This window comes from Coffea arabica, chromosome 8c (assembly GCF_036785885.1).
Source record: "Coffea arabica cultivar ET-39 chromosome 8c, Coffea Arabica ET-39 HiFi, whole genome shotgun sequence".
NCBI classification, from domain to species: domain Eukaryota; kingdom Viridiplantae; phylum Streptophyta; class Magnoliopsida; order Gentianales; family Rubiaceae; genus Coffea; species Coffea arabica.
Window position 1 is genome coordinate 17710795 of NC_092325.1, and position 72089 is coordinate 17782883.

A 72089-nucleotide genomic window follows, 5' to 3' on the forward strand; every position below is an offset into this window, starting at 1 on the left:
TCCCTTCCCAAATCAGTCCAAATTTAACAAACATCAACCACAATCCCTAACCAAAATTTCATTTGCACCAATGAACTTAATCCAACCTCTCACTAACCAAACTCTATCTCACTAACCATAAGCTAAGCTAAATTAGCCTAAGGGAGTCTAGGGTTTCTTAACCCAAATCAGATTTTTGCAAGTAACCAACCAATCACATGAGGCAATTCATCAAACACAACCACTACAAGTCCATTTCTCAACTAAAACAAGTAAGGAAAGCATTAAAATAAAAAGCCCTAATTCTCTTCCTCTTGACCGAAATTTTCAGCAACATAAATCACAAAAATTAACCAAAGTACTCCATAAAAACAAGTGATAGGCATAAGAGGTACCACAATCAAGCACAACTAAGGTCCTATACCAAAATAACCACTAGTTCATCAAACAATAATCAACTTAAGTCTTCAAATAGACTTTCTTACCTCAAGATTAAGGATGTATGATGACTAATGACCTTAAGCCAACTCCAAAGTAGATTCTTTATGCTTCAAAATGAAGATTTATGGAAGGAAATTGATTGAACTTCACAAACTTTCCTTGGTTTCTTCTTTCAAGGTGGCCGGCCCTCTCTCTCAAGTTTTCTCTTAAATTTTTGTTTTGTTTGTCTCACAAATGACTTAATTATGGCCCTTGAGACTAATATGTGGTGCAAGACCACTTAGGAGAGATATTTTTAAGGCCAACCAATCACAAAACAATGCTTTATTTGCCTTTAAACCCTTTGCACTTCAACCTAACTTTAATTCTACTCTTGCCCAAAAACATTTGATACCATTTCAATTAACTCCATAAGTCATAACTTAATCTCATTTAAAACATGTAATCACACTTAATTACTTCATTAATCACTTTCTCATCTTAATCACTTACACTTAAGCATGCTTTATCCCACATAAAAATAATTAAACAATAACCTTTTTGTCAAGGGCAAAATTAGAGTTTAAGCCCAACTTAAACTTCTAATAAATCATAACCTTAGGGATTTTGCTCACTTAGGGTTTTCGAAATACTCACAAAACCAAACGTTACCGCCTAACTAATGAATATATCAACGTAGAACGGACTGGGGCCTCACAATCTCCCCCACTTAGGACAATTTCGTCCTCGAAATTAATTCTTTGGTCGAAGCGTACCTTCGAAACCTGCCGAAGGATTAATCATCTCAGGTTGACCCATCGCATAGACCCTGGCTGGCCCTTTGGCTCGATTTTCCCCTGCATTTGACGGCTTAGCGGTAGTCCCTTCAGTCGGTGGCTTAGGTTTCTCCTTTTGTGACTTCGGGCACTGGGCGATCAGATGTTCTGCACTACCACACTTATAGCATCTTCGGATCGAACTGTTCTTCCAGCAGTTTTCGTCAGTGTGATTGGCCCCACAGAAACCACAGATTGGCTTAATGCCCGCACTAGGCCCTCCACGCTGGGCACTCCTCTGGGGCTCTTGCCCTACTCGACCTCTTCCAAAATTACCCTGATTTAGGGTTCCTGCGGGTCGAGGACCATCTGTTCCTTGACTCTTCTTAGAAGGTGGCTCACTTTGCGAGCTCTGTCCAGTCACAAAATGGCTCGAATCGGGTTGTCTTCGTTTCCTCTCATGAAAGGATTTTACCTGTCCCCTAGCTATCTCAATCCGTTGTGCTTTTTCTAATGCCTGACCAAACGTATCCAACTGAGCAGCTGCAAGTGCCTCCTGGATCTCCACATTTAAACCTTGAACGAAGCGGCGGATTCGTTTTCGCTCCGTTAGCACTAACTCCGGGGCAAAACGAGAGAGCTTTGTAAACTGGGTCTCGTACTCCGCTACACTCATTGTCCCTTGACACAGGCGGATAAAATCGTCTTCCCGTTTCTCTTGTACAATGGGAGGTAAATATTTTTCGTTAAATTCTCGTGTGAAATTGATCCAGGTCCAAGGGGTCTGTTCCCGCTCCCATTTGGCTCTGATCACGTTCCACCAGGCTCGGGCGGCTCCTTCAAACTGGAACACAGCAAAAGATATCTGCCGCTCTTCCGAATACCTAAGCGCGGCAAATATATCGAGCATACGGTCCATCCAGGTTTCGGCTAGATCTGGATTAGGTCCTCCTAGGAACTTAGGAGGTGCAAACTTTTGGAACCGTTCTAAGGCACGGTCCTCGCCCTCATGATTATGTCCCGGATTATGTCCAGGGTTTCCAACAGCATTCCCGTGGCCCTGACCCTGTTGGTCAATCATACGTTCCATCAAGTCAGCCATTCGCTGGATGGCTGTAGCTACTTGGTCTGGCTCTTGTTCATGTTCCATTTCAGGGCCTCGTCCTCGCCCTCTACCTCCACCTCGAGTACCGGAGGCCATTTAGTGTACAAGTCTATAATTCGGAACAATACGTATGCTTATTATCCAGATTATGAGCAAAAGAAGAGACACAAAACTTATACACAAAAGGCACACAAAAGGCAAGTTCAAAATTCTATTCAAATATATACACGTATTTACAAAGTCACACCAAAAGATTTACACATTACCGACCTCCAGTCGGTACAAAACCCAATATACACGAGCAATCCGGCTCCAAAAATCTAGTTAGTCGGCCAAGTAACAAAAGGAATTAGCCGAATTAGTTCTAACAAAAGTCATACACTAGCTAAACAAAAGTACAAAAGCGACCCTAATCGCCTCCCCTAGGGCCCAGGTTCCCAACGGAACCTAACGTGTCCACCTCGTCCATCCTCTCCAGACCGGTGGCTCGTGGCGGGGCCTCTGCGGCTAAATCTAGTAAGAGCTCGCAGTCAACAGACATACTCCGAGCCCTGTCCCTCAGCTGCCTCTTCATAGCGAAGAGGTGCTGGTGTGTGTCCTGAAGCTGACGGTGCAAAGCATCCGTCCTCTCTCTCTCCTCTCGGAGACCCCGCTCCAAGTATCCCACACGCCTCGCCTGCTCACGGCCAACCGCTCTAGCCTCGTCGAGCTGAACCCTCAGAGTCTCGACCGTCCTGTCGAGGTAATAACGCTCGTCATCCAATGCTATGACTACCTCGTCGGGATAGCCATACGTAGACCAACACGCGCAGGGTCGGCGCGACACCTGGCCGAATGGGGAGTACAAAGTGTAAGGCTCTCCCAACCTCTGCCTATAACGGATCGCCCGCTTACGCAGCGTTCGATCCTCTGGGCCCCTCCTACTCGGAGGTCTCGATCCCACACCACTGGGTCCCGCATCACTCGAACCGCCCGGATACATACCTACAAAACATTAAGTCGTCAGTCAACCGGCATTTCAGCTTAAAAGATATCATTCAACTTAAAATGGTCAAATATGCCTAGTGCCTATCGCGTATGTCCCACTTGCCCAAGTCCTCTAACCTAGGCGCTCTGATACCAACTGTGACGACCCCACTTCTCCCAAGGGCGAACCCAAGGGTATCGGCGGGCCGCCTGCCTAGCTCGCGCCAGGACTCAAAACTTAAAGCAATAAAACTAGATAAATCGAAAGAGCACTATATACAATATATACAATCCCAAAAGTTATATTTACATCTTCAAAAGTCTCGAGTCAAACCACTCTAATACACTATAACCACAACCAGCAAAAGATAGACCCTAAGAAGGGTTCTTATACAAACCACCAAAACAAAAACAAACATGCTAGATGTCTCACTATTACAAACAACCTAACTACACTAGCGGCAGAGTCCCAAAGTTCCCCGCGTCGTCCCCTGCTAAGGAAAACAAAGGAAACGGGGTAAGCTAGAAGCTTAGTAAGTAAACAGGAGGTAAAAGCATAAATTCACGTAGCAACAATTACACATTTAGAGTAAAGCAAAAACAGAAAAGAACAACATCATATAATAAGGATACGGGTGGCTCCAAAGCCAATTCATGTGTCATGTATGATCTCCTGCCGACACTCCGTCGACCACACTCAATGGTCCGTAGAACTTCACTTGTACACCCACCGACACCTTATCACCCTCACTGGCCAGTCACCTCACAAACTTGCCCGGGCGAACGAAATTGAACTTGCTGCGCAAGCTCGGTTCACAAACTTGGTCACCTTCTCGGTGAACCGGATTCACAAAATTGGTTCATAACATGAACCTACAAACTTGGTGATCTCAGACTAAGTTGGACTGACTTCGACCAAGCCCTAACCGGCTCGAATAGTCCATCTAGGTCATGAGATCGGGCCCCAAACTCACAAACTTCACAAAATTTATTCAAAAGTCACCCCGAGCCACAAGCTCAAGGGGTTTAGTTCCAAAATGATTCATATACATATGTCATGTACAAATAGGTGCGAAAATTAGGGTTTAGGTCGAGTGCGATAAAGTACACCCTCGCCTAGGTACCCTTTTCATACATATCGAAACACATAACAACTAACACGTAAGAGCGGCCTGAATACTTACTCAAAATACCAAAAGTAGTACAAAGGCGGAATTCACTTTGTGTGTTGGCTAGTAGTGGGCCCCACCGGCACCGCCTAACTTACCACTGTCTGAAATCGAAGATTATGTCACAATATATCGCAAACGGCAACTAACGTACTTAAAACAAGCAAAACGGCAAAATTGGCACGCGCAAGTGCGGAAACGGCAAAAATGGCACACACGCGCGCGCGGAACGGCAAACGGGACGGCCAAATCTGCCATCTCAAACCGTTTTGGTCAAAAGTTAGGCTAGGAGTGTCAAATCAAGGTACATGAGGTACCGTTGCGAAGCTAAGAGGAAGGGCTACAACTTCCCTTTAGACATCTCAACCCAGATCTCAATAGATATAGGTCAAAAATGCACGAAATAGTTCCAGCGGTGTCATTACGGTTTACCAAACAGGCCCTGTTTACAAGGCCGTAACTCACGGCTCCGAAATCGAAATCAAGAAATTCCAGAGGCATTAGAAAGTTAAGACATAAGGCTATAACTTTGATGTTTTGGCCAAGACCTGAATCCATTCAGAACAGAACGAAAATCGAGTGCCAAAGTACCCGTCAGAACTGTCCAGATACAAGGCAGTTCTGACGAGCGATATTGTTTTGATCATAACAGGGGCTACGGAATTCGGATTTCGACGTACTTTATACCGTTTCGAAGCTGAGATCAAGATCTAAATTTCTTATGAAGGGATAAGAACCCAGTTCGTACGGGATCAAAACCGAAAAATCACGGGCAGAAGCTGAAATGCAAAACGCACAAAATCCAGTGTCCCAAAGCAGGTTCAAGTGTTTTGGCTATAACTCGGGCTACACTACTCCGTTTGACCTGAAATTTTGCAGGCATACTCAGCACTTAAGAGGCTACAACTTTCATGTTTTGAGGAATTCCTAAATCCGTACATAGCATTAAGAAAAATGAAGCCGAAGTTCAGTCATTAAACTGTCCTGTTTTCCCAGTTTTGCCGTTATCGCTCGCCGAAGTCGCACGGTCCGTTCCTACGATTCTTACACCAGATTTCCATCCATTTTGATACCAAAACCTTATATATCTCAGTTCTTAATTGGTCCAAAATTCCCTTCCCAAATCAGTCCAAATTTAACAAACATCAACCACAATCCCTAACCAAAATTTCATTTGCACCAATGAACTTAATCCAACCTCTCACTAACCAAACTCTATCTCACTAACCATAAGCTAAGCTAAATTAGCCTAAGGGAGTCTAGGGTTTCTTAACCCAAATCAGATTTTTGCAAGTAACCAACCAATCACATGAGGCAATTCATCAAACACAACCACTACAAGTCCATTTCTCAACTAAAACAAGTAAGGAAAGCATTAAAATAAAAAGCCCTAATTCTCTTCCTCTTGACCGAAATTTTCAGCAACATAAATCACAAAAATTAACCAAAGTACTCCATAAAAACAAGTGATAGGCATAAGAGGTACCACAATCAAGCACAACTAAGGTCCTATACCAAAATAACCACTAGTTCATCAAACAATAATCAACTTAAGTCTTCAAATAGACTTTCTTACCTCAAGATTAAGGATGTATGATGACTAATGACCTTAAGCCAACTCCAAAGTAGATTCTTTATGCTTCAAAATGAAGATTTATGGAAGGAAATTGATTGAACTTCACAAACTTTCCTTGGTTTCTTCCTTCAAGGTGGCCGGCCCTCTCTCTCAAGTTTTCTCTTAAATTTTTGTTTTGTTTGTCTCACAAATGACTTAATTATGGCCCTTGAGACTAATATGTGGTGCAAGACCACTTAGGAGAGATATTTTTAAGGCCAACCAATCACAAAACAATGCTTTATTTGCCTTTAAACCCTTTGCACTTCAACCTAACTTTAATTCTACTCTTGCCCAAAAACATTTGATACCATTTCAATTAACTCCATAAGTCATAACTTAATCTCATTTAAAACATGTAATCACACTTAATTACTTCATTAATCACTTTCTCATCTTAATCACTTACACTTAAGCATGCTTTATCCCACATAAAAATAATTAAACAATAACCTTTTTGTCAAGGGCAAAATTAGAGTTTAAGCCCAACTTAAACTTCTAATAAATCATAACCTTAGGGATTTTGCTCACTTAGGGTTTTCGAAATACTCACAAAACCAAACGTTACCGCCTAACTAATGAATATATCAACGTAGAACGGACTGGGGCCTCACAACTTTGAGCCTTGATCACTTGAAGCACCCTTCGTGGTTCTTAATGGACTTGATCACCTTGAGCCTTGAACACTTGAACCTCCCTTCGAATAAATAATTTCCTATACTCTCTAGCGGTGGTGAAGGGCTTCCGTGGTGTGGGACTAAAATTCTTGGGAGGGTCTTGAGCAACCCGTGGGGGAGAAGCTTGAGTGAGGTTACTTACATCTTCTTGAGACGCCATTGTCTTGAACCAAAGGCCGAAACTGTTTGTGTGTTGCTTCTTGCAAGGAGGGAGGAAACCGAATTGCCTTGCTTCTTGAAAGTAAAAGGCCGAATTGATTTCTGAGTGGAAGTACGGCTGTGAGAGAGGGTTTTTTTTTTTATAAGGAATCAATCGACCTTGGGGGAAGAATTTGGGAAGGAGAAAATCTGGAATTTTCGGTTGGGAGTGGAAAGAAACCGAATCTGACTTAGAAACCTTCTTGGAAGGAAGTTTGGAAGTTTCTAAAAGTTGTTCAAGAAAGGTTTTTTTTAAAGAGTTTCCAAAACTAACTTGTTGTCCAAATCAATTTAGGAAACTAAGTAGAACACTTGGATAACTCCTTTGTTTTCACTAAGCTACTTTCCTACATTCCCTCCTACATTTTAGGAAACCCCTCCTACCTTTTAAGGAGCTAGGGTTTTTCTCTCTCTTGATCACATTGACGTTATTTCCATTTCTGTCCGCCTCTAGTAACCTTCCAAATTTGTCCATTCCTACTTCATTTTGCACCCATATTTGTGTCTTACCTTCTTGGTTACTCTTGTGGAAAAAGTTGGTGACAAGTATTGGACTTGAGTGGCATTTCTCAACTACCTAATCCAACAGGTAAATTTGGTAATTCCATTAGAATGACATCCATATATACGAGTGCGAGTGGATACACGTAAGGGAGCGTGAAAGGCAATATCTTCGGTTTCGTTGCTAACTTTTTGCAGGTTCTCTCATACGTCATGGCGAGTACAAGATGCATAAAAGTTAGACCACAACATTATCTTCCTGATCCTAAGGGAATCAAAGAAGTGGCATTACGTGGTGTAGATGAGCAATTGGACCTCGTCAAATCTTAGTTGCTTGGTTGGTTTTATACTCGTTGCGATGTCAAAGATAAAATTTGTAGCTTGGCCATTGATGGGAGTTGTGAAGTCAACCTTGCAAGTGCTATCATGGTTGAGAAATTAAATCTTCCAACCATTGATCATCTTCAACCGTACAAGTTGATGAGTACTCATGGTGTTGTTTGGGTTACTAAGCACACACTTGTACCTATTCAAATTGGCAAATATGTGAACGAGGTGTTGTGTGATGTAGTCCCAATTCAAGTGACACATGTATTGTTGGGCAAAGCATGGATGTCGAGATGAGAAGTTAAATATGACGGACATACTAATAAGTATTCCTTCTTATTTAATAGTCGTCATTTTGTACTTGTATCACTTACTTACGACCAGCTTTGTATTGATCTAGCATACATGAAAAGTGAGCTTGAGCGTTATAGAATGGAGAAAAAGCTAGATGAGGGAATTGTGCCTGAAGAGGTAAAACCCGAGGGAGTTGAAAGCAATGAGATGAAAAGGTCAGCTGTTGAACTAGAAAAAGAGATGGAAAAATCTAATGAGATGGGCTGTATAAAGGAAGAAAAAAGAGAAAGTAGGCTGATCTTGAGCAACCCAGTGAAGGCCTATTATTTTCCTAACGAACTTACCTTTGCTTTGTTTAGTGTTTCTTCTTTTATACAGATCAAGCAAAGGCAAGTTGAGCTGATCTTGGTGTGTTCCATTCCAAAATCAACTGTAGACTTTGCAAGCCTCTATGGAGTTGGTACTCCAAGAGTTAAACCCCGTTGGTATCCATTCATGGAACAATGTCAACTCAAATCAGTGCATACCAAAGGGGAGTTGATTCGAGCTCATCTTGAAGGGAACACTCCACATTTTGGGGATGGTTGTGTACCAAGGGTTCGTTTAAAGAACAAGTACCTCAATGACCATTATGATTTTCGTCTTGCTCTTAGTACACATGAAGCTCCAACATCACCAAATCCGCCTTGGTGCCTTGCAAGTGTATTCGTGTGACAGCCCCACCTACCCCTAAGGCGTACCAAAGGGGTTAGTGAACTGCCTGCCCAACTCTCGCCAGGACTACTAAGACAGTTATACACAATCTTAAATGTTCCAGAAGATATTACCACGCTTAAACGATTCAAAAATAGCGAAATGAAAAAACGAAAATCGGAACCGCAAATGAATAGTGACAGCCACATCACAATTCAGCCGGATTCTGGCCGGATTGGAGGCAGTGGCTGAAACCTCACGGATTCAAAAATCCATGACAATCCAGCCAGCAATCCGGCCAAGAACAGGCCGGATTTGCGGCCGGATTCCCCTGCATCCTTTCTCGCCAAAATTTTTTCCTTCTTCGTTCAAGTTCCGAACCTGTCCGAAACCCAATCGAATACAATTAACTTCATATAAACCTTGAAAATAGACATTTACAAATCGAATGTAACACATGAACATGATTGTGACAGCCCCACCTTCCCCTAAGGTGAACCAAAGGGGTTAGCGGACTGCCTGCCCAGCTCTCGCCAGGACTAACGGTACAGTTTACGTCGTTCTATTACGTTCCGGAACATACCATTGCGCGCAAACAAGTCAAAATCATGAAATAAAAAAAAACGAAAATCGAAGCCGAAGATGAACAGTAAAATCACGTCAGAATCCGGATTCAGCACTGTTCATCCTCGCCAATTTTTTTTTTCTTTTCGTTTGAAAAGCGTGCCACTCCGAAATTCATCCAAACAATAACCATACATATATATACAATGGAAATCAACATTTACAAGCCAAACGGCCTACCAAAATATCCATTTAGTTCATGCATATACAAGTAGCCATTTACACACCAAACATTGGTGGAAACAAAGCACTTAGGGTTTTCACCCTCAAGGAGCTATTCAAAATACATATACATGAGCTCAACTTGCATCCAACTATCACAACCTTTTCCAAAAGTGTTCATTTTCCTGTAAGGAAAACAATTGACACGGAATGAGCTAAAGCCCAGTGAGCAACTAACACAATAACAACCAATAGCATATAGCATAACCGATCACTTAAAGTACACAAATAAGCAATGAAGCAAAACGGTAAAAGGATACGGTCGGCTCTCAAGAGCCCATTTCCACGCTTGCAACCTTGATCCAACCTCATTGACTCTCCGTCAATGTTAAAAGTACCAAACCGTAGACCACCCTTTACTTCCAATCCTTCCACCTAACATACCCCAACCGGGCCCGCACTTCATTTCAGTAGTTTTGGTAATACTCGAGTATACCGGAACCAAGGGTCTCAATACCACAAGGTTCCCCAGTACAGTCCCCGTGGCAATTCAATTTTCACGACCAAGCCCTCGCCGGCTCGATTCAATTGACTACCAACGAGGTTGAGCTCAGTAATACAGTAAGGCCGTTGGACATTCATCCAAACGACACCAAAGCAGTTTCCATGAAATGGAATTCACCAACCAATATATCAAGTTCAGTAATGCAGTAAAACGGTAGCCAATCAGTGATATTATTGTAGACACCAAATTTTTGGTGTAATTCCTTTTACTTTTTTATTCTCATTTGTCGTGGTTGCTTTTAGTTTTTATTTTATTTTTAAGTTTTAGCGTAGGAAAATCATGGAAAAGGAAAAATCATAAAAAAAAGAGAAAAAGGAAAATTGTTTACAAAAATACGTTCAAATTCAATCTTTTGGCAATTTTTTGGTTTATTTTTGGAAAAAAGAAAAAAAGGAAGGAAAAATGAAGAAAATGAAGAAAAATAAAAAATGAAAGGAAAATTTGAAAAATAGACATTTTTGTTATTTTTATTTATTTAGTTTGTTTTTTATTTATTTGTTTTCATTCTTATTATTATTACATGGTTTTGTCATTTTGTTATTATTATTATTATTATTTATATTCTGTATTTATTAAGTTGAAAAAAAAATGGTATCGCGCAGGCAAGCTGCGGATTTACGCAGCTTGCAAAGGAAATCTGGGACGGCTCCTAAAGCTGCAAATACAGGAAAAGGACTAGAGGTTTTTAGGGTTGGGGGGTCTGATATATAAGCAAAAAAGGGAGAGTAGCCGCAAAGGGGAGAGCAAGGAGAGAGGTGTGCGGGAGAGTTTCGGGGACGGGAAAAAAAAAAGAAAGAAAACTGAGAGGAGAGAACGGCTAAAACTGGAGAGAGCAGGGAGAGTTTGGGGGGCTAGCAGCGATCCCACCGAAGATGGGTCTGGCGAACAGCAGCGAAGGTTATCTTCATCCCTGACGAGGAGTGCCGGAAGCCCGACCTCCTCGTCACCTCCAGTGACTACCTCCGTGTCTGAAGGGTCGCCGACGATGGAACCCGCGTCGACATGAAGAGCCTCCTCAACAACAACTGCAACAACGAGTTCTCCAACCCCCTCACCTCCTTCGACTGGAACGAGGCCGAGCCCAAGCGCATCGGCGCCTCCAGCATCGACACCACCTGCACCATCTGGGACATCGACTGCGAGACTGTCAACACCCAGCTCATTGCCAAGGACTGGAGCCGCCTCCATCACCAGTATCAGCGGTCACCGCCAGCGAAGCCTGCTGAAAGAGTGTTTCTTTTGATTTCTGGGGAGGTACGTGATACGAACCAAGAGACACCATTGCGAACTATTCGAGTTCCCCTAGGACCCGTAACTCGAGCACGAGCTAAGAAGATGAGGGAGGAACTCCAAGGACTTGTTCATGAGATACAAGGCCAAGAAATTGTCCCCAAGGTCATTGAGGGGCTTGAGCATGAAGGAATGAAAGTCATCCATGTAGTGCACGTCAAAGAGAACCATGTGTGACCCTTCTCTAGTCACATTTGCTGTTTTAGTTAAGTCATTGTAATAAGGGTTTAATGGTCCATAGCCTTGCTTTATTTACCTAAGCGATGACCTCATAAGGTCATTTACCTAAGCGATGACCTCATAAGGTTGTTTACCTAAGGGATGACCTCATAAGATTTGGTCAAGCCTATAATTGTTAGTCTTAGTCAAGACCACAACTCTAGACTAGTTCCACATTTAGTTGTTCATCTCTATGTAAGGCTATAAATAGCCCACACTTCCAATGGTTTATGCATTCAATCAATAAATCAGATTTTGAGAGTTTTCTTGGTTTCTCCAAGGCTTCTTGAATACCTTAGAATTTCTCTAGGTGTTCGTGACTTATCAATCTAGAATCACACTAGGTTGTGGCGTCTTCTACCATTATACCAAGGTTCGTTAACCACGTGATTAACGGGTTGAGGTCATCCGCTCCAAACTTGGTGTCCTCTTGTCGATCCTGAAGCTATTCTTTTACGGGTTTCGTCACAAGGTTGGCGACGTTCGTATCAGTTGGTAATCAGAGCTAATTAAGAGGTATCACGTTATATCCTTTTATTTATTTCCTTTTCGAGTCAAGTTGTCGAAAATTCTGTTTTCGTGTTCTAAGTTCCTATCCGCAATTTCCAGATTTGTTACTTCGTGTTCTTGCGTTATTTTTCCAGATTTGTTACGTCATAAACTTGTGTCTAGTTGTTGTTAATTGCTGTGGTTAGCCTTGTTTGGTCCAGCCTTTCTTTTTGTGTCTTATTCTTGATTCTTTGTTTGAGTCTTGTTTCTATCCTGTTATATCCATTCAATTCCAATCTTTTGTTCTATTTGATCATTCGAGGTTACTGTTCATCCGGAAAAAAAATCAGTTTGTAGCAAGGGTTTTAGAGTCCTATCTAGTTATTACCTTGTATTCTTGTTTACATACAAAAAAAAAAAAAAATAGCTGGCTAACCTTACAAAAATTCCTGGAAATCTGTCTTGATCAAAACTTGGGTTTTTTGAAGTTCCTGATTGTTTAAAACCACAATCTTGAAGTTCTTGGAACTTTAGTTGGGATTCTTGAAGACAACCAAAATCTGTCTTGATCAAATCGTGAAATCTTGGATTGTTTGGGGAGGAAATCATCTTCAATTTCGTGTTTTTTGAATTCTGGAAATTAACATCTTGAATTCTTGAAAGAATCTTGAAGTTTCTGGGTTTTGGGAACCAAATCTTGGTAAACAACAAGGCTGCAAAATTCCAGCTGCCAAAATCCTTGTCTTCACCATAACAATCTTCTTTCTTGACTAAGAACATTCAGCCTATTCAAGTCAAAATTTCCAACCTGTTCAAGTCAAAATTTTCACCCTTGTCCCCAAAAACAACCAAATCAATTCCAATCTTGAACTTGACCTTAGAATTCATGGGAACTAGTAAATAGGAAGACTAATCCTCATTTCCAAAGGATTAAGGAAGAAAAGCCAGCCTTGGGTTTCCAAAACAATCCTACCGCAACACAAATTCATCTTCCATTCAGATTCCATCTTTGCAACCATTGGGGATTTCTGTCCAATCATTAATTCTGAAAATTTTCGTGCATCATTAGGTCAGTTTTAAGTGTCATTCTGAATCCTCTAAGTGTCCATTTACCTACCAAAACACTGACCAGAAATGCAGCAACCAGCAGCTCAAAATTCCAGTTTTGGGTAGAGTTTTGTCTAGGATCCTTAAAATTCAACTTTGAGTCATTCATTGAGTCGTGGTTAGTCCCTTCATCTTTTGTTCTTTTTTTTTTCGTTCAAAGTGCTACAATCTTGTGACCCTGGTTGGTAAGTCGATCCACACTAGAAGGAGTTCTAACTTCTTCGAGGAGTTGACCGAGGAGCCTTGAAAATACCTTGGTGAGTTCTTAGAGTGTTCAAACACGAGAGCGAGAGTAAACACGTGAGGAAGTGTGCGAGATAAACTTTGCTTCTTTCCATTATTATTATTTTTTTTACCCTACCATGGCTAACGAGGGGGGAGCAAGCTCCCAAGCTTTTGATCTTAAACTTTTCACAGAAGCAATCAAAGGCGAATTGGGACGCATGATGGACCAAAAACTTGAACTGATGCACCAACGCATTGACAGCTTAGAGTTGTCTCATGGAAGCTTCCAAAGGCAGCCGTGGAAAGGCTTATGCACATGAGTCTAGCGACTCTAACTCAGACAACAATTATGAGCATAAGCAAAGTAGGTCCAAGCGTGATGCTAGGCCTTCAAATGACCACATTCCGGGCATAAAGATGAAAATTCCGCCTTTCCAAGGACGATCAGACCCCGATGCCTACTTAGAGTGGGAGAAGCGGATTGAACTTGTCTTCGATTGCAATACTTACTCGGAGGAGCAAAAGGTCAAGTTGGCCGTGGTCGAATTCACCGACTACGCCGTTATGTGGTGGGATCAACTCTCCACTAGTCGAAGGAGGAGTCGTGAACCTACCATACACACTTGGACGGAGCTAAGACGACATGAGGAAGCGTTTCGTACCAAGTCACTACTACCGTGACTTGTACCAAAAGCTTCAAACCCTCAACCAAGGAGCACGAAGTGTCGAGGACTATCACAAGGAAATGGAAATACTCATGCTACGGGCAGACATCATGGAGGATCGAGAAGCAACAATGGCACGCTTCTTGAACGGACTAAGGCCCGAAATCGCTGACCAAGTAGAGTTACACCACTATGTGGAACTTGGGGATTTGGTGGAAAAGGCCATCAAGATTGAAAGGAGGATTAAGAGGAGGGGTTCGACTCGGAGTTACTCCAACTTTTCACCCTCTTATCTCCGAACTACACCACCAAAGAAAGAGGATAAAGGGCCGAGTAATTCCATCCCTTCAAGACCAAGGCCGGATATGACTAAGTGGGAGTCTAAGGCAACACCAAAGACTGCCATTGAGTCGAGCATGGGGCGAAATCGAGATACTAGATGCTTCAAATGCCAAGGCCGAGGGCATATTGCTAGCCAATGCCCGAACCAACGCACTATGATCATCTTACCCAATGGTGAGTTTCTCACCGATGATGAAGATGAGAAGGAGGAGTTGCCATCCCTTGAGGAAGAAGAGGAAGAAGAGGAAGCATTGCCTGTCGATGAACGAGTTGGACTCGTTGTTAGACGAGCCTTAGCAACCCAAGTGAAAGCTGCCGACCATGCACAAAGGGAGAACATTTTCTACACCCGTTGCTATATCAAAGGCAAGGTATGTAGTTTGATCATAGATGGAGGTAGTTGTGCTAACGTCGCTAGTGCCTTGATGGTGGAGAAACTAGCACTACCCACTCTACGACATCCAACACCTTATCGTTTGCAATGGTTGAACGATAGTGGGGATGTTCGTGTGACCAAGCAAGTCCAAGTACCTTTCCGAATTGGAAAGTATGAGGACGTGGTGTTATGCGACGTGGTCCCTATGCAAGCATGTCACATACTATTGGGGAGACCATGGCAATTCGACAAGGGAGTTACATTCGATGGCATTACCAATAAATACTCCTTCAAGCAAGGCAAGAAGAGGATTGTGCTTGTGCCACTCACTCCTATCCAAGTTCGTGAAGATCAAGAAAGCCTGAACAAGGAGAGCGAGCTTGAGAATGAGAAGAAAAAATTAGAAAAAATCGAGAGCTCAACAGGAAATGATAAGGCCGAGAAAATTGAGAGGAAAAAGACATATAGTGAGCCGGCCAAAATTGAAAAGAGAGAGAAAAGGCAAAGTCTATTGATAAAAGCCAATGTAGTAAGAAAAGCTTTGAGTGTTAATACACCCATCTTTGTACTTTTGTGCAAAGAGGTGTTGGTTGTTACAAGTGATCTTACTAACACTCTACCATCTAGTATTGTCTCTCTTTTGCAGGATTATGAGGATGTCTTTCCCGATGAGATTCCAAATGGACTACCACCAATAAGGGGAATTGAGCATCAAATTGACTTGGTTCCAGGTGCCCCACTTCCTAACAGACCAGCCTACAAAATGGGTCCAGATGAGACAAAGGAGCTCCAACGCCAAATCGAAGAGCTTCTAACAAAGGGATGGGCACGAGAAAGCTTGAGCCCATGTGCGGTTCCCGTCATCTTGGTGCCTAAAAAGGATGGAAGTTGGCGAATGTGCACTGACTGTAGGGCAGTTAATGCAATAACCGTAAAATATCGTCACCCTATTCCTAGACTTGATGATATGTTAGATGAGCTATATGGTGCTGTGATTTTCACTAAAATTGATCTAAAAAGCGGTTATCATCAAATTAGGATGAAAGAGGGGGATGAATGGAAAACGGCCTTTAAAACCAAACATGGCTTGTACGAGTGGTTAGTTATGCCATTTGGACTAACTAATGCACCTAGTACGTTCATGAGGTTGATGAACCGTGTACTTCGTCCATTCCTTGGAAAATTTGTAGTTGTATATTTTGACGATATCCTGATTTATAGTAGGAGCTTCGATGAGCATGTTGAACATGTGAAGCTTGTTCTTGATGTACTTCGAAGGGAAAAGCTCTATGCTAACCTTAAGAAGTGCTCCTTTTGTACTGATCAACTTGTCTTCCTAGGCTTTGTTGTGAGTAAACAGGGAATCAAAGTGGACGAGGAGAAGGTTAAAGCAATTCGAGAATGGCCTACTCCAAGCACGGTGGGTGAGGTACGTAGCTTCCATGGTCTTGCTAGTTTTTATAGACGATTTGTTAAAGATTTTAGTACCATTGCTGCACCTCTAACTGCTGTAATTAAGAAAAATGAGCCATTTGTGTGGAGAGATGCTCAAGTACGTGCTTTCCAAATGCTTAAACATCAACTCACACATGCACCACTACTTGCATTACCATGCTTTGACAAGATGTTTGAAATAGAGTGTGATGCATCTGGGGTGGGTATTGGAGCTGTCCTAATGCAAGAGGGCAAACCAATTGCATACTTTAGTGAAAAACTCAATGGAGCAGCTTTGAACTATTCCACTTATGATAAGGAGTTGTACTCCTTAATCCGTGCTTTAGAAACTTGGCAACATTACTTGAGACCAAGGGAATTTGTCATACACACTGATCATGAGTCGCTTAAGCACATTAAGTCACAACACAAGTTGAATAAGCGTCATGTTAGATGGATTGCATTTATTGAAACCTTCCCTTATGTGATTAAGTACAAAGTGGGGAAAACTAATGTTGTTGCTGATGCATTATCACGTCGGTACTCTTTGCTCACTCAACTTGATGCAAGGTTGTTAGGATTTGAATTAGTTAAAGAGTTATACACCAATGACCCAGATTTCTCAGGTATTTATGATTCTTGTGGTTCAGCAACTCAAGGTAAATTCTACATCCTTGATGGATTTCTTTTCTACCTCAATCGACTATGCATACCTAATTGCTCTATTCGCTCTTTACTAGTTAGGGAAGCACACGGAGGTGGCTTGATGGGACACTTTGGCGTGGCTAAAACCTTAGCTATCCTTCAAGAGCACTTCCATTGGCCAAGGATGAAACGAGATGTGGAGCGAATGGTGGCTAAATGCATTACTTGCCACAAAGCTAAGTCTAAACTTCAACCCTATGGCCTTTATAGTCCTTTACCTGTACCTAAGGAACCTTGGACCGACATTTCCATGGATTTTGTTTTAGGGTTGCCTAGGTCAAAAAGGGGAAATGATAGCATCTTTGTTATTGTTGACAGATTTTCAAAAATGGCACATTTTATACCATGTCACAAAACAGATGATGCATCGCACATTGCTGATTTGTTTTTCAAAGAAATCATTAGATTGCATGGCATGCCTAGGACAATTGTCTCTGATAGGGACGTCAAATTTTTGAGTTACTTTTGGAAAACTTTGTGGGGAAAATTGGGTACCAAATTGCTATTTTCTACTACTAGTCACCCACAAACTAATGGCCAAACTGAGGTTGTCAATCGTACACTATCTACACTCTTGCGTGCCATCATTAGAAAAAACATTAGAACCTGGGAAGAGTGTTTACCCCATGTTGAGTTTGCATACAATCGCACGGTGCATAGTTCTACTCATTTTTCACCATTTGAAATAGTCTATGGTTTTAACCCTTTAACACCACTAGACTTATCACCTTTACCTTCTTCTGAGCACATTAACATGGATGGCGCTAAACGAGCAGATTTTGTCAAGAAATTACACGAGCAGGTACGCCTAAACATTGAGCGAATGATGAACCAAGTTGCTCAACGGGTTAACAAGGGACGCCAACGCGTTGTGTTTGAACCTGGTGACTGGGTGTGGTTACATCTACGCAAGGAAAGGTTCCCAGTCCAAAGGCGCAATAAATTACTTCCCCGAGGAGATGGGCCGTTCCAAGTCATCAAGCGCATCAATGACAATGCTTACAAACTGGACCTACCCGGTGAGTACAATGTGAGCGCTACATTCAATGTCTTTGATCTATCTCCTTTTCTTGCAGACGATGAAGCTGATTTGAGGACAAATCCTTTTGAAGAGGAGGGGGATGATACGAACCAAGAGACACCATTGCGAACTATTCGAGTTCCCCTAGGACCCGTAACTCGAGCACGAGCTAAGAAGATGAGGGAGGAACTCCAAGGACTTGTTCATGAGATACAAGGCCAAGAAATTGTCCCCAAGGTCATTGAGGGGCTTGAGCATGAAGGAATGAAAGTCATCCATGTAGTGCACGTCAAAGAGAACCATGTGTGACCCTTCTCTAGTCACATTTGCTGTTTTAGTTAAGTCATTGTAATAAGGGTTTAATGGTCCATAGCCTTGCTTTATTTACCTAAGCGATGACCTCATAAGGTCATTTACCTAAGCAATGACCTCATAAGGTTGTTTACCTAAGGGATGACCTCATAAGATTTGGTCAAGCCTATAATTGTTAGTCTTAGTCAAGACCACAACTCTAGACTAGTTCCACATTTAGTTGTTCATCTCTATGTAAGGCTATAAATAGCCCACACTTCCAATGGTTTATGCATTCAGTCAATAAATCAGATTTTGAGAGTTTTCTTGGTTTCTCCAAGGCTTCTTGAATACCTTAGAATTTCTCTAGGTGTTCGTGACTTATCAATCTAGAATCACACTAGGTTGTGGCGTCTTCTACCATTATACCAAGGTTCGTTAACCACGTGATTAACGGGTTGAGGTCATCCGCTCCAAACTTGGTGTCCTCTTGTCGATCCTGAAGCTATTCTTTTACGGGTTTCGTCACAAGGTTGGCGACGTTCGTATCATTACGCCTCCTCGCGGTTTCTTGCTGAGATTTCAATTCCGTGAAACAGGTAATATTCAACTCTTTTTCTTGTCGTTCTAATCTTCACATGGAACCCAATCCGCTAAGCTGAAATCTGGTCCTTTGATTCTTTTGCTGGGTTTCGGCTAAACCAATATGCATCCATCTTGCGTCCGATTTAGTTAAAGCTGAAGTTTTGATTTGGTTGAAGTTTTTGTCTAGCTTGCTTTCTTTTTCTGTGTTTGGGTCTGTTAGAGTTGTTGGGGTGCGTTTTGCAGCAGTACGGGCAGAATATATTTTCTTTCTTTAGTTGCTGAAGTCATGGTTGGTTTGACGTCCTTGTTTCTGTTTGCTGCTTGACTGAGGATGCCATGAACTTGTTTGCTATCAAAGCTGTCTTAGAATATTCTTGTTGCAAGCTTTAGAAAGATTGCAGAAAATCTCAGGAATTTGCCGAAAGGCATGGCCAGAAATTGTCACAAGTTTCATTCTTTCTTTTGCTGCATTTTTTTTTTAGAAATTTCGTATGATATCTCTCCAAGTTTTTGGTCATTTGGATTGTAGGTATTATGCAGTTTTGTTGCTCAGTTTAGAGTTATGATTTCGGATTGAAGAAAATCTAATCAAAGCCGTGCATTTGAATCGAAAATCTGGTCTACATTGCGAAAGTTTGCAGCAAGCATTCCTTTCTGTTGCTCTCCTTATAACATTTGCTTAAGAAGTTAGAAAATGGCTGTCTTTTGCTCGCTTGGTGCAGAGTTTGTGTATTTGGGTTTAAAAGACATTTGAATCATACCCAAATGCTTGCTGGAAAACGCATTTCAACTTGCCAAACCAGTTTTATATGTTTCCAGATTTTTCGACTTGCCGAATGCATATCATTTTTCGCACGGGATCTTGCTAAGTTTTCTATTTTGTTTGGATGATGGTTTGCTGTCTAGTTTAAAGCTGTGTTTTGGGTTTGAAACCTGCATTTGAAAAATGAATCTGCAACGAGTTTCACTAGCTTGGCTGCCGAAGTCCTCTTGTTGTTGCAGAAGCAACCTTGACAGAAAAATGCAGAAATCTTCTACCTTGCATGCATGATAAATTCGGTAGGAGTGTGAGGTTGGGTTTTGGTGAGATGGTTGTGTGAATTTGTTTGGGCAAAGTTGCTGAAGTTGTGACTTGTTTGATGTCCTTGTTTTTGTTTGCTGCATAACTGGGTTGCCATGGACACATTTGCACGAGATGAGCTGCGGAGTTGCAGCTAGGATTTGAGCTTGTGTTTTTTTGTTGTCTTTTGTTTTGATTCTTTTAGTTCTGTATGATTAATTGTTGTATGAGATGTGGGTCTTATGTAAGCTAATCAATGTGAGTTTGGAGTTTTGTTTGAGCTGTTTGGGGTAATTGATAAGAAGCTTTGGCAGAAACCCAGAAACAGAAAAATGCAGAAATTTTCCTCGTATGCATGCATGGATTTATTTCAGAAATTGCATCCCAACCCCTCAAGTTTCCACTTATGCCACTATGGCCCAAGTAATTGAAACATTTAATCGATTTGATCCCTCTAAGTTTCTCTTTGTGCCACAATAGCCCAAGCATGTTTTAGTATCTTGTAATTAAGTCCTAAAATCATTGCAACTTCAATCATTGTTTGGCTCTTTCTTTATTTTTGGAATCTTTGAAGTGCTTAAACGATTTATTTGGACTTGAATGTTTGAGTAATGCTTGTTTTGGATCTTTAGTAGATGCTATATTTGGAAATTGAACGGGTTATTCCGTTTTCTTGGTCTTTAAGCATTTTTTGAGCTCATACAAATTGCAATTAGGAGATATTTGGTGACTTTGTTATACTTTACTATTTGAGGTACCTTGACCTTTTTATTATTTTGAAGCCATTTTTCTTTCATTTGGACACCATTCCAAGGGGGCGGTATAATCTCTTTTATCTTTTTGTCTCTCCTATGTGATCCAATGTGCTAAGTGAATTACATGTCTACTTTGCTTTCCTAGTTTTTCTTTAATTCCTTTTACTCATGTCATTTACTTTTTGTTTTCATTAAGTTCTTTTAATGGGGTATGTGTACACCTCTTGGCTTGTAATAGATAGGGCTTTGGCGAGCAATTTGGTCCATTTTCCCTTTCCCCTTTTTGTTTTAGTTAGTGAATGTAATAGATAGGGCTTGGAGGAGCATTCAATGAAGACCTATCGAAGACGTGTGCCTAGCTAGCAAATGTAATAGTTAGGGGTTTAATTGTCTTATGTGTCTTGCATGCTTAGTTGCTACGTGTTAATTTGCTTTGTTAGGACCTTGCATCTAGTCGAGCATGCTAAGTGTTATGTGCTATGTGTTTATGAGTGTTTGGCATGTCTACTCGCTTTCCATAGCCTGAATGAATGTGATGGATGAATGGACGTTTCCACTAGTCCAATGCTAGTCGGAATTCATAGAATGGGCTAGTCCAACGCTAGACCCTTAGGGATTTCCCCTCGTTAGCACATATTTGCATGTTCATTACATGTCATGCATTCTTTTTAGTTTTATCATTTTGCATGCCCCTCGAACCCCTTTTCCCTCCATTTTAGGATTTTTGCATTTCATGCTAGCTATAGAGTTCATTTGATTGAGAGTCCCCTTAAATATGGGATATAGACGAGTGTGGCTTTTTCTAAGCCTTAGCACGCTTGTGTTCCCTCTATAAAAGGGCAAATTAAGTCACGATTTAGGTCTCCCCGTACCCAATATGCATGAATTCCCTAGGCTCATGCATTTTTAATCCACTTTATCATTTTATACTTTCACTTCTCCTCTCATTTGCACACATACACCTTTTTATCCCTTCACTTGCACACGAACACTTCTCCTCTCATTTGCACACGTACACCCTTTTATCCCTTCACTTGCACACGAACACTTTGTCTCATTTGCACATATGCATTTTTTATCCCTTTACTTGCACACGAGCACTTTTGCCTTCATTTGCACACCTCTCATATTTTCTTTCCTTGTTTGAGCATTCCACTTGCATTATTCGTGACTTCTTCGAAGGATCGTTATTGGGCTTCACAATTAATGTGATTGGCACCACTTAACCTTTGAAGAGAAATTTCCCCCTAGGTCTAGGGTTTGCATTCATGTAGTGCATCCAAATGTAATAAATTCTTTGGTTAAAACAAGAAAATCTTTGATTAAATCAACGCAACTAGCCTTGGCTAGGTCAAAGGGGTGCCTTGGATTTTATCCTTGCCTTCCCCTTTGTCAAATGTGACTCCCGAACCTTTTTCTTTGGTTTACGTAGACTAGGAGTCGTTTAAAAAGGGTTTCTCACTACTTTTTCCTATTTTTCTTAAAAAATACATTTTTTTAGGTGACTTGGTACACCTTAACTCATTACCAAGTGGCGACTCCGTATTTAGTTTTAAAAACCCTTTTTAAACTATAATTTTGGGTCAAATCGTCGCATTCTCAAAACCCCATTTAGACCCATTTTTCTTTTAAATCATGATTCATTTTCCAATCACAAAAATACATTTTTTTAAACCATTTTATTTATTTATCAAAAAATGGGGCGCGACAGTTGGCGACTCCACTGGGGACTTGAGAGTCCGAGCAATCGATTTAGTCAATTCTTTTCTTCTTTTAACCTTTTCATTTATCACATTGGATGTTTAGGATTGCATTTTTCCCTTTTTTAGGATTTTTGCATTTCGCGTATCAACTCACTTCCTCACACATTCGCCTACGATTGTTTGGATGGATGGATGATTTATTTATGTATGATTTCGCGCTATGCATTGCATTTGGGGGGGGTGTGTGTCACCCTTAGAGCCTTGCGATTGGTTCTCGACCCCTTCCCTCAAAATAGGGAACACTTCATACGTGCACGTTTACTTATTGTTATCCCACTTTATTTTAATTTTTTTTTTTCGTGGGCGTTTCCCACACCGCCTTGTAGGATTAGGATCGATCGCCTTGGGTAGGCGGCTGGTGTGCGCTGCGCCCATAGCGCTACCTAAGGGATCACTCGAGCCACCGATCGAAGGCCTTGGGAGTGATGACCCTTTGCCTTTGGGTCTGAAGGCTTGGGAGCCGAAGCCTTATCGAGTCTAGTTGCATTAGTGAACCCCAGCCTCATGCATCCATGTTAGCATTTGCCTAGGTTAGAGTCGGCCTCACCCTCTTTTAAGCACATTAGGCACGAGGGAAGGGGTTCTACCCCTTTTACTTGCTTTATTATATTTCTTTTCTAAATTGCTCCCAATGTGTTATGTGTACTATCAATTGCACTAACCATTCTTTTGTTTTCTTGGCTTGCATTCATGTGCCTTAGCAATAAGAGGCCACTTTGGCACTCTTTTAGTGACCTACCCCATTAGATAACTCACATGTTTAAATTTCAGTCATTACACTTAATTTTCAATAAATACATTTCATTTTAGACTTTTTTCCCCCCGATGCATTATTCATGTCCTTTAGGCCGTATTTGTCACATATTTACATCGCTTTAATAAATGGCATCATGCATTAAACCTTAGAAAGGGAATGCCATTTAGGGGATCCCGTGTCAGGAATAAGCCACCTTGTGTCTCGGATACTTAATCCAACGAGACTTGCACGTTTACATTTTGTACCATCCAAAGGGGTAGTGCACAAGGTAAGGTAGGATCCAATCATTTTCATAGAGTGATTTTTGGAATATGAACGTCTAATAATCACTTTTTTGGCCATTTTATCAAACTTGGTAAAATTCCCTGGCATAAAGGACATTAATTTGAAGAAAATTCACAAATGATTCCTCCTATTGAGACGATAAATAAATTGAGGCCAAAATTTGATTTTTAGAAGGTCATAGACTAATGCACTTCAATAATTTTGAAATAACCAATGGCCGGACAATTCAACCAATCCATTTGGCCGATTCATTCGATAAATCATTAAGTCATTTGACCAATTTACCCTTTTTTAGGGTCATTCGGTCAATTTTTGAATAAATCAATTTCATTTGACCAATTTACCCTTTTTAGGGTCGTTTGGTCAATTTTTTGAATAAATCAATTTCATTTGACCAATTTACCCTTTTTAGGGTCGTTTAGTCAATTTTTTGAATAAATCAATTTCATTCATTTCGTTTGACCAATTTACCCTTCTAAGGTCATTGGGTCGATTTTGGAATAAATCAAATTCATTAATTCATTTGACCAATTTACCCTTTTTAGGGTCATCTGGTCGATTTGTGAATAAATCTTCATTTCATTTCATTTGGCCAATTCACCCATTTTTAGGGTAATCTAGTCGATTTTCTGAATAAATCACCAATTTTTCCATTCTTAGGGCGATCTTATCGATTTCGAGTAAATCATTAATTTCGTCCGATTCGTTTGACCAGTTTACCCTTTTAGGGCGATCCGGTCAATTTTGAATAAATTCTCGATTTCATTTGACCAAATCCCTTTTTTAGAATGATTCGGTCAATTTTGAGTAAGTTTTTAAATTTCACTCAATTCATTTGACCCGATTCCCTTTTTAGGGTAATGCGGTCGATTTTAAATAAAATTGTCAATTTCGTTCAACCCATTTGACCAAGTAGGGTTTCAATGACGAATTTCAATTTGGAAACCTAGTCGGTTTTGAGAAAACCATTCATTGCATCCAGACATTTGATCAGTTAGAATTTTGACCCGTGCTTCACTGAGAAAATTTTATCAAGGAATTCCAATCTCTTCGATAGGAAGTTCGTCAAGGTCAAACCCGTGCGTTTTTGCAAATATCGATCAAAAGTGATCAATCCCTTCGGACGAGGTCCTCTTTTTGACAAAGTGTCTTTCGTCTCTCCAATTGACCAAATTCTTCAAAATTATTTTTCACTCAATGAATTGATCAGATCCATCAGGTATTGTATAGTGCCTACTCTAGTGGATTACATTTTCATGCTAGGCCTACCCTTGGCACAAAAAGGGTTCCCCCATAGGACATGCATACCGATTTTGCAGTTTTGCCTACTAACTCTGGGTATTTTTCTTTTGTTTTCCCCCTCCCCTGCATTCATAAAAATGTTTCAATAAGACAAAAATATTCTTCTATATCTGATGCTAATTTTAATCCCATAAAGTTTGAAGATTACAAGTGTTATTTGATTCTTGGGCAGATCCTACGATTAAAACATAAATGATCCATCTGGAAGCTCTACGCTAAAGCCTCTGAGAGATGTCGTAATTGTTTTCCAAAGGGAAATTCTGTTTATTTGATTTGTTAAATTTTGTTCCAAAAGAAAAGGAAACAATAAATTCTCTTCTCATTTGTATCATAATTGAACGAGAAATTTTGTTTCAAATTGTTTTTCAGCAATAAAGTTTTTGGACAATTATTGTTTTGTGTATATTTATGTACATTTCATTCTTTTTGCTCATTGGAAATTTCATGATGAATTTTAAGAAAATAAGACTAAATTGAGATTTCCTCAACCTCCAGTCTGAAAATTCACAAGTGTATGCTTTCTAAAATTCTTGCGTACACTAGATTGGTGATCCGAGCTATCCAATAAGAGTGCTCAAAGTTAAAAGAAGTCACTCAAAAGACCCAATGGGATACCTTTTTTCCCTTTACTATACAATTCATATTTTGCCCACTCCTATTGACCCCAAAATAAAATCAGTCACATTGATTGATAAATTGCAAATTGGGGCAATCTTTGCTTGGAAAAATGTCCATAGCGTCTAATTAGATTCAATTCACATCTCAATGAAAGCAAAAATGTGCATTATTCTTGTTTGTTTTGGAAATTTGGAATGATACTTTAAGTATTCGTTTCTCTATCCATACAGTTTTTATCATTTGCTCTCCCATTTGAGCCTTTAAAAGAATAATTTCGTTTCAAATAAGAGTCTTAAAGCTCACTACCCTACATTGGAAAATTTTCACATATCAAAAGGGAGTGGATTTTCAATGAGCATTGCGTTACTCTGATTGTCATGAGGTGTAAGAATGATACTTTGGCCATCATTTTTACGACCTAAACACCATTTATCCCTTGCATCCTCATTTGAGCCAAAAAAATTGGTGGTTCTTTTCGAGTGCACATATGATCGCACCCCACATTGGGGAAGGAGATTGGGGAATTTTGAAAAAAAAGAAAAAAAAAAGGGGAAAAGCAAAAATAAAGAGGGAATCACGAATTGGAGAAATTTCCACTTGGGTTTCAATTTTTGAGAAAAAAAAAAAGAAGAAAAGAAAAGGAAGAGTTTTGTCCGCACGGACCGCCTATGTTTCACAAATATGGATGAACAAGGGTCTCCCTCAGTCAATTAATTCAGATACATGTAAAAAATTTTCGCATTGACGAAAGTTTCCTTTCAGAGTTATTGTAAGGGACGGAACAAAGGTCAGGCCCTCTTCTTTTCCAATCAAGCATTCTATCCCTAGTTATCCCTTTTGAGCCATCAGAATAAATTATTTCGTTTGGCAACCCCTGAGAATCGCCAACCCCACACTGGGGCAAGTTGGAGTTGAAAAGAAAAGTTTTCAAGAAGTGAAAAGTGACAAAGCCACAAAATCAAAAACAAGAGGAAAAAGAGAACCTCAGTTCAAAAATAAACTGGGGCAAATTTTGTGAAAATTTAAAAAATGGCAGAAAGCCGAAAAATCAAAAGAAGAAAGAAAATGAAAGAGAAAAAGCCTCAATTGAGCATAAACTGGGGCAAATTTTGATTTAACCCTAAAATAGGGTTGACGCAACAATGCGATCTCAGATTCTTCAAACCACTCTTAAAATCTGCCTTCAACCCTTAACTTTTCTAAACACCCCACCTGACCCCATTACAAAAGCCGAAAGTCCTGACTTCTGTTCTTTGCGATGGCCCTGTCAAGAAAATTTCTGATGCCGGAAAAGTTTAGCTGTATTTCTGAATTGCTTGGGTATGGGGTTGACGCTACTCACCATGTGAAAACCCACCAGATCAAAGAAAAGAAAACGGAAAAGCAAAAAGGAAAAATGAAATACAAAAGATTCGATGGTGAAGTCACTATTGAGTGATCAAACAAAATTCAGGATCTTCAAGTTCAAAATAGGGGCAATTTTGGGAAAATGCGATCTTCAGCGCTATGTCCTTGAAAGTTTTATTCTTTAGCTATCGTTTTCAAGCCACATTACAAGCTAACAAAGTCCATCGTTGACTTATTCCTTCATGACAATCCAAAGTGAGGATCATGCTCATAAGAAATTCATCAAATCATTTGTGATCATAAGGGTATAACCCGTTTCCACATGTTTAGCTATCACTTCTGCCCATACGTTGCATGCCTAGAAAGCTTGTATGTTGACTAAGTTTTCTTGAAAATAAGGGTGACAAACTCTTTGCTTTCACTAAGATGTGGTATTGAAGGAATTACAATTTTGGGCACAAGAACCAAACAAATCTCATCTTCTCATTTCCCTTAACCCCCTCAAAAAATCAGATCACTTGATTGGTCCTGACAGATGAACCAACAAGAAATAGTGACCCATTACCTAAAGCATTGATGCTAAAGTGGGGAAGAAATCTTTCGTAATTTGGCATTATTTTGAGAAATTCATCATGGAATGTGCTATATCAGTTTAAGCAAGACATTCAATTTTCTTCATGTTAGGAAAAGCAATTGCTTACCCTGTGCAAATAAATGGAGAAGCATCCAAACCAATTTTTACAATCAAATGGGCCCACACTGGGGAAAAATTTTTATTCATGGGATTTCACAGAATAAGCCCACACTGGGGCAAAATTTTTATAGTTCATTTGAGGATTTCGTCCAAGAATCAAATAATGCATTTTTCAAATCAATCACGCTGTTTCTTTTCATGAAATTCAAGTGCATGTCATATTTTGGTAAGCCCCTGTGCAGGTATTCATAGTTGAAATCGACGAAGGAGCATCTGGCGATGTGGAAAGCCGACGCCGAAGAAAGAAAAGAAAGAAGGGAAAAAGGACCCTACACTGAGGGCAAATTATTTTGAAAAAGATTCTCTCGAAAAATCTGAAAAAATTCAAAATTCAAAAAATCAAAAAATCAAGTTCAAATTCTTGTTTTTTGGAAAATCAAATTTCTTGTTTCTTGACAATCACACTTAATTTCTTGACCAATTGGAGGCAGGATTGGGTCTTATCCCACTGGCCATTCACAAATATCACATTGGGCCTGGACTTCGTGCCGCCAACCTTCCAAAAATCAAGTTGGGCCTGGAATTCGTGCCGCCAACCCTCCAAAAATCACGTTGGGCCGGGATTTCATGCCGCCAACATCACAAATCACGTCGGGCCTGGATTTTGTGCCGCCGACATCCTATTGAGTCTGAAATTTGTGCCGCCAGTGCAACCAAGGCAGGCTTGGGTGTAATCCCACTAATCAATTCATCATACTGGGGCAAATTATTTTGGGAAGTTTTTCAAAAATAAAAAAAAATCAAATAAAAAAAAAGTCAATAAAAAAAAATTCAAAAATTAAAAATCCAAAAAAATCAGAAAAATCAGAAAGAAAAGAAAAGAAAAGAAAAGAATCAAAATCAAAATCAAATCAAGTTTCATCACGGCAGGTTTGGGCTTAATCCCACTGACCGATTATCAAGGCATTTTCGGGTCAGTCCCATGATTCAAAGCATTTTCGGGTCAGTCCCACGATCAAAAGTATCTTCGGGTCAGTCCCACGATCAAAAGCATTTTCGGATCAGTCCCATGATCAAAAACATTTTCGGGTCAGTCCCACGATCAAAAGCATTTTCGGGTCAGTCCCGTTTGAAATTCTGTTCGGGTCAGTCCCGTTTAAATTCTTGTTCGGGTCAGTCCCGTTTAAATTCTTGTTCGGGTCAGTCCCGTTTAAATTCCTGTTCGGGTCAGTCCCGTTTAAAAATTCTGTTCGGGTCAGTCCCGCTTAAATTCTGTTCGGGTCAGTCCCGTTTAAATTTCTGTTCGGGTCAGTCCCGTTTAAATTCCTGTTCGGGTCAGTCCCGTTTAAAAATTCTGTTTGGGTCAGTCCCGTTTAAATTCTGTTCGGGTCAGTCCCGTTTAAATTCCTGTTCGGGTCAGTCTCGTTTAAAAATTCTGTTCGGGTCAGTCCCGTTTAAATTCTGTTCGGGTCAGTCCCGTTTAAATTCATGTTCGGGCCAGTCCCGTTTAAATTTCTGTCTCGGGTCAGTCCCGATTTTAAAATTTCCTGTCAGGGTCAGTCCCCATCATTTGAGTAATTCGCAGCCGAATAACGCAGGTAAGTATTTGGTGTCTACTTCTTTGTCTCAAATTTTTCCAAAACTCAGACAAAGAGGGGCAAACTGTAGACACCAAATTTTTGGTGTAATTCCTTTTACTTTTTTATTCTCATTTGTCGTGGTTGCTTTTAGTTTTTATTTTATTTTTAAGTTTTAGCGTAGGAAAATCATGGAAAAGGAAAAATCATAAAAAAAAGAGAAAAAGGAAAATTGTTTACAAAAATACGTTCAAATTCAATCTTTTGGCAATTTTTTGGTTTATTTTTGGAAAAAAGAAAAAAAGGAAGGAAAAATGAAGAAAATTATGAAAAATAAAAAATGAAAGGAAAATTTGAAAAATGGACATTTTTGTTATTTTTATTTATTTAGTTTGTTTTTTATTTATTTGTTTTCATTCTTATTATTATTACATGGTTTTGTCATTTTGTTATTATTATTATTATTATTTATATTCTGTATTTATTAAGTTGAAAAAAAAATGGTATCGCGCAGGCAAGCTGCGGATTTACGCAGCTTGCAAAGGAAATCTGGGACGGCTCCTAAAGCTGCAAATACAGGAAAAGGACTAGAGGTTTTTAGGGTTGGGGGGTCTGATATATAAGCAAAAAAGGGAGAGTAGCCGCAAAGGGGAGAGCAAGGAGAGAGGTGTGCGGGAGAGTTTCGGGGACGGCAAAAAAAAAAGAAAGAAAACTGAGAGGAGAGAACGGCTAAAACTGGAGAGAGCAGGGAGAGTTTGGGGGGCTAGCAGCGATCCCACCGAAGATGGGTCTGGCGAACAGCAGCGAAGGTTATCTTCATCCCTGACGAGGAGTGCCGGAAGCCCGACCTCCTCGTCACCTCCAGTGACTACCTCCGTGTCTGAAGGGTCGCCGACGATGGAACCCGCGTCGACATGAAGAGCCTCCTCAACAACAACTGCAACAGCGAGTTCTCCAACCCCCTCACCTCCTTCGACTGGAACGAGGCCGAGCCCAAGCGCATCGGCGCCTCCAGCATCGACACCACCTGCACCATCTGGGACATCGACTGCGAGACTGTCAACACCCAGCTCATTGCCAAGGACTGGAGCCGCCTCCATCACCAGTATCAGCGGTCACCGCCAGCGAAGCCTGCTAAAAGAGTGTTTCTTTTGATTTCTGGGGAGGTACGCCTCCTCGCGGTTTCTTGCTGAGATTTCAATTCCGTGAAACAGGTAATATTCAACTCTTTTTCTTGTCGTTCTAATCTTCACATGGAACCCAATCCGCTAAGCTGAAATCTGGTCCTTTGATTCTTTTGCTGGGTTTCGGCTAAACCAATATGCATCCATCTTGCGTCCGATTTAGTTAAAGCTGAAGTTTTGATTTGGTTGAAGTTTTTGTCTAGCTTGCTTTCTTTTTCTATGTTTGGGTCTGTTAGAGTTGTTGGGGTGCGTTTTGCAGCAGTACGGGCAGAATATATTTTCTTTCTTTAGTTGCTGAAGTCATGGTTGGTTTGACGTCCTTGTTTCTGTTTGCTGCTTGACTGAGGATGCCATGAACTTGTTTGCTATCAAAGCTGTCTTAGAATATTCTTGTTGCAAGCTTTAGAAAGATTGCAGAAAATCTCAGGAATTTGCCGAAAGGCATGGCCAGAAATTGTCACAAGTTTCACTCTTTCTTTTGCTGCATTTTTTTTTAGAAATTTCGTATGATATCTCTCCAAGTTTTTGGTCATTTGGATTGTAGGTATTATGCAGTTTTGTTGCTCAGTTTAGAGTTATGATTTCGGATTGAAGAAAATCTAATCAAAGCCGTGCATTTGAATCGAAAATCTGGTCTACATTGCGACAGTTTGCAGCAAGCATTCCTTTCTGTTGCTCTCCTTATAACATTTGCTTAAGAAGTTAGAAAATGGCTGTCTTTTGCTCGCTTGGTGCTGAGTTTGTGTATTTGGGTTTAAAAGACATTTGAATCATACCCAAATGCTTGCTGGAAAACGCATTTCAACTTGCCAAACCAGTTTTATATGTTTCTAGATTTTTCGACTTGCCGAATGCATTTCATTTTTCGCACGGGATCTTGCTAAGTTTTCTATTTTGTTTGGATGATGGTTTGCTGTCTAGTTTAAAGCTGTGTTTTGGGTTTGAAACCTGCATTTGAAAAATGAATCTGCAACGAGTTTCACTAGCTTGGCTGCCGAAGTCCTCTTGTTGTTGCAGAAGCAACCTTGACAGAAAAATGCAGAAATCTTCTACCTTGCATGCATGATAAATTCGGTAGGAGTGTGAGGTTGGGTTTTGGTGAGATGGTTGTGTGAATTTGTTTGGGCAAAGTTGCTGAAGTTGTGACTTGTTTGATGTCCTTGTTTTTGTTTGCTGCATAACTGGGTTGCCATGGACACATTTGCACGAGATGAGCTGCGGAGTTGCAGCTAGGATTTGAGCTTGTGTTTTTTTGTTGTCTTTTGTTTTGATTCTTTTAGTTCTGTATGATTAATTGTTGTATGAGATATGGGTCTTATGTAAGCTAATCAATGTGAGTTTGGAGTTTTGTTTGAGCTGTTTGGGGTAATTGATAAGAAGCTTTGGCAGAAACCCAGAAACAGAAAAATGCAGAAATTTTCCTCGTATGCATGCATGGATTTATTTCAGAAATTGCATCCCAACCCCTCAAGTTTCCACTTATGCCACTATGGCCCAAGTAATTGAAACATTTAATCGATTTGATCCCTCTAAGTTTCTCTTTGTGCCACAATAGCCCAAGCATGTTTTAGTATCTTGTAATTAAGTCCTAAAATCATTGCAACTTCAATCATTGTTTGGCTCTTTCTTTATTTTTGGAATCTTTGAAGTGCTTAAACGATTTATTTGGACTTGAATGTTTGAGTAATGCTTGTTTTGGATCTTTAGTAGATGCTATATTTGGAAATTGAACGGGTTATTCCGTTTTCTTGGTCTTTAAGCATTTTTTGAGCTCATACAAATTGCAATTAGGAGATATTTGGTGACTTTGTTATACTTTACTATTTGAGGTACCTTGACCTTTTTATAATTTTGAAGCCATTTTTCTTTCATTTGGACACCATTCCAAGGGGGCGGTATAATCTCTTTTATCTTTTTGTCTCTCCTATGTGATCCAATGTGCTAAGTGAATTACATGTCTACTTTGCTTTCCTAGTTTTTCTTTAATTCCTTTTACTCATGTCATTTACTTTTTGTTTTCATTAAGTTCTTTTAATGGGGTATGTGTACACCTCTTGGCTTGTAATAGATAGGGCTTTGGCGAGCAATTTGGTCCATTTTCCCTTTCCCCCTTTTGTTTTAGTTAGTGAATGAAATAGATAGGGCTTGGAGGAGCATTCAATGAAGACCTATCGAAGACGTGTGCCTAGCTAGCAAATGTAATAGTTAGGGGTTTAATTGTCTTATGTGTCTTGCATGCTTAGTTGCTACGTGTTAATTTGCTTTGTTAGGACCTTGCATCTAGTCGAGCATGCTAAGTGTTATGTGCTATGTGTTTATGAGTGTTTGGCATGTCTACTCGCTTTCCATAGCCTGAATGAATGTGATGGATGAATGGACGTTTCCACTAGTCCAACGCTAGTCGGAATTCATAGAATGGGCTAGTCCAACGCTAGACCCTTAGGGATTTCCCCTCGTTAGCACATATTTGCATGTTCATTACATGTCATGCATTCTTTTTAGTTTTATCATTTTGCATGCCCCTCGAACCCCTTTTCCCTCCATTTTAGGATTTTTGCATTTCATGCTAGCTATAGAGTTCATTTGATTGAGAGTCCCCTTAAATATGGGATATAGACGAGTGTGGCTTTTTCTAAGCCTTAGCACGCTTGTGTTCCCTCTATAAAAGGGCAAATTAAGTCACGATTTAGGTCTCCCCGTACCCAATATGCATGAATTCCCTAGGCTCATGCATTTTTAATCCACTTTATCATTTTATACTTTCACTTCTCCTCTCATTTGCACACATACACCTTTTTATCCCTTCACTTGCACACGAACACTTCTCCTCTCATTTGCACACGTACACCCTTTTATCCCTTCACTTGCACACGAACACTTTGTCTCATTTGCACATATGCATTTTTTATCCCTTTACTTGCACACGAGCACTTTTGCCTTCATTTGCACACCTCTCATATTTTCTTTCCTTGTTTGAGCATTCCACTTGCATTATTCGTGACTTCTTCGAAGGATCGTTATTGGGCTTCACAATTAATGTGATTGGCACCACTTAACCTTTGAAGAGAAATTTCCCCCTAGGTCTAGGGTTTGCATTCATGTAGTGCATCCAAATGTAATAAATTCTTTGGTTAAAACAAGAAAATCTTTGATTAAATCAACGCAACTAGCCTTGGCTAGGTCAAAGGGGTGCCTTGGATTTTATCCTTGCCTTCCCCTTTGTCAAATGTGACTCCCGAACCTTTTTCTTTGGTTTACGTAGACTAGGAGTCGTTTAAAAAGGGTTTCTCACTACTTTTTCCTATTTTTCTTAAAAAATACATTTTTTTAGGTGACTTGGTACACCTTAACTCATTACCAAGTGGCGACTCCGTATTTAGTTTTAAAAACCCTTTTTAAACTATAATTTTGGGTCAAATCGTCGCATTCTCAAAACCCCATTTAGACCCATTTTTCTTTTAAATCATGATTCATTTTCCAATTACAAAAATACATTTTTTTAAACTATTTTATTTATTTATCAAAAATGGGGCGCGACAATTATCAAATGGGGGGAGGGCGGTCAAGTACACCCTCACCTTAATCAATTCCAATATCCAAGTAAGTTTTCAAGGCATCACATATACATTTAGCAAAGCCACATAGTAACAATTAAGTGAGTAGTATACTCACCAAGTGAGAAAATGATGTTTCATGCACCGTCGTTAAACAAACGTCGTGCACCACCGTTTCCTCCTAGAACAAGCAAACAAATACAATGAGACTCGATAACGAGTCACAAAACAATGCTGAACACAACCCCAATAGGGTTTCATATGCATAAATAAGCATGATAGCAAACCAGAAATTAGAAATAGCATTAGTCTTGGCCCCGAATAGAAAAACTGTTTTGCCCTTATTATGCGGTAATGGCGTCAATTTCACTACGATTATCGGATGGGGGGTGTAAGACCCACTGTTTCGAAGCTATGGAACAGGGCTACAACAATGTAGAAGGTCACTCAGTCCAAAACCTAGCACAACTAGGTCAAATGTGCCAAATACTCAACCGGAAACACCAAAAACAGGTTTACAAATCACATAATACTGTAATTACTATAACTCAGTCTATACAGGTCCAAATGCCGAAATTCCAAAGGCATATGGTAGCTAAGACATCCAGATACATTTCATTAGAAGACACCAACACCTAAATCCAAAGCAATGCCAGTCAAAATGGCCAATTACAAGTGCAGTTTTCGCATTCTGATCAACCCAGAACAGCAACAGTAAAATCGACATATCTCACTCTACACTAATCCAAATGACCTGAAATTTTGTAGGCACTTCAAACTCATCAATACCTACAACTTTCATGTTTTGAGCAAAGTCCAATTCGGCCTCTAACCCTATGATCCAAAACCGGACAGAATTAGGGGTTTATGAACCCTAACTTTCCATTTTTCCATCCAAATCCAAAATTGATTGCATTTATCAACAATTCACACCTACTAGAGTCATTTTAAACCATTACCATTCATCATACAAGGCCACAACATCCCATTCATATTAAACCAGAAAATTCATCATAAAATGGAAAACTTCACCAAATCACTTCAAATCAAGAAATAAATCACATATTCCATCACTCAAGCCACTTCTAAGCATAACATAAACATCATTAGGTGTAGTAGGGTGTTCTAGAATCACTTACCAAGTAACAAGAGAGATAGGGATTGTGGACACCTTAGCTCTTCAAAACAACTTCACTAGACCACTCACTATCACTAAAAGGAAAGATTTTATGGAGTAGAAATGGATGTAAGCAAATGTTTTTGGGTGATTTGCACCAAGTAGTAGCTAGAACTTGAAGAGTTTCTTCTTTCTTCTTGCTAGAGAGGGCCGGCCATAAGGAGGAGAAGAAATGGTGATTTTTGAATGATTTTTGAGATATTTAATCCTTTGGTCAAAAAAGTCAAAAATTGGAATAGTGTTTCTTAAGTCATGTCCACTCTAATGGTGACAAGTGTCACCTCAGTAAATGCAATCTTATCTTTCTTTTCCCTCTCACATCAATCAAATCTCACTCTCTACTTATCTCTTAACACCCGATAAATTTTACACAGTATCCGAAACTTAACCTTATTGACCGAATTTTTCTGAACTTTTCGCACTAGTGGGTCCCACGTCCAATATATATTCTTAATTTTCTAAAAATTCTCTAATACTAGAAAAATCATCTAAAAACTATAATTACGCATAAAATCTACCAGAAAAATATTTCTAAGCCCGAAAATGCAGAAAACATGCAATTAAGGGGAAATAAACCCTAGGAAAATAATTAGGGTTTTACGGGTTCTCACACTCTCTCCCCCTTAAAAGAATTTCGTCCTCGAAATTCCTTATCATTGACTACTCCGGGATTAAATTGAGCTTTATACTTCGCTAACAGATCTGTGCCCCTTCACTGGCCAGGTTCAGTAAATTCTTACCTTCCACGTCCTCTAATGGGTCAAAAACTTGATGTTGTTCTAAAGAGTACACCCGAGAGGACACTTTTGATCCATCCTTGTCCCCCTTCGACTGGTCAGGGTGGGTCGTTGTTGGTGGCAGAGTCCCTTGCCGCTCGCGCAGGCGAGCTGGACAGTTAGCAATTTGATGTTCGGCACTCCCACAGAGCAAACATTTTCCTCCTTTCCTCCAGCAATTGTCCTCCGAGTGGTTTAATTTTCCGCAATACCCGCAGGGTCCGCGTGCTGCAGAAGCAGAGCCTCCTCTTGACGGGCTCTCTTGTGACACTTCCGGCATCCTTACTCCTCCCGTTCCCCGCCCAAACTTGGGAGGGATACTTTCATCCTCCTGTCCCGAATTGTTTCCAGGAAATCCTCTCTTTTTCGCCTGAAAGTTTTTCACCTGGAGCCTAGCATTCTCTACCCGTTTTGCCTTTTCCACTGCTTCACTGAAGGCGTTAATTTGGGCTGCCGCGAGGTCCTTCTGGATTTCTACGTTCAGGCCCTGGACAAATCGCCGTATTCTTCGTTGCTCGGTCATGATCAACTCAGGCGCAAACTTGGATAAGCGGGTAAATTGATTCTCATATTCCGCCACAGTTTGAGCCCCTTGGCGGAGCTTAATGAACTCGTCCTCCTTCTTCTCCTGGACTAGAGGAGGGAAAAACTTTGCATTAAATTCTCGGATGAAATTCACCCAAGTCCTAGGTGTCTGTTCTCGTTCCCACTTCTGCCGAATTACGTTCCACCAGGAACGGGCTGCCCCCTCAAGCTGGAACACGGCAAAAGTCACCTGCCGTTCGTCAGAGTAGTGTAAGGCTGCAAATATGTCAACCATCTTTTCAAGCCACCTCTCGGCAACGTCCGGGTCGGGTTCCCCAACAAACTTTGGCGGAGCGAACTTTTGAAACCGTTCGAGAGCTCTATCTTCGCTCTCGATATGATGGCCAGGGTTTCCGGGGTTAGGGTTTGGATTTTGGCCCTGTTGCTGCACCACTTGTGCGAGCAAGTCTGTCATTTGCTGCATAGCAGCAGCTATTTGTACATTAGGGTTTACTTGCGGTTCCAGATTGGGTCCAGTAGAGGTTTCCCCCATACCCCTAACCGGTGTGGGTTGCCTAGTTCTGCGTCCACGGCCTCGACCACTCCGAGTGCCTTCCATCAATCTAAGTCAATCTAGGTCACCAAATAAATATACTGTTAAAGGGCACCTAACCCTCCTTTCCGTAGCACCAGACAGGAACAATGAAACAAGAATAAGCAACTCAAACATTTACTGCGAAGAGCATTTAAACACATTACACGTATACATAGACCACATAACCAGGTTAAGCAATCATACGGAACAGTCAGTCAAGTACATACGAAGTCATTGCATGAAACAATAGGGTCTTCAAAAGTACTATGAACAGCTAGGTCACAAGTGCAAAAGAACTTACGAAAAGCTTTTCCCCCTTCTAGGGCTTCATCCAAATATTTATATCTTAATCAAGGTCGATCACGCTTAACCACCCGAACAAACCACACGATGTTCCATAGAATCGCCTTTCTAGTTCACCAAATCCTTTCTAACCTAGGCCTTCATATCTTTCGTATCCGAGCGCAAGAATCTCGTCTAAGATAATTCACATCTCGAGCCGGCCGGTCCCAAGAGTAAACCATCCTTGTTAAAGATTCCTACCCGACATACATACCTAGCTTCCTCGAGTCCCATGATAATGATTCGTAAACTTATCACATGCCCGGTTCATAACTTACGCTCAAACGAGCACTTAGACATATCCATGAAATTAGGACCACAACACCACTTGGCCCAGTCTCACTCCGCGCAGAGACCACGCGAAGTGGCTCTGATACCACTTGTGACAGCCCCACCTTCCCCTAAGGCGAACCAAAGGGGTTAGCGGACTGCCTGCCCAACTCTCGCCAGGACTAACGGTACAGTTTACGTCGTTCTATTACGTTCCGGAACATACCATTGCGCGCAAACAAGTCAAAATCACGAAATAAAAAAAAACGAAAATCGAAGCCGAAGATGAACAGTAAAATCACGTCAGAATCCGGATTCAGCACTGTTCATCCTCGCCAATTTTTTTTTCTTTTCGTTTGAAAAGCGTGCCACTCCGAAATTCATCCAAACAATAACCATACATATATATACAATGGAAATCAACATTTACAAGCCAAACGGCCTACCAAAATATCCATTTAGTTCATGCATATACAAGTAGCCATTTACACACCAAACATTGGTGGAAACAAAGCACTTAGGGTTTTCACCCTCAAGGAGCTATTCAAAATACTTATACATGAGCTCAACTTGCATCCAACTATCACAACCTTTTCCAAAAGTGTTCATTTTCCTGTAAGGAAAACAAATGACACGGAATGAGCTAAAGCCCAGTGAGCAACTAACACAATAACAACCAATAGCATATAGCATAACCGATCACTTAAAGTACACAAATAAGCAATGAAGCAAAACGGTAAAAGGATACGGTCGGCTCTCAAGAGCCCATTTCCACGCTTGCAACCTTGATCCAACCTCATTGACTCTCCGTCAATGTTAAAAGTACCAAACCGTAGACCACCCTTTACTTCCAATCCTTCCACCTAACATACCCCAACCGGGCCCGTACTTCATTTCAGTAGTTTTGGTAATACTCAAGTATGCCGGAACCAAGGGTCTCAATACCACAAGGTTCCCCAGTACAGTCCCCGTGGCAATTCAATTTTCACGACCAAGCCCTCGCCGGCTCGATTCAATTGACTACCAACGAGGTTGAGCTCAGTACTACAGTAAGGCCGTTGGACATTCGTCCAAACGACACCAAAGCAGTTTCCATGAAATGGAATTCACCAACCAATATATCAAGTTCAGTAATGCAGTAAAACGGTAGCCAATCAGTGATATTATCAAATGAGGGGAGGGCGGTCAAGTACACCCTCACCTTAATCAATTCCAATATCCAAGTAAGCCTTCAAGGCATCACATATACATTTAGCAAAGCCACATTGTAACAATTAAGTGAGTAGTATACTCACCAAGTGAGAAAATTATGTTTCATGCACCGTCGTTAAACAAACGTCGTGCACCACCGTTTCCTCCTAGAACAAGCAAACAAATACAATGAGACTCGATAACGAGTCACAAAACAATGCTGAACACAACCCCAATAGGGTTTCATATGCATAAATAAGCATGATAGCAAACCAGAAATTAGAAATAGCATTAGTCTTGGCCCCGAATAGAAAAACTGTTTTGCCCTTATTATGCGGTAATGGCATCAATTTCACTACGATTATCGGATGGGGGTGTAAGACCCACTGTTTCGAAGCTATGGAACAGGGCTACAACAATGTAGAAGGTCACTCAGTCCAAAACCTAGCACAACTAGGTCAAATGTGCCAAATACTCAACCGGAAACACCAAAAACAGGTTTACAAATCACATAATGCTGTAATTACTATAACTCAGTCTATACAGGTCCAAATGCCGAAATTCCAAAGGCATATGGTAGCTAAGACATCCAGCTACATTTCATCAGAAGATACCAACACCTAAATCCAAAGAAATTCCAGTCAAAATGGCCAATTACAAGTGCAGTTTTCGCATTCTGATCAACCCAGAACAGCAACAGTAAAATCGGCATATCTCACTCTGCACTAATCTAAATGACCTGAAATTTTGCAAGCACTTCAAACTCATCAATACCTACAACTTTCATGTTTTGAGTAAAGTCCAATTCGGCCTCTAACCCTATGATCCAAAACCGGACAGAATTAGGGGTTTATGAACCCTAACTTTCCATTTTTCCATCCAAATCCAAAATTGATTGCATTTATCAACAATTCACACCTACTAGAGTCATTTTAAACCATTACCATTCATCATACAAGGCCACAACATCCCATTCATATTAAACCAGAAAATTCATCATAAAATGGAAAACTTCACCAAATCACTTCAAATCAACAAATAAATCACATATTCCATCACTCAAGCGACTTCTAAGCATAACATAAACATCATTAGGTGTAGTAGGGTGTTCTAGCATCACTTACCAAGTAACAAGAGAGATAGGGATTGTGGACACCTTAGCTCTTCAAAACAACTTCACTAGACCACTCACTATCACTAAAAGGAAAGATTTTATGGAGTAGAAATGGATGTAAGCAAATGTTTTTGGGTGATTTGCACCAAGTAGTAGCTAGAACTTGAAGAGTTTCTTCTTTCTTCTTGCTAGAGAGGGCCGGCCATAAGGAGGAGAAGAAATGGTGATTTTTGAATGATTTTTGAGATATTTAATCCTTTGGTCAAAAAAGTCAAAAATTGGAATAGTGTTTCTTAAGTCATGTCCACTCTAATGGTGACAAGTGTCACCTCATTAAATGCAATCTTATCTTTCTTTTCCCTCTCACATCAATCAAATCTCACTCTCTACTTATCTCTTAACACCCGATAAATTTTATACAGTATCCGAAACTTAACCTTATTGACCGAATTTTTCCGAACTTTTCGCACTAGTGGGTCCCACGTCCAATATATATTCTTAATTTACTAAAAATTCTCTAATACTAGAAAAATCATCTAAAAACTATAATTACGCATAAAAACTTAACCTTAAGCCCGAAAATGCAGAAAACATGCAATTAAGGGGAAATAAACCCTAGGAAAATAATTAGGGTTTTACGGGTTCTCACAATGATTACACACTTTTATGTACCGCATACGTACATTTACAAATCAAAAGGGAAACATTTGAATCCAGGTACATTTAGGGTTTCCAACCACTAAGGAGCTGCACAAAAATATCTAGACTAGCTCAACTCATTCTTCAAAATCACAGGTCCAAAAGGTTGTTCCCTGTAAGGAAAACAAAATTTAACGGAGTAAGCTTTCGCCCAATGAGGTACCATCACTCAAGCATTCAAGGAGCACATAAACACAATGATACTCAATTAAAATGCATTCATCAAGTGAGCAAAACCAACACCACACAACAAATGAGAGTGAAAGGATACGGACGGCTCTCAAGAGCCCTTTTCCTCTTTTGCCATACTTGATCTCATCTCATTGACTCTCCGTCAATGTATAAAGATTAACTATAACCGTAGACTCCATTTTACTCCGATTTCCGTCCACCACACATACCCCTTACCGGGCCCGAACACCAAGCAGAGCAGAAATGGTAATATTCGAGTATACTGGAATCTAGAGTCTCATACCCAAAGATTCATCAAAATAGTCCCCATGACTTGTCAATTTTCCTCGACCAAGTCCTTACTAGCTCGAGTCAATTGACTTCCAATGAGGTTGAGTTCAGAGGTAACAGTAAAGGTCATTGGATACACATCCAAACAACATCAATTCAAGTATAATCAAGACAATTCCATGTGATACAGTAAACAGTCAAATAAACCATAGAGTACGAGAGCGGTCAAGTACACCCTCGTCTCATCTAGCATAAGCAGTAAGCACAAATAGTCCAATCACATATGTCAAGTGCAATAAAGCCATGAAATAACAATCACGTGAGTAGTACACTCACCACTTCAAATAAAGAAATTTCACAGGTTTCCACCCGACGTATGCTTTGGATCACCGGCACGCCCTATAACAATCAAGATAACACAATGAGACTCGAACACGAGTCATAAACCCAATCAATTAACTACTAATGCAAGGCTAAGTACACTTAGAAATGAAAATAAGGAACCCTTGGTGCCAAAGGTTCAACAACTCCCAAAGTCACTCATTTCCACTCACAACAAACCAATACCATGAAATTACCTAGACTTAAGAATTGGACAGCATTTACCCTAAAATTTCAGATTTTTCATCCTACAAATAACCATTAATATTTATCCAACAGAACCACAATTACAATTATACGTCATAAGCTATTCAATACACCTTCTTAGGGTTACAATACCCTTTAATCTTAGCCAATAAAGAGTTCTACAACAAACCCTAGAAAAGCCCCAAATTGAAACCCTATAACTGAAATTTCCGCATAAAGCTGAAATTTTCCGCAAATAATCATATCCAACATATACAAGCTCCATTTCACACCATAACAAGCCATCATTCCATGGCTAAACAATAACTATCATATAAAATCGGAAATTTTTCCAATAAATCAGAAATTTAACAAACTCCACTTAAAACCATGAAGTCTTCCACAAAATAACATTTTTAGCCACTAAAAACTACTAATCTACCCTTATTAAGAACAAAGAGGAAATTTCTTAGCAACTTACCTTAGGAACTCAAGAAAGAAAGCAACTTAGCACCTTCTCTTCTAAAACCACTCCACCACCTTCCTTAATCCTACCATGCAAAGGATTTTTATGGATTAATTTGAAGTTTTAACGGTTGGATCACATGATTGAAGCAAGAAATGAAGAAACAAGTTGAAGGCTTTCTCTCTTTTCTCTCTCAAGAAGCTCGGCCAAAAGGATGAAGATGAAGATGATTTTTGGTCAATTCTGGTATTTAGTAAAGTTGGGGTAATAATGGTCAAAATCCAACTTTGAGTAAGAAGGTGACACATGTCACCTTTTGGGTTTAAACCTATCCTTTTTGTCTCTCCAAAATTAATCCATCTAGGTAACCTCTAATTATCTCCTAACACCTAATAATTTAATCCATTTATGCAAAATTTAACCTAATTGGCCGAATTAACAGCACTTAATGCACTAGCGGGTCCCACGTCCAATATATACTCCTAATATCTCTTGAACTAACTTATGCTAGAAAAATGATTTTAAAACTATATTTAATCATAAAAATTATTTAGAAAATTTTCATAATAAAGAAAATATAGAAAATGTGTGCAAATAAATAAAATAATGTCTAGAAAATAAGAAAATTTCAAGTTCTCACTGTTCGAGCCGGAGTTCGATTTCATGGGATACACTTCACACCACTTTGAGGACCCTTACCTCATGACCACAAACGATCAAGTTGAGCATACATTGAAGATGGTTTGTGAGATTCAAGGTTCGACAAGGGTTATTTTCCAACTTAGCACGTGGGTTTTGCATTGGATGACATCTGTAGCCATCATAACAAGATTGAGTCGAAGGCATGTAACTCGTCTTGTCACCATTCATGCTTCAATTTGTGGGCAAACTGCTTTCAAGGGGAGGGGAATGATACAAACAAGAGGAGCCATTGGAGTAAAGCCATGAGTTTTTCTTGGCTAGTTGTGAGCATTTTCAAACTAACCAAGAGACATGAGCATCGAATCATAGTAATCATGACGTATGCAAGTATCATTCAGTTTAAGAGGGCCAATATGTGGTGGCATTAGATTTGGGGTTCATACTACCAACTCTTGTAGTATCATCCATTTCCATCCAGATTTGAGGACAAATCCTTCTGATACGAATGGCACCCAACCGTGTGATGCAACCCGTAAAGACAGGAAGGATCTAGAAGGTAGGATTCACATTGGAGACGGTGAATGCAGCGGATAACCTAACCCCGTTGATCACACGGTCAACAAACCTCGGTATTTGGTAGAGGATGCCACAATCTAGCGCGGTCCTACATTGATAAGTCGATTGAATACCTAAGAATGAATCTAAGATATTCAATGGATCCTTCAAAGAAGCTTTGAGAGAACTCTCAATGTAATTTTATTAATCATCCAAAAAGTGAATGTAAAACAATGAGTTAAGGCTATTTGTAGCCGTGACTAAGACCTAACAAAGCTTGGAAAACATGTAGGGAATTCGGCCAGCCCTTGGGCTTCACTCTTGGCCGATGCTAGCCCAACAACATATAGATTGCGAGCGAGACCTCCGAACCAGCTCAGGGACTAACTACATGGCTCACTAAAGTGCTATTGGTCCTAAGGCCCACATGGCCTAGTCCATTGACTCAAAGACTAACAACGACTAAGGTCTAAACCACAAGCTAGTTGGACCTCTTTATTACACTATACTAAACTAATAATGGGCCATGGACCCCTTAGCCAACTCATGGGCTTCTAATCTTCAGTGATGGCCGAAACTATGACAACAAGCCTAGCTTCGTTGAGGCCCTCGATGGCCTTTGGCTCTCCATTCGACTCTCGGGCCGTACGAACCAATATTTGTAGTGTGTCGTTCAATCTCTTCGCGCGAGCTCGTGTCATAGGCCCCAATGGCACCTTCACTTCCTCCACTTGGATAGCTCCCTTGACCTCCTCATCATTCCCCTCCTCTTGCGAAAGATTGTCCTCAAATCAACCTCATCATCTGCAAGATAGGCACTTAGGTCAGCTGTGACGACCCCACCTCCCCCTAAGGCGTACCAAAGGGTTCTGCGGAGCGCCTGCCCAGCTCTCGCCAGGACTCACTCACTATCTCAATCGAGTCATGTACACACATCCATGAACCATAAATAATATCCGCAATTCAAGCTTATAATTTACATTGATAGAAATCGAGGTACAAAGCCTCAATACACCAAACTAGTTCAAAACCTATACAATCCAAGTACAACATGTTCCATTCGAGGAATAGCGCGAGTACAAGACTAAAAGTCAAAAGTCAAAACAAAAGGCTACGCTAGTCTTTTACAAGTCTCACGCGTCACTCGTACCCCCTGTAAGGAAAACAAATAGCGTGGTATGAGCTAAAAGCCCAGTGAGGTTCCAAATAGCAAATTGACCATTATTTATAAGTACAAGTTTTCGATATAGCAAAGTAACGAGCACGAAGAGTTCATAAATGTGAGCAATAACACGTCAAGTAGCAATCTTAAAATGAGCGAGTGTAGAAGTTTTTCAAAAGAAACAATAATCCAATAAACAATAATCACTCCAAAGTATAAGGATACGGATGGCTCTCAGGAGCCAAATTCCCATTGCATTACCAGAAGCTTGATCACGTAGTAGTTGACACTCCGTCAACTTTCAAGTAAGTAACCAATCCAGTAGAACACCACTTACACGACTCTCCGTCCACCGTTCAAACCCCCAGCTGGGCCCAAAATCCTCAAGAAAAACGGGTGGTAATACTCGAGTATACCGATTAGTCGAGGAGATATCACTCCACTCGACAATACAAGAGACCCAGGGTTCGTTACCCAATCGACCAAGCCCTTGCCGGCTCGACTAGAGTAACTCGCCACAGGGTTTCTGGAATTTCAGGGAGTGCGCGCATCATAACAAGTATGTCAAGTCAATTGCAACCATAAACAAGTGTATATCATGTAAGGGCAAGTGCGATAAAATACACTCTTGCCCTAACAATTCACGTATATAACAGGTAATCATATTGGTCACATATCAAGTTCAAGTATCAAGTTCAATTCGGTATTTGAAAGCACTCACCAAAAGATATAGTGCCTTCACTGGTCACTTTCAGGTTATACTCCGGGTTCGGAGTTCAAAATCTGCGATAAAACTTAGTTTGAGAACTTTGAAACATGACTAGAATTCGAAACTTATACGTTTCGTTCAATAAGAATCAAGAAATGGAAATTCACTTGGAGAATACTCGTGAAATACTCGCTCACTTTTTAAATGATAAAATTTTGTAACATTTATACTTGAAATGGTCATGCGAGTCGAAAGTACAAGGAAAACGTACTTTGAGCAATCATTATTTCATTTCTCAAGGGTACAAGTTCGGCCAAGTCCTTATTTATATATCTTGGGACAAGAAGACTTAAGTACCCTAGACGGTTCAAGCAATAATCACTCTTAACCCTTACTCAAGTTGCAAGTAGTTCTCTAGTCTTCGAGCGTAAATTTGGGCAGCATGCCCTTTGTGTTTACCTAATTTTCCAGCCTTTTAGGCTTCATTGTTTTCTCAACAACAACCCAACATCACACATAAAACAATTCAAGCCAAGAGCCATTCCCTAGGCTCACAATATCATAACAACAAGAATTGCATCAAGTACAAGTGCAGAAATTCAATGTGGCACAAGACAGATTTGACGTATAAAAGCGGAAATAACTTGTCCGAGGCTACGCTTATCGGATTAAGGCGAAACCTATGCCGTTTCGAAGCTAAGACACAAAGCTACAACATTCATGAAGGTCACTTAGTCCATTTCCTAATGTAACTTAGTCAAAATCTCAGATTACTAAACCAGAAACCAATTCACCGGCTGTTTAAACGCAGAACACTGTAATGGACATAACTCAGTGTACACAAGTCCGAATCAGGTTTTCTTTGAGGTATTTTAAAGCTACTTCAGAACACTACAACTTTTATGTTTTGGCCCAGAGCTAAATCAGAATGGATCCTGGTCAAAAATCGTGATAAACTGGACTGAACTGAAGAAACGGACTGCTGGGAAATTCTTAAAACAGTAGGGGTATTTTGGACTTTTCACGTTCTGCATTGCTCCGTTTGAGCTGAAATTTTGTAGGCACCTATAAAATGTCATTCGCTACAACTTTTATTCTTTGACCTAAGGCCAAAACAGCCTCTAACATATAGATAAAAATTCGGACAGAATGTTAAGACCATTTTCCAGATTTTGGAAATTTTAAGTTTCTAGTGAATCTTTCCTCAATTTCTTGGTCCAATCACTACCAAAACACCATATAACACCTCAATTGCAACATATAAATATCATACAATCATTTGGGCAGAATTTCCATAAGCCCTAGTGCATCAAATAAATTGGGGAAAACTACTAAAACATGCTCATCATCCATAATCTCACCATAAAATCAAGTTACTAGGCTTAATATAACAAGATTAGAAGTAAAACTTGGAGAGATAAACTCTCTTACCTTGAATAAAAGTCACCAAGAGTAGCACAAGCTCTCCCCCTCAAGAATCACTCCACAACTCACTAGCTAGTCACTAGAAAACAAGTTTAATCGGTTTACTTTGCTCGATTCCTCACTTATTTGTTGGATTTGGAGATGAAATGAAAGATTTTCCTTTGGAGTTTCTCTCCTTGTTGTTCTCAGCCAGCCCAGCAGAAATGAAGAAGAAATTGCTAAGTGTTGGATTTAAATGGTTACTAATGGTCTTGGTTAAGAAGCCATGAGGTGGTGACAAGTGTCACCACCACCACCCTTTCTTTTTCTCTTTCTTTCTTGCCTTTCTTGGCCACTAATTTCAGTCAAGGCTGCTACAATATAAGAAGATATTATGTACAAAGTCAACAAACTTGTTGGGTAAGAAAAATGGTGGTCAAGCAGTGCGTTCAATCGGTAATGCGCGGGACCCGCCGGTTCGCGCCGTTTTTCTTAAAACTCACGTACTAGGGTTTTTACTTCTCATTCACTAACCTTATATCATTGCTACTACTCACATATTATTTCTCACTTAAAAGTCACTTTTAATCACCCAATTTGGTCCTTGCTTCGTACCGAAAATTCATCCGGCAGAAAATCGCGAAAACCCTAATTTTGCTCCAAACTTGAAACCGAAGAATAAAACCTTATTTTCTAGGTTTATTTACACTTATCATGGAATAATTGGATAGTAGGGTTTTAATAAATGATAATTTTCAAATAAAAAGAAATTTTTAAGAAAACGTGAGGAATTTTCCAATTCCAGTAATTTAAAATTAGGGTTTCAATTAAAATATGAGAGATTTAGGAAAACCGGTTAGTCACAAGTAAACTAGGGTTTTGGGCTACAATATTAGGGTTTCTAGTCTTTTTAAAACAAAATTAGGTTTTAAATCAACCCAAACAAATGCACTTTAATATTTTCTTCATAACCAACCTCCTAATATTCGGGATGTTACATCAGCCACATTAAAGGTAGCCGAGACATTATACTCACCTGGAAGATCGAGCTTGTATGCGTTGTCATTTGTGACAGCCCCATCTCTCCCTGGGGCAAACCCTAGGGTATCAGCGGACTGCCTGCCCAACTCTCGCCAGGACTCAGTCGTTCAAAGTACTAGTATCATCAATGAAACGAATGTAACATTTGACAATGCAGGGGATTGAAACACTAACTCAAACATAATCACTAATCCAACAATTCAGCTTAGTACATATATCATCGCATGCCAACTTACCACGCTTCACTCAAAATTACATAATATAAATCACCCTTAAGAATTTAAGCTTACAAGTCTGCTAAAACGAAAGTTACAACCTCAAAACGCAAGAGCGGCAAAATAAAGCTAAGAAAGCCCCCGATCAAATCCCTTCCCGATCTGTTAAGGAAAACAAAGGGAACGGGGTGAGCTAAAGCCCAGTGAGGTTCCAGGTAAACAAGTAAACACATAACCACATAAAATCACAAAATAGCCAACTAAACACCGTACAGTAAAATAACAGTTTAATCACAGTTCAATTCAAGGATACGGATAGCTTTCAAAAGCCAAAGGTCCACTTGATCTTGATCATAATTGCCTCCTGTTGACACTCCGTCAACACTTGTAACAGTATATAGGTCCGTAGAACACCACTTTCACCAGTTTCCGTCAACCAAACAACCCCCCACCTGGCCCGCACTCCATAAACAGTAGTTTGGTAATACTCGAGTATACCAGGAATCCGAGTTTCCAATGCTCAAGGAATCCAATGAAATAGTATCAAGCCGAGGATTTTATCACTGGTGGTGCTGGACAACACAACAAGCAAGCACAACGGCTATGCTTCACCAGGGACCTCCAAGCAAGATTCGATTTACAGTGAACAGTAAACAGTCCTCAAGGTTTATTGGCCTTCTCGACCAAGCCCTTGCTGGCTTGATACAACCGACTCACCTATGAGGTTGGGTACCCAAACAGTAGTAGTAGTTGATAGGATATCACCCAAACAACTCAAGTACAGTCACATGTAGAGAATTCACATTTCACAATAGCAGTATACAGAGCCTCAGTGGGAGTGAAGGAGAACGAGTGCGATAAAGTACACACTCGCCTCCATTTTTATCAAATTAGGGTTTGGCTCAAACAGTCGTAAATCAAGTATTCAGATATTTCACATAAACAGGTAGCAGGTAGTGGAACACTCACCTGTCAAGCAAAAGTAATAATTGACGTCAAACGTCTCAGTTACGATCACCGTCGTTGCCCAAACCTAGGTCAACGACTGAAAACATTAATAATTGGATTCGTTCCCTACTAAAGTATAGGTTTAGTAAGAGGCCAAGTGAGTGGCTTAAGCTACTTAATCCGGCATGCAAATAGGGTCTAAACCACGGTGAAAGTTCATGGAAAACAAGTCTAGTATGTACATGAAAGTTTGGCAAAAGAAAAGTTTCACTAAAGCTCAAAGGCTTCATTACGGGTTAAACTGTCTCGCCCGGCCAGCCTCCGGAAAATGGTCATTGCTCATTGTGGGAAAGTCAGAATTAGGTTCTGTCAGTTGCATTGGAAACTAGGTTCATAAGGGTAAATTTGTCTAGAAGAAACCATTTCCAAAATCCCAACATATGTGGCTCAAAATTAAGAAACCAAATGAACTTTCTGGAGTGTCTCGGATGAACAGTATCGCCCGGACAGCCAACTTTCCAGACTCGTCACGGATCGCTCGGGATGAACCAGAAAATGAGCTTTGTACCATTTCAAAGCTCTAAGAGTCTACTTTCAATTGCCACAAACGGCACTCAATTCTGATCAGTGAGTAATACGTTATGACCTTAACAAGATTGCTGGACAGAAAATTTCTGGACCTAGTCCAGTTTTCCTCCTTTGTTTATAACTCGAAATTTATTCAACCAAATTGGCTAATTTTTTGTAGACAACCTCCACACACATAACCCAACATATAACACTCACATTTGTAGCCAAAATGTGCATGAAAATATCAAGGAAAAACCAGGCAGCGAGCTTAAATGGTTTCGGTCAGCACACTTTAAAAATTTCTAACTTCTACTCTTCTTGTTATTTTCATTCCTTGCACATAACAAGTATTAGATCCAACTAAATAGGGGTTTAAAACATATCAATACTTCATAAACACACATGAATAAGGGTTAGACATTTCATCAAACACTTGGTATGCATATTAGTAAACCTAACCATTACTTGATTAACTCAAGAAACTAACCCAAAATTCAACCATAACAAGTTGTTTTTCACCATTTCAACCTCAAGTAGATGATATAACATCATAAACCCAAATTTTAAAGATTACATACCTTACTTACAAGTTGCTTTGGTCACCAAACAAACCACCACAATAGAAGCTTTAGGCTTGAAACAACCTCAAAGATTGAAGGAAATTTTCTCACAAACTCTAGATCTTTCTCTTTTGGCTTTTGTTCAAGATCAAACTAAGGTTGTCATAGCAAGAAGATGGAGTTTTCTTCCTTCCCTTGGAAGCCCTTAAGGTGGACAAAATTTTGGAGGAAAATGAAGTAAAGTTGGTTTAAAATTCCTCTAATCCTTTGGTCAAACAAGATACATGGCTAGGGTTTTGCCACATGGCTCCATTATTGTCCTAACCTTTCTTAATCTTTGACTAATGCCATTCTTACCTTTCCAAATGCACCAATAATTATTCAACACCTCAAATCTCTCACATAAAGTCTCTACCACTAATAAAAGAACACTTGGACAATTACAAGTGGTGAATTATTTACAACCTATCTCAAGGAAATATTTTACTTCAAGTAAAATGAATTGAAATGAAATGCATGGAAATTATTATAACACATAGAAAATAATCTGTAAGGGCATATATTAAATGGTCTAGATCTTATACTAAGGCATGTAAATAAGAAAATTGTGTTTTAAAGTGAGGGTCAATACAAAGGATTTGTTGTAACACATTGTGAAATATAATGTTAGGGCATATAAGAGGTGGTTTAAATCTTGGTGCAAGGCATGTAGTTTGGGGAAATTATATTTTAAAAATGAGGGTTCTCACACTCTCTCCTCCTTAAAGAATTTCGCCCTCGAAATTCTCAGCTTGATTACTGAGTAGTTCAAAATATTTTCGATGAATATCCTTTTTAACTCTCTCGAGTCCTGTGAGTGCATGCTTTAGTAAGGCTAGCAATACAAAGCCATATTATGTAGGAATTGAAGCTCCAAATCTTTATTTAGAACATGTATCCATTTACAAGTTTCATAGTTGTATAACCTATCGAAATATAATACTAGCTGTAGACACCAAATTTTGAATTGATATGCTTCGTTTTAGTGATAAGTCTTGTCTATTGATTTTTGTTTATCTCATGATTTTTGTTTTAAATGGTTTGCATTTTTGTTTTGCCCCTTTAGATGTTATTTTATTTTATTTTTATTTTTAGTTTTATTTACTTTTTAGTTTTTTAGTTTTTGTTTTTTAAGTTTTAGCGTAGAAAATCATGAAAAAATGAAAAAAATGAAAAAAAGGAAAACTCATGAAAAAATGAAAAAAAGAAAAATCATAAAGAAAAAGTAAAAAAAAAAGAAGAAAAGTGTTCACAAAATATGTTTATTTCTTTTAAATTCAACCTTTTGGCATTTTATTTATTTTTATTAAGTTATTTTGAAAAAAGAAAAGAAAAAAGAGAAAAATGAAAGAAAAGATTGAAAATGGTAACTTTATTATTTTTAGTTTATTTATTTTGATGTAATTGTAATTAAAATTGTTGTTTTTTATTATTATTTAGTTTTACTATTATTTTTGTTAAATTATTAAGTTGAAAAAAAAAGGAAAAAAAAAGAAACAGAAAACGCGGCATGCAAGCTGCGTTTTGTTGCAGCTTGCAAGGAAAGTTTGAGACGGCTCCTTAGCTGCTGCAAATATAGGGGAAGTTGCTGGAGTTTTAGGGTTGGAGGTCCGTATAAATAGAAAAAGAAGTAACAGCCGGCAAGGGAGAGAGTAAGAGGATAGAGTGACTGACGGCAGAGAGAAAAAAGTGACGGCTAAGATTGAAAAACTGAGAGTTTGAGAGGTAGAGACGGCTGGGCTGAAAAAGGAAAAGAGAGGAACTGGAGTTGCGGCTGCATCCGGAGGAGGAAGACCGACGTGAGGAAGAGACTAGGAGGCTTGTTTTTCCAGAAGTTCCATAGAAGTTTGATGCCGGCTCATTTCTTTTGACTTCAGCCTTGTCAAAAATCTTTATCAGGTAATCCATTGAACTAAAGGTTGCACCTTTGGTCCTCCTCTGTGTGCGTAGGTTTGGCCTGGGAATTTTTGTGATTCCAAACTTCAAGATTCAATTTTGATTGTTGCCTTGGGTTAGAAATTTGGTATTTGTTTGGATTTTGGCATGAAACCCAGTGGTTGCAATTTAGGAAACCAGTTTTCTGCTAGAATGATGCATGAGTTGTCGAACCTTTTGCTGCTGGTTTATTAAGTTTGTTCCATAACATTACCATGTTTGCTCTTTGCTGTCTTTCTTGCCTTTGTCGTCTTCTCCTCCTGTTCTATATATCTTAGACATGAGTTTTGAAATAAGAAAAGCTGCGCTTCATTGCTCCTGTCTTGTTCATTGGCTTTGTTTGCGTCTATAAGAAAGTTCATGTTTGGGGGCATTCGATGGTAATGGGGGGCGATTTCCTTGCATTTGGTCTGTAAATGACATATTGGTAGAGCTTGTTTGAGTGTTTGCACGCAAATAAAAATTGCTGCATTTTTTTTTCTTGTTGTTTCTTTCCGTGGCTGTTCTCTGAGCTTGCATGCTTAATTCTGTGTGGAAGGGAAGAAGTGGAAAGTCTAGTGTTGAGTTCATGTCTTTGGGTCAAAAAGTATTTGAATCATGCCCAAGCACTTGCTGGAAAATGCATTTCAACTTGCCAAATCAGTTTTATATGTTCCAGATTTTTCAACTTGCTGAACGTATTTTATTTTTGTTTGCACTGGATTCTTTGGCTTGCTGCCTAGTTTAAAGCCTTGTGTTTGGACTTGATTATGCTTGAGAGCTGGTTTGGCAAGGTGCCGAATTGCAGAAAGTCTTCATCTGAAAATTACAGAAGCTAAGAATGCTTCGGTTTGACGAAAGTTTTCTAGTTTGCTGAAACTTTTGCTGCATTTTTTCCTCTTACTGATCTTTCCATGGCTGCGTTCTGAGTTTGTACTTCAGCTGCATGTTTAATTGTGTTTTGAAGGGAGGAAATGGAAGGTTGGGTGTTGAGTTTGAGCGTTTAAACATCTAAAATATTTGAGTTGGAAAGTGGATTTCAGATTGCCAAAGCATTCTACATGAATGTCTGTCCAGATTTTCTGTAATGCATTAGCTCTTTCATTGTTCTTGTTTGTTTGGAGTTGAGTTAAGCAGCTTGTTGATTAGTTAGAGTTAAGATGTTGGTTTGAGAAATATCTAATCAAAGCTTTGTATTTGAATTAAAAATCTGGTTTGCATGATGAAAAAGTGCCGTGGCTAGAATCTGCTGAATGCATGAGCTTCCTTGTGTCTTTGCATTAGTTTTCTTCTATATTTGAGTTTGTTTGAATTCTGAATGTGTGTGTTATGATGTTTAGATTAACTTTGAATGTTTGGTTGAAAGATTTTTGATCAAAATTAGTGTTGAGGTTGATATCTGCTTGTGAGAATGCAAGTTGCGATGGTTTCTTGGCTGCAGAAATATTTGTTTTGGTTGCAGAATGTTTGCTCACGTAGCTTGCATGAACCTGCATGGAAATTGTTTCAAAATTGCCTTTGAACCCCCCAAGTCCCTTTTTGTTCTACTAAGGCCCAAGTAATTGGAACATTTAATCAATTTGATCCCTCTAAGTTTCTCTTTGTGCCACAATAGCCCAAGCATGTTTTAGTATCTTGTAATTAAGTCCTAAAATCATTGCAACTTCAATCATTGTTTGGCTCTTTCTTTATTTTTGGAATCTTTGAAGTGCTTAAACGATTTATTTGGACTTGAATGTTTGAGTAATGCTTGTTTTGGGTCTTTAGTAGATGCTATATTTGGAAATTGAACGGGTTATTCCGTTTTCTTGGTCTTTAAGCATTTTTTGAGCTCATTCAAGTTGCAATTAGGTGGGTTTTGGTGTTTTTGCTTATACTTTACTTTTAAATTGATGCCTTGACCCCTTTATTGTTTTGAAGCCATTTTCCTTCATTTGCTTGCCATTAGGGGAAGGTATAATTTCTTTTATCTTTGTTTATCTCTCCTATATGATCCAATGTGCTAAGTGAATTGCATGTCTACTTTGCTTTCTTTACATTTCTTTAATTCCTTTCATTCCTTTCATTTACTTTTGCTTTATTAAATTTTTTTTTTCTTTTTATGGGGTATGTGTACACCTCTTGGCTTGTAATAGATAGGGCTTTGGCGAGCAATTTGGTCCATTTTCCCCTTCCCCCTTTTGTTTTAGTTAGTGAATGTAATAGATAGGGCTTGAAGGAGCATTCAATGAAGACCTATCGAAGACGTGTGCCTAGCTAGCAAATGTAATAGTTAGGGTTTTAATTGTCTTATGTGTCTTGCATGCTTAGTTGCTACGTGTTAATTTGCTTTGTTAGGGCCTTGCATCTAGTCGAGCATGCTAAATGTTATGTGCTATGTGTTTACAAGTGTTTGGCATGTCTACTCGCTTTCCATGGCCATGAATGAATGCGATGGATGAATGTACGTTTCCACTAGTCCAACGCTAGTCGGAATTCATAGAATGGGCTAGTCCAACGCTAGACCCTTAGGGATTTCCCCTCGTTAGTACATGTTTGCATGTTCATTACATGTCATGCATTCTTTTTAGTTTTGTCATTTTTGCATGCCCCCGACCCCCTTTCCCCTCACTTTAGGTCTTGCATCTCATGCTAGTTAGGGTACATTTGCCTGAAGAGTCCCCTTCTGATAAGGGAAACGAGCGAGTGTGGCTACTCGATAGCCTTAGCACGCTAGTTTTGCTTTCTAATCAAAGGGAAAATCGAAGTCGAAAAAGTTAGTAGTCATTCCCATACCCGACCTGATGCATTCCTTTAGGTTCATTCATTCTCATTTATCACTTACTCATTTTTTTTCCAATTCACTTTTCCTTTCCTTATTGTTCAATTTGATTTCTACTTCACAAAATTGCACTTAATTATGCCTATATGCACTTATCACTATATTTCATACACTTGCACACAAACACTTGGATTTTTCATACAATTTCACACATGCACCTTTTCATACACTTGCACACAAACACTTGGATTTTTCATTCAATTTCACACGTTCACCTTTTTATACACTTGCACACTTGCACTTGAATCATCATTTGCATTAATCGACCTCTATAAGATTTTCTTTCATTGGCCGCCACAATTCATGTGGTTGGGACCAAAAACCTTACAAGAGACATCTTAGAATCTAGGGTTTTGCATTTCATGTAGCACATCCAAATGTAATAAATTCTTTGGTTAAAACAAGAAAATCTTTGATTAAATCACGCAACTAGCCTTGGCTAGGTCGAAGGGGTGCCTTGGATTTCTATCCTTGCCTTCCCCTTCGTCAAATGTGACTCCCGAACCTTTTTCGTTGGTTTACGTGGACTAGGAGTCGTTTAAAAGGGGTTTCTTACTACTTTTTCCTATTTTTCTTTAAAAATTCATTTTTAGCTGACTTGGTACACCTTAACTCATTACCAAGTTGCGACTCCGATTTTGATTTCAAAAACCCTTTTTAAACTACATTTTAGGTCAAATCGTCGCATTCTCAAAACCCCATTTAGACCCATTTTTCTTTTAAATCACAATTCATTTTCCAATCACAAATACATTTTTTAAAACCATTTATTTATTTATCAAAAAATGGGGCGCGTGTGACGGCCCCACCTCCCCCTAAGGCGAACCAAAGGGTTCGGCGAGTCGCCTGCCCGGCTCTCGCCGGGACTCAGTCGTTCCTTAATCAAATCCAGAATAAATCACAAGAATAAATAGGGCAGTAATCCAAACTTAAAGCGGAACTTATATATATTGCTATCTCAAAAGGAAGTACAGCCATCAAATGTACAAAGGTTCTCACTTCACCATACAACCAGCCCGTGCCAAGCACTAGGGCGAGAACCATTACAAAAGAAGCAAAATACCTAGACTAGGCTAGTCTATGCTCTCATCCTGCTCGCCGTCCCCTGTTAAGGAAAACAAAACTAAAGGGGTGAGCTAAAAGCTCAGTGAGGTTCCGAACAGATAATCAACAATCAATTCAATACATTAAACATGGAGTATTAATAATTCAAGAAACATTTACAATGGAAAGCGATAGTAACATTCATTAAAAGGATACGGGCTCACATGGAGCTATTCGTTTGTTCGTTCGTTCCCCTGACATTTCCCCTTATTCCTCCAATCGTTTGAAAATACATTTTTTTGTAAGTAGAATCCCTCGTTCATCCTTTTGTTCGTTCATCCCCTTTTCCGGACGTTGACCGGACTCCACCCATCCGACCATTGGCCGGACTCCACCCATCCGGACGTAGCCGGACTACAAGGTAATACTCGAGTATACCAAATTCACCCAGGGTCACCATATCGCCCGACCGAGTCCGCTTCTGGCTCGAGTCGATCGGTAACGAAGGGCAGGGCCCAATTCAGCCAAAAGGCTTACATCATGCGCAACTAATGTTTCCATCATTAAATCATTGAAAATTTCACGTTTCATTAAGGTCGAGCGCGATAAAGTACACGCTCGCCTAGAAAACTCGTTTTAGAAATCCTTGAAAGCACTTAACACATTATCAAACAACAACAACAAGTCATGAAGTCCGGGAGAATATAACAAACAAGGAACACTCACCTAGATATGCAAAATAACGTGCAAAATATCCTTCCGGATATTACCCTTAGTCACCAATGAAACCTAAGGTTGAACAAGAGAACATATTACAGTTTATCGAGCAAAACATTTAAGGGAAACAAAGAAACCCGACTAATTAGGAGTAAAACGTGTAAAGATGACTTTCAAGTAAGAAGAGGGTTGTTTGAACCCCAGGATGAAAAATCATGTTTTAAAATGGAAAACCGGTCATGGTATTGGCCTAACAAAAGTATACAAGTTCCAATAGAAACCTAGCCCTCGAGCGAAAATTTGGGTAGCACGCCCTTTGTGTTTACCTAATTTTTCAGCCATTTTGGCTTCATTATTTTTCCTCAACCACAACCCAACATCACACATAAGCAATTCAAGTCAAGAGCCGTTCCATAGGCTCACAATATCATAAGAATAAGAATTACGACAATCACAAGTGTAGAAATTCAACTTAGCACAAGACAGATTTGATGTACGAATGCGGAAATAACATTTCCGAAGCTACGCTTATCGGATTGAGACGAAACCTATGCCGTTTTGAAGCTGAGACACAGAGCTACAACATTCATGAAGGTCACTTAGTCCAGTTCCTAATGTAACTTAGTCAAAGTCTCAAATTACTAAACCAGAAACCAATTTGTCGGCTGTTTAAACGCAGAACACTGTAATGGACATATCTCAGAGTACACAAGTCCGAATCAGGTGTTCTTAGAGGCATTTGAAAGCTAATTTATAATACTACAACTTTCATGTTTTGGCAAAAAGCTAAATCAGAATGGATCCTAGTCGAAAAACGTGATAAACTGGACTTAACTGATCACACGGACTGCTTGGGAAATACTTAAAACAGTAAGGGTATTTTGGAATTTTCACATCCTACGTTGCTCTGATTGAGCTGAAATTTTGTAGGCACCTATAAAATACCATTCTCTACAACTTTCATTCTTTGACCTAAGGCTAATTCGGCCTCTAACATGAGGTTACAAAACCAGACAGAATGGAAGCAGAATTTTCCAGAAATCTGGAATTTTTTGTAAACAATGGAACTTTCTCAATTTTCTGGTTCTAATCACCACCAAACAACCTTATATAACCTTAATTACAACATTTACAATCATACAACAAGTTTAGGCAGAGAGCTATGAAACCCTAGCTTGCTTATTCATCCCAAAATTCATCACAACCACTTGCATAATCATGAAATTAAGCCAAAACTTAAGCTAAAAATCATCTTAAACCCAAAATTTAAGCAACAAGGATCATGACCAGATTTGTACCTCTAAAGCAAGACTTGGATGAGTGATAGTTCACTCCCTTTGAAAATTTCTTGGTTCCTCAAGCTTCCCAACTCACACTTAGTAATTTAATCGGTTTAGAATTGGATTTGTTACTTGGGTTGAAGCAAATCAAGAAGATGGAATGTTTTTTTTCTTGCTCTCACTTTCTCACACTCTTTGGTTCGGCCAGCAGCAGAAATATGGAGAGGAAAGGTGAAAAAATTGGTTAAGTAAGAAGCCAAAGTGTCTTGGTCAAGATGCTCTTAGGTGGCGACACTTGTCGCCACCACCACCTTTTTTTTTTTCTCTTTCTTTTCCTTCTTTTCTAGCCACTAGTATTGGTCAGACGTAGCTGTAATATAAGAAGATATTTTGCTCAAGTATCAATGAACTTGTAGGGTAAGAAAGTGGTGGTCAAGTGGTGCGTTCAACCGGTAATGCGCGGGACCCGCCGGTTCGCGCCGTTTTTCTTAAAAACACCTGTATTAGGGTTTTTACTTCCCATTTACTAACCTTATCTCATTGCTCCTAATCACATATTATTTCTCACTTAAAATTCACTTTTAATCACCAAATTTGATCCTTGCTCCATACCGAAATTTCATCCGGCGAAAAATCGCGAAAACCCTAATTTTGCTCCAATTTTGAAAACGAAGAGTGAAACCCTACTTTCTAGATTCATTTGCACTTATTGGAGAATGATTGGGTAGTAGGGCTATAATAAAGGAATAATTTTCAAATAAAAGGGTATTTTTGAGAAAAATACAAGAAATTTGCGAGTTCTCACACTCTCCCCCCCTTAAAAGAATTTCGACCTCGAAATTCATACCTTCCGTCGCCTCGGAGGACCCCAGAACTTGTTGCTGATCTACGGCATAAACTTGTGTCGATACTTTTGTTCGATTTCCTCTTTCATGAGGTTGTTTCAGTTTGGTTCCTTCCACTTGTTGAGTACTACCCTCTCGTGGCTGTTTCTTCGGGCAATTGCTAAGTTGATGATTGCTACTCCCACAAATCAAACATTTTCCCCTTTTCCGCCAGCAATCATTCTCAGTGTGATTTGCCTTTCCACAGTATCCACAGGCCAATCGAGGAGCTACTGTTGGATCTTCTCGAGAAATGTCCTTTGATCCGATCTGACTTCCTTTCATAGACCTTTCATCTAGTACTCTTAATGTCCAAGGTGGGCGAGGTGAATGGTTCACTTTTTTCACTTTGGAGAGCATTGTCTTTTCTCTGGATTCCTCAGGTGTGCTGTTGGATGTATCTCTTTTTCGCGTTTGACAGGCTTTTACTTGGGCTTTCACATTCTCAATTCTTTGGGCCTTCTCAAGAGCTTCTGTAAACGTATTAACTTGAACTGCCGCTAATGCCTCCTGGATTTCCAAATTTAGTCCTTGTATAAATCGTCTTATTCTCCGTCGCTCCGTAACCACCAATTCGGAAGCGAATTTAGACAGTCTAGTAAATTTGGTCTCATATTCGGCCACACTTAGGGTTCCCTGACGCAACCCAATAAATTCGTCCTCTCTCCTTTCTTGGACTAAAGGTGGGAGATACTTTTCGTTAAATTCCCTTACAAAGTTCGCCCATGTCCATACCGTCTGTTCTCTTTCCCACTTGGCTTTAATTACATTCCACCACGCGCGGGCTGGTCCTTCGAATTGAAATACAGTAAAATTTACTTGTCTTTGCTCCGTGTAATTCAAAGCCGCGAAGATATTAATCATTGCCTCCAACCACCGCTCAGCTATATCCGGATCAGGCCCTCCTTGAAATTTCGGAGGTAGAAACTTTTGGAATCTCTCAAGAGCCTTATCCTCTCCGATCGCAGGATTTCGGGGTTGATTCACTGGCATTTGACCCTGTTGATCTACCAGTCGTGCCAGGATATTTGTCATTTGTTGCATCGCCGTTGCCATTTGATCTCCAGCCTCAACCCTCGGTCCCTGTTCTTGCTCGGCCACTATTTTTCTTTCTTCTCTTGCTTCCGGGGTCCGCTCAGTTCCCCGGCCTCGACCACGTCCACGACTACGTCTCCCGTCCATATATATGTTTTTCCTTCTCTTTTTTTTTCTTTTCCCCCAAAAAGGTAATTTAGTAATGAAACACAGTAAATCGACTATTGTAAGAAATTCTAGCTTTCCAAATACACAAATAAATATAGACGCACATAACACGCCATATCAAGAAGACGGATAAGCAAATACACAAATACATATCAAGTTGGACAGATAACCATGTATACACATGTATACTAACGTCATGTAGTAACAATATACAGATAAATCAAAAGGAAAAGGCGAAGTCGTCCCAGTATCAGCCCGTCCAGTCCCTCACATCACTTACTATCCAAACTAGATGTCCCTCACGTCACTTACTAACGTCTTGTGCTCATTCTAGTCAGACAAAGCCTGTTCATGTTCCCAAAATGCAAGTCTCAAGTACTTAGCAGCGCCTCAACTCTGGAGTACTCAGGCACAAGAATCCGAAATAAGATAATCCACATCTCGAGCTGCAGTCCCAAGAGTAAACTATCTACAATCGGAATTCCTGCCTAACATACCTATCTATGATCCTCAGATACCATGAGAAAGATTTAGGGCCTATAACATTCGCAATTCATAGCTTCACTTAGTCCCTCATACTTATTCACCACTTAGTCCAGGGTCACTCCGCGCCGAAACCACGCGAAGCAGCTATAGGTTTTATCCCTCAATCGCTTAACTCTCAAGTCAAATCGAATCAAATCAAATCCCACAGTCCGGCATCCTAAACTTCAAGCCTAGGATACACCACAGGAATCTGAAGCCTAAGCTCTGATACCACCTGTGACGGCCCCACCTCCCCCTAAGGCGAACCAAAGGGTTCGGCGAGTCGCCTGCCCGGCTCTCGCCGGGACTCAGTCGTTCCTTAATCAAATCCAGAATAAATCACAAGAATAAATAGGGCAGTAATCCAAACTTAAAGCGGAACTTATATATATTGCTATCTCAAAAGGAAGTACAGCCATCAAATGTACAAAGGTTCTCACTTCACCATACAACCAGCCCGTGCCAAGCACTAGGGCGAGAACCATTACAAAAGAAGCAAAATACCTAGACTAGGCTAGTCTATGCTCTCATCCTGCTCGCCGTCCCCTGTTAAGGAAAACAAAACTAAAGGGGTGAGCTAAAAGCTCAGTGAGGTTCCGAACAGATAATCAACAATCAATTCAATACATTAAACATGGAGTATTAACAATTCAAGAAACATTTACAATGGAAAGCGATAGTAACATTCATTAAAAGGATACGGGCTCACATGGAGCTATTCGTTTGTTCGTTCGTTCCCCTGACATTTCCCCTTATTCCTCCAATCGTTTGAAAATACATTTTTTTGTAAGTAGAATCCCTCGTTCATCCTTTTGTTCGTTCATCCCCTTTTCCGGACGTTGACCGGACTCCACCCATCCGACCATTGGCCGGACTCCACCCATCCGGACGTAGCCGGACTACAAGGTAATACTCGAGTATACCAAATTCACCCAGGGTCACCATATCGCCCGACCGAGTCCGCTTCTGGCTCGAGTCGATCGGTAACGAAGGGCAGGGCCCAATTCAGCCAAAAGGCTTACATCATGCGCAACTAATGTTTCCATCATTAAATCATTGAAAATTTCACGTTTCATTAAGGTCGAGCGCGATAAAGTACACGCTCGCCTAGAAAACTCGTTTTAGAAATCCTTGAAAGCACTTAACACATTATCAAACAACAACAACAAGTCATGAAGTCCGGGAGAATATAACAAACAAGGAACACTCACCTAGATATGCAAAATAACGTGCAAAATATCCTTCCGGATATTACCCTTAGTCACCAATGAAACCTAAGGTTGAACAAGAGAACATATTACAGTTTATCGAGCAAAACATTTAAGGGAAACAAAGAAACCCGACTAATTAGGAGTAAAACGTGTAAAGATGACTTTCAAGTAAGAAGAGGATTGTTTGAACCCCAGGATGAAAAATCATGTTTTAAAATGGAAAACCGGTCATGGTATTGGCCTAACAAAAGTATACAAGTTCCAATAGAAACCTAGCCCTCGAGCGAAAATTTGGGCAGCACGCCCTTTGTGTTTACCTAATTTTCCAGCCATTTTGGCTACATTATTTTTCCTCAACCACAACCCAACATCACACATAAGCAATTCAAGTCAAGAGCCGTTCCATAGGCTCACAATATCATAAGAATAAGAATTACGACAATCACAAGTGTAGAAATTCAACTTAGCACAAGACAGATTTGATGTACGAATGCGGAAATAACATTTCCGAAGCTACGCTTATCGGATTGAGACGAAACCTATGCCGTTTTGAAGCTAAGACACAGAGCTACAACATTCATGAAGGTCACTTAGTCCAGTTCCTAATGTAACTTAGTCAAAGTCTCAAATTACTAAACCAGAAACCAATTTGTCGGCTGTTTAAACGTAGAACACTGTAATGGACATATCTCAGAGTACACAAGTCCGAATCAGGTGTTCTTAGAGGCATTTGAAAGCTAATTCATAATACTACAACTTTCATGTTTTGGCAAAAAGCTAAATCAGAATGGATCCTAGTCGAAAAACGTGATAAACTGGACTTAACTGATCACACGGACTGCTTGGGAAATACTTAAAACAGTAAGGGTATTTTGGAATTTTCACATCCTACGTTGCTCAGATTGAGCTGAAATTTTGTAGGCACCTATAAAATACCATTCTCTAAAACTTTCATTCTTTGACCTAAGGCTAATTCGGCCTCTAACATGAGGTTACAAAACCAGACAGAATGGAAGCAGAATTTTCCAGAAATCTAGAATTTTTTGTAAACAATGGAACTTTCTCAATTTTCTGGTTCTAATCACCACCAAACAACCTTATATAACCTTAATTACAACATTTACAATCATACAACAAGTTTAGGCAGAGAGCTATGAAACCCTAGCTTGCTTATTCATCCCAAAATTCATCACAACCACTTGCATAATCATGAAATTAAGCCAAAACTTAAGCTAAAAATCATCTTAAACCCAAAATTTAAGCAACAAGGATCATGACCAGATTTGTACCTCTAAAGCAAGACTTGGATGAGTGATAGTTCACTCCCTTTGAAAATTTCTTGGTTCCTCAAACTTCCCAACTCACACTTAGTACTTTAATCGGTTTAGAATTGGATTTGTTACTTGGGTTGAAGCAAATCAAGAAGATGGAATGTTTTTTTTCTTGCTCTCACTTTCTCACACTCTTTGGTTCGGCCAGCAGCAGAAATATGGAGAGGAAAGGTGAAAAAATTGGTTAAGTAAGAAGCCAAAGTGTCTTGGTCAAGATGCTCTTAGGTGGCGACACTTGTCGCCACCACCACCTTTTTTTTTTCTCTTTCTTTTCCTTCTTTTCTAGCCACTAGTATTGGTCAGACGTAGCTGTAATATAAGAAGATATTTTGCTCAAGTATCAATGAACTTGTAGGGTAAGAAAGTGGTGGTCAAGTGGTGCGTTCAACCGGTAATGCGCGGGACCCGCCGGTTCGCGCCGTTTTTCTTAAAAACACCTGTATTAGGGTTTTTACTTCCCATTTACTAACCTTATCTCATTGCTCCTAATCACATATTATTTCTCACTTAAAAGTCACTTTTAATCACCAAATTTGATCCTTGCTCCATACCGAAATTTCATCCGGCGAAAAATCGTGAAAACCCTAATTTTGCTCCAATTTTGAAAACGAATAGTGAAACCCTACTTTCTAGATTCATTTGCACTTATTGGAGAATGATTGGGTAGTAGGGCTATAATAAAGGAATAATTTTCAAATAAAAGGGTATTTTTGAGAAAAATACAAGAAATTTGCGAGTTCTCACAGCGCGACAGTTGGCGACTCCACTGGGGACATTCGAGAGTCCGAGCAAATTTGATTTAATCAACCTTTTTCTTCTTTTAACCTTTTCATATATCACATTTGGGTGTTTTAGGGTTGCATATTTTTCCTTTTTTAGGATTTTGCATCACTCGCGTCTCAAATTACTCCCTCGCTCACGAATGTATGATTGGTTGATTGGATGTTTACTTACTTATCTCGCGCTTGCATTGCATTTGGGGGGTATGTGTCACCTTTAGAGTCTCGCGTGGTTCTCAACCCCTTCCCTCAAAATAGGGAGCACTTCATACGTGCACGTTTATTTATTGTTATCCCATTTTATTTTATTTTTCGTGGGCGTTTCCCACACCGCCTTGTAGGATTAAGATCGATCGCCTTGGGTAGGCGGATGGTGTGCGCTGCGCCAATAGCGCTACCTAAGGGATCACTCGAGCCACCGACCAAGGGCCCTGGGAGTGATGACCCTTCGCCTTTAGGTCTGAAGGCTTGGGAGCCGAAGCCTTATCGAGTCTAGTTGCATTAGTGAGCCCCAGCCTCATGCATCCATGTTAGCATTTGCCTAGGTTAGAGTCAGCCTCACCCTCTTTTAAGCACTTTAGGCACGAGGGAAGGGGTTCCACCCCTTTTATTTGCTTTTATTGTATTTCTTTTCTTATTTGCTCCCAATATGTTATGTGTACTATCAATTGCACTAACCAATCTTTTGTTTTCTTGGCTTGCATCCATATGCCTTAGCAATAAGAGGCCTCTTTGGCACTCTTTTAGTGACTTACCCACTAGATAATTCGCATGTTTAAGTTTCAGTTATTGCACTTAATTTTCAATAAGTACATTTTAGGCCTTTTCCCCTCGATGCATTATCTATGTCCTTTAGGCCATATTTGTCACATATTTACATCGCTTTAATAAATGACATCATGCATAAATATTAGAAAGGGAATGCCACATAGGGAATCCCGTGTTTAGGAATAAGCCACCTTGTGTCTCGGATACTTAATCCAATGAGACTTGCACGTTTACATTTTGTACCATCCAAAGGGGTAGTGCACAAGGTAAGGTAGGATCCGATCATTTTCATAGAGCGGTCTTTGGAATATGAACGTCTAATAATCACTTTTTGGCCATTTTATCAAACTTGGTAAAAATCCCTTGCGTAAAGGACATTAATTTGAAGAAATTCACAAATAATGCCTCCTATTGAGACAATAAATAAATTGAGGCCAAATAGTGATTTTAGAAGGCTCATAGACTAATTTTCTGAAACCACCAATGGCCGGCCGATTCAATCGATCCATTTTGTCAATTCATAATCAATTTTGAATAAACCATCATTTGACCAATTTACCCTTTTTAGGGTCATTTGACCAATTTACCCTTTTTAGGGTCACCTGGTCGATTTTGAATAAATCGTCAATTCATTTGACCAATTTTGTGAGAACCCGTAAATTCCCTAATAATTTTCTAGGGTTTATTTCCTTTAATTGCATGTTTTCTGCATTTTCGGGCCTAGGAATATTTTTCTGGTAGATTTTATGAGTAATTATAGTTTTTAAATGATTTTTCTAGTATTGGTGAGTTTTTAGAAAATTAAGAATATATTTTGGACGTGGGACCCACTAGTGCGAAAAGTACGGAAAAATTCGGCCAATAAGGTTAAGTTTCGGATACTGATGGAAATTTATCGGGTGTTAAGAGATAAGTAGAGGGTGACATGGCATTGATGTGAGAGGAACCAAGTGATAGGAAGGCATTAAATGAAGTGCCAAGTGGCACTATGTGATTGGTCCACTTGTTGGACATTTTTGACTTTTCTTACCATGGATTAAATATCTCAAAAATTGACTAAAAATTCATTCTTTCTTACCTCTTGTTGGCCGATTCTCCCTCTTGGACAAGGAAGAAAAACTTCTTCAATTTACAAGCTTCAAACTATCTCAATCTTCCATTCCAACCAATTAAACTTAGATTTGCTCCATAAAATTCTTCCTTCTAGTGCTAGTAAGTTGTTTGGTGAACTTTGTTTGAAGAACTAAGGTGCACAACATCTTCCTCTCTCTTGATTTCTTGGTAAGTGTTGCTTGAACACCCTACTACCTCTAATAATGGTTATATGATGCTTAGAAGTGGCTTGAGTGTTTGAAAATGTGATTTATCTCTTGATTTGGCTTGTTTTGGTGAAGTTTTTATTTTATTGGAAATTTTTCTGGTTTAATATGATCTTGATGTTGGGGGCTTGTATGATGAATTGTAGTGGTTGGAAATGACTCTAGTGGATGTGAAATGTGGATAAATGCAACTAATTTTGGATTTGGTGTGAAAATTGAAAAGCTAGGGTTCTTAAATCCCCAATTCTGTCCGGTTTTGGATCATAGGGTTAGAGGCAGAATTTGACTTTGCTCAAAACATGAAAGTTGTAGGTATTGATGTGATTGAGATGCCTACAAAATTTCAGGTCATTTGGATTAATGTAGAATGAGTTATGACAAAATTACTGTAGCTGTTCTGCTTTGGACAGAATGCAAAAACTGCGATAGTAATTGGCTATTTTGACTGGAATTGGTTTGGATTTTTGAGTTGGTGTCTTCTGATGAAATGTAGCTGAATGTCTTAGCTAACATATGCCTTTGGAATTTCGGCATTTGGACTTGTATGGACTCAGATATACCGATTACAGTTTTCTGTGTTTTGCAAACCTGTTTTGGGAATTCTGGGTTAGTATTTGGCATTTTCGACCTAGTTAAGCTAGGAACTGGATTGAGTGACCTTCTGCATTGTTTTAGCCCTGTTTCATAGCTTCGAAACGGTGGGTCTTACACCCCCATCCGATAATCGTAGTGAAATTGACGCCATTACCGCATTAGGAGGTCAAAACTGTTTTTATTGTTGGAACAAATGAGTTACATTTCCTGATTTTCTGGTTTGCTATTAGGCTCACTTATGCATATGAGGCCTTATTGGGGTTGTGGTTGGCATTGGTTTATGACTCGTTATCGAGTCTCTTTTAGGGCTTGCTTTCATTTCGGTTGTTTCCTAGTTAACTTTTGTACTTGTACCACTTTGAGCCTAGTGAACGGCTTTTGGGAAATGAGATGAATTTTGTGTGAGATGTTGGGACTGATTTGAGGATAGAATGAAGCCTTAATGGCTGGAAAAGTAAGAAATTTAGGGGAAGTGCTGCCCGATTTTCTAGGACGTTTGGTTCCTTTAAGTTGGGTTTGCCTTTTGGTAGAATGAAGGGCTTTTGGGTTGTTTGCGCCTAGGTCTTCATGCTACCTTTTCGTTTCCAAGAAAATCATGTTTTGCACCCTTGCATTAGTAATTATTTGGCGAGGCATACGACTAGTAGTCGAGCCTCACATGTGCATTCTGTTTACTTGATTCTGGAAGTAAAATCTTCAATTGGTTTATTTTGATTATTTTAGGGTTTCTTGGCGATTAAGGCCAATCTGAAGTGAAAACTTTTGAAGTTGAGCCGGTGAGTGTACCACTCCCCTCCATTGCTGTTTAACCTGATTTTTGCTCTGCAATCTGTTTAATTGTTGGAGACGAGGGTGTACTTTATCACACTCGTTCTCTTGTCTGTCCATATGCCAATTTTGAGTGCCTATCTGAATATGCTATTCTGTATCTGTATCTGAATCTGTTTTCTGTGTCTGCATCTGTTCGGATTTCTATGACCTATGAGCTCAATCCTGTGGCTAAGTTATTCGAGTCGGGCCGGCAAGGGCCTGGACGATTAGATAACGAACCACGGTAGTCTGTTCGGGGATTTTGGGTATTGAGACCCTTGATTCCGGGTATACTCGAGTATTACCATTTCTGTTCGGTTACGGTGAGCGGGCCCGGTAAAGGGGTGTTTGGTGGACGGAATTCGGTGTAAAGAGGGGTCTACGGACGTTTGGTTCTATATACGTTGACGGAGAGTCAACCGGTTTGGATCAAGTACTGCGCTGGAAATTTGGCTCCTGAGAGCCACCCGTATCCTTCTGATTTGAATCATTGGTTCCTTTGCTTTACATCTGGCATGTGTATCTGATTTGTTAAATGTGAAATGCCATGATTTTGCTGCTATATGTTTGGTACCTCATTGAGCGCAAGCTCACCCCTTTCTGTTCCCTTTTGTTTTCCTTACAGGAAAATAAACACTTTTGGTCTGGACTTGACAAATGGCTGCCAAATTGAGCTAATTGAACATATCTTTTGTATAGCTCATGTATTAAAACTCTAAGTGTACTTTTGGGGCGTTTTCTCTTCTGATTTGGCAAACCGTGTATATGTATCAACTTTTGAAAACTTTTGTATGTCCTTTTGGATTGTAATCGCTAAAGTTCAGATGTGAATGTTTGCGTGCTCTTTCGGTTGCGTTCTGACGGGTCGGTTACTATTCATGGCCGACTCCGGATTTCATTTTTTTGTTTTGGGTTATTTTACCATCTTGACTTGTTTACGCTCGTTTGTAAGTTCCGGATCGCTATTAATAGCTCTACTCTGATCGGTAGTCCTGGCGAGAGCTGGGCAGGCAGTCCGCTAACCCCTTTGGTTCGCCTTAGGGGAAAGTGGGGCTGTCACAAATTTACCCTTTTTAGGGTCATTCGGCCGATTTTTGAATAAATCACTAATTCAATTTCATTCATTTGGCCAATTTACCCATTTTTAGGGCAACCAAGCCGATTTTGAATAAATCAAGTTTCGTTCAATCTATTTGATCAATTTACCTTTTTTAGAGTGATCTGATTAATTTTGGATAAATTAAATTTCACTCAATTCATTTGACTAGTTTCCCTTTTTAGGGTAATCTGGTCGATTTTAAATAAATTGTCAATTTCATTCTGTGACGGCCCCACCTCCCCCTAAGGCGAACCAGAGGGTTCGGCGGGCCGCCTGCCCAGCTCTCGCCGGGACTACGGAGCGGTTACACGCGTTCTAAAACGTTTCGGAAATGCAAAAGTGCGCTCGGACAAGCCACAAGAACCAAAATAACAAAATAATAAGCAAAAGGAAAACGATGAATAGTGCCTGGAATAGGGGAAACCGAGAACCCACCAAACAGTAATACATAGCAATTCAACATTTACAACCACACTTGGCATGTCAAAACTATACATATGGTATACACATATTCGGTTTGCCATTCAGAAGATGAACCCAATACACATTAGGGTTTCATGAAATGAGTTATTCAAAATAGACATATACATGGCTCAATTTGGCAACCAACACGTATGAGCTCCCAAAAGTGATTATTTTCCTGTAAGGAAAACAAAAGGGAACAGAAAGGGGTGAGCTTGCGCTCAATGAGGTACCAAACAGATAGCAATAAAATCATGGCATTTCATGTTTAACAAATCAGATACACATGCCAGATATAAAGCAACGGAACCACTGATTCAAATCAGAAGGATACGGGTGGCTCTCAGGAGCCAAATTTCCAGCTCAATACTTGATCCAGACCGGTTGACCCTCCGTCAACGTATATAGAACCAAAACGTCCGTAGACCCCTCTTTACTCCAAATTCCGTCCACCAAACACCCCTTTACCGGGCCCGCTCACCGTATCAGTAACAGAAATGGTAATACTCGAGTATACCGGAACCCAAGGGTCTCAATACCCAAAGATCCCCGAACAGACTACCGTGGTTCGTTATCTAATCGTCCAGGCCCTTGCCGGCCCGACTTGAATAACTTAGCCACAGGATTTGAGCTCATAGGTCACAGAAAGGTCGTTGGACACAAGCTTCCAAACGACGTCAGAACAGATACAGTTTCAGATACAGATAACAGATTCAGTACAGTTTCAGATACAGATACAGATAACAGATTCAGATAGACGTTCAGAATTGGAATATGAACAGACCAGAGAACGAGTGTGATAAAGTACACCCTCGCCTCCACTTTATCAAAGCAGTACTTGGCTTCAATAGTCATAAGTCAAGTATTCAGATATTCAGATATTTCACATAAAGGGTAGCAGGCAGTGGTACACTCACCGATTCAACTTCAAAAGTTTCACTTCAGATTGGCCTTAATCGCCAAGAAACCCTAAAATAATCAAAATAAACCAATTGAAGGTTTCATATCTAAAATCGAATAAACGGAATGCACAAGTGAGACATACTAATGCAAGGGTGCAAAAATATGATTTTCTTGAAAACAAAAAGATAACATCAAGACCTAGGCGCAAACAACCCAAAAGCCCTTCATTTCCATCAAAAGGCAAATCCAACTTAAAGAACCAAACGGCCTAGAAAATCGGGCAGCACTTCCCCTAAATTTCTTACTTTTCCAGCCATTAAGGCTTCATTATTTCCTCAAATCAGTCCCAACACCTCACACAAAAGTCATCTCATTCCCAAAAGCCGTTCACTAGGCTCAAAGTAGTACAAGTACAAAAGTTAGCTAGAAAATGACCGGAATAAGAGTAAGCCTTAAAACCATGCCAACCAATAGGGTTTCATAAAGCCATGCCAATCACAACCCCAATAGGGTTTCATATACATATATAAGCATAATAGCAAACCAGAAATTAGAAAATGGCCTTAGTCTTGGCCCCAAATAGAAAACTGTTTTACACTCATTATGCGGTAATGGCGTCAAATTCTCTACGGTTATCGGATGGGGGTGTAAGACCCACCGTTTCGAAGCTATGAAACAGGGCTACAATAATGTAGAAGACCACTCAATCCAGTTCGTAACACAACTAGGTCAAATATGCCAAATACTAACCCAGAATTCCTAAAACAGGTTCACAAAACACAAAAAACTGTAATCAGTATATCTCAGTCCATACAAGTCCAAATGCCGAAATTCCAAAGGCATAAGTTAGCTAAGACATCCAGCTACATTTCATCAGAAGACACCAACTCCAGAATCCAAACCAATTCCAGTCAAAATGGCCAATTACTATCGCAGTTTTCGCATTCTGTCCAAAGCAGAACAGCTACAGTAAAAACGGCATAACTCACTCTACACTCATCCAAATGACCTGAAATTTTGCAGGCATCCCAATCACATCAATACCTACAACTTTCATGTTTTGAGCAAAGTCAAATTCGGCCTCTAACCCTATGATCCAAAACCGGACAGAATTGGGGATTTAAGAACCCTAACTTTTCAAATTTCACACCAAATCCAAAATTGATTGCATTTCACCACAATTCACATCCACTAGAGCCATTTCCAACCATTACAATTCATCATACAAGCCCCCAACATCAAGATCATATTAAACCAGAAAAATTCCCAATAAAATAAAAACTTCACCAAAACAAGCCAAATCAAGAAACAAATCATATATTCCTTCTCTCATGCCCCCATTAAGCACAAAATAAGCATTATTAGATGTAGTAGGGTGTTTCAAGCATCACTTACCAAGAAATCAAGAGAGAGAGGGATGTTGGCCACCTTAGACCTTCAAACAAACTTCACTAATCAACTTACTAACACCTAATGGAAGGATAATATGGAGTAGAATCTAGTATAGGCAATTTATTTTGGTGGATTGAACCATATGGAAGCTTGAGAGTTGATGAAATTCTTCCTTCTTGAGCTTGAGAGAGGGCCGGCCATAAGAGGTAAGAAAATGGCAATTTTTGTGCATTTTTTTGATATTTAATCCTTTGGTCAAAAAAGTCAAGAAAGTGAATAGTAATTCTTAAAGTCCAACCAATGAGAATGTGACACTTGTCACCTCATTAAATGCATTCCTATCTTTCTTTTCTCTCTCACATCAATCACTTCACACCCACTACTTATCTCTTAACACCCGATAAATTTTTCACAGTATCCGAAACTTAACCTTATTGGCCGAATTTTTCCGAACTTTTCGCACTAGTGGGTCCCACGTCCACTATTTATTCTTAATTTTCTAAAAACTCACCAATGCTATAAAAATCATCTAAAACTTATATTTACTCATAAAAATTATCTAGAAAATTTTCCGGATACAGAAAGTGCAGAAAACAAACCATTGAAAATAAGAAAACCTGAAAATATAATAAAACCTAGAAAATGGAAAGATTACGGGTTCTCACACTCTCTCCCCCTTAAAGAAATTTCGCCCTCGAAATTTTACCTTCACAATTTAAAGTAACCAATGGCCTGTACCTTCTCCGTCTTCAGAGTCAGAAGAAATAAGGTTCTTCATTTTAGTCCCTTTTCCACTTGACGGGCCAGGGTCGGTCTTGGTTGGCTCCTGGTTCCTTTCTTTTCGTGCAATAACCCCCGGGCAATTAGCAACCAAATGCTCGGTGCTCCCACAACACAGACATCTCCTCCCCTTTTTCCAGCAATCCACTTCAATATGATTGGATTTTCTACAATATCCACAAATTATCTCACCACTCGCTCCACGGCCCTTCTTCACAATTGATCTACCAGCTTTACCCTTTTTCTTTGCATGAAAGATCTTCAGTTGTGGCTTTGCAATTCCCGTCCTTTGAGCTTCCTCTGGCGTTCCCATAGATGTGTTACCTTGTGCCATTGCTACGGTCTCCTTGGAAATATCTTCGTATTTCCTCTTTAACTCCATATTTTGGTGTAAGAGTTCAAGTTTCTCCGAATACTCTTGCTTCCATTGCCTTTCCCAGTACTCGGTCAGCCTCCTTTGAACCTCTAATTCATCTCGGAGAACCAAAATTTCCTGATACGGATCAAC